This window comes from Anomaloglossus baeobatrachus, chromosome 6, assembly GCF_048569485.1.
Source record: "Anomaloglossus baeobatrachus isolate aAnoBae1 chromosome 6, aAnoBae1.hap1, whole genome shotgun sequence".
Classification (NCBI taxonomy): domain Eukaryota; kingdom Metazoa; phylum Chordata; class Amphibia; order Anura; family Aromobatidae; genus Anomaloglossus; species Anomaloglossus baeobatrachus.
The window spans coordinates 407762122-407834210 of record NC_134358.1 but is presented as its reverse complement, the minus strand read 5'-3'; positions in this window follow the sequence as shown (position 1 = coordinate 407834210).

Below are 72089 nucleotides of genomic sequence, written 5' to 3'. Positions count from 1 at the left end.
ATTATACTAGCAAACACTCAGTGTACCTAGTGGCATCCTATCTGTGGCTATTGGACTTTGCTATAGTCCCACTAGTGCAAAGACATTTGCAGAGCGCATCTGCCTGCGTTGCACACTCCAACTCATTATAACTAAGCCATTATACTAGCAAACACTCAGTGTACCTAGTGGCATCCTATCTGTGGCTATTGGACTTTGCTATAGTCCCACTAGTGCAAAGACATTTGCAGAGCGCATCTGCCTGCGTTGCACACTCCAACTCATTATAACTAAGCCATTATACTAGCAAACACTCAGTGTACCTAGTGGCATCCTATCTGTGGCTATTGGACTTTGCTATAGTCCCACTAGTGCAAAGACATTTGCAGAGCGCATCTGCCTGCGTTGCACACTCCAACTCATTATAACTAAGCCATTATACTAGCAAACACTCAGTGTACCTAGTGGCATCCTATCTGTGGCTATTGGACTTTGCTATAGTCCCACTAGTGCAAAGACATTTGCAGAGCGCATCTGCCTGCGTTGCACACTCCAACTCATTATAACTAAGCCATTATACTAGCAAACACTCAGTGTACCTAGTGGCATCCTATACGTGGCTATTGGACTTTGCTATAGTCCCACTAGTGCAATGACATTTGCAGAGCGCATCTGCCTGCGTTGCACACTTCAACTCATTATAACTAAGCCATTATACTAGCAAACACTCAGTGTACCTAGTGGCATCCTATACGTGGCTATTGGACTTTGCTATAGTCCCACTAGTGCAAAGACATTTGCAGAGCGCATCTGCCTGCATTGCACACTCCAACTCATTATAACTAAGCCATTATACTAGCAAACACTCAGTGTACCTAGTGGCATCCTATCTGTGGCTATTGGACTTTGCTATAGTCCCACTAGTGCAAAGACATTTGCAGAGCGCATCTGCCTGCGTTGCACACTCCAACTCATTATAACTAAGCCATTATACTAGCAAACACTCAGTGTACCTAGTGGCATCCTATACGTGGCTATTGGACTTTGCTATAGTCCCACTAGTGCAAAGACATTTGCAGAGCGCATCTGCCTGCGTTGCACACTCCAACTCATTATAACTAAGCCATTATACTAGCATTTTTTGCTGCCAGTTTAAGGGCCGTAGTTGCATTGTCAGGGATATTTATTCTTTATTATTCTGCTGTTAATAAAGCTAGACCACCACTGCAATCTTCACCACCTCTCAATTTTTACTACCACATTTTCAGTCCACAATCTTGTCGCAATCAACATGAGTGGCAAAATGACAGATGCTGGGGGAAAGGGGAAGAGGCGTGGTGGAAAAGGCAAAAAAGGTTTTGTCTGTGGGGAAGGTGGCAAAGCTCCATTATCATCTGCTGAAGATAGACCATCTACCAGCAAAAGTAAGATGTCTACTACTTACCATGGACAATCCGATGTGCTCCCTTTTTTACGGACACGAACAACAGGAAGAAAGGTAGATGATGGGCAAAAAAGGAAAATGCTTGAATGGATCTCAAGTGGTCCAACAAGTGCCCTCTCAGCCACTTCAAGTACCGCATCCAAAAAACACCAGTCCTCTGAGTTGTCATCCCAATCACACTTGATTTCTCCCAGCTCTGAAGTCTCCATCAGCCCTGCACAGTATGGTGGAACTGAGATGGCTGAGTCTGCAGAGCTGTTCAGTCACACTATAGCCTGGGAATCAGAGGTCTGCTCCCAAGCTACAGTGAGTACAGAACAGGAAATGGTCTGCAGTGATGCCCAGAACCTTTGTGACTCGGATTCAGGCCGTGAGGAACAAGTTTCTGAGCATAATGTTGACCCTTTGACACACACTGTAACACCTGTGGTTATAGACAATGAGGAACATACTGATGAAGATGAGACGCAGATACCCAATTGGGATGACAACTTAAATATTCGGTCAGGGCAAGAAGAGGCTCGGTCTGAGGGGGAGGGGAGTGCAAACACAACAATTGATGATGAAGTTCTAGATCCCACCTACTGTCAACCCCCAGTCAGGCACTCGAGGAGGTCAACAGAGGCGGTGGAGGAGGATGCAACCGACGACGAAGTTACCTTGCGCCTTCCTGGACAGAGTCGGAGCACTGGTAGCACGTCTACAACTGCATCCTCAGCCACCACTCTGCCTATGAGCATTATTCGGGGTGGATCAACAGGTCGCATGGCCTCTAAGCCTTGCCTAGCCTGGTCCTTTTTTGACATAGCAAAAGATCGCCCAAATTATGTGATCTGTAAACTTTGTCATGATTCTCTTAGTAGAGGTCAAAACCTCAGCAGTTTGACAACTTCTTCCATGAATCGTCACATGAATAAATATCATAGGTCCCGGTGGGAAGCTCACTGTGCTGCAATGCGGCCTAGCAGAGCGAACCATCCACCGCCTGCCCCTTCCAGTGCATTCGCGCGCTCTTCATCTTCTAGGACTGTGGGGACAGCTGTCACACCTGTTTTTCCACGCAAAACTTCCACCACTGTAACTGCAACAGGCAGTTTGCTTGGTAGGTCGTCAGTTGGTTTGGAAGGGGAAACAAGTGAGTGTGTACAGCTCTCTCAGACATCGATAGCACCAACGTTGGATGAAGGCAACATCATGTCTCCGCCTGCACTTTCCTCACAAACCTGCATTTTTCCAGGGACACCCTACTCAACACCGTCTACACACAGCAGCCAGATCTCTGTCCCTCAGATGTGGTCAAATAAAAGGCCACTTCCTCTGACCCATGACAAAGCTAAGAGGTTGACTCTATCCCTCTGTAAGCTGTTGGCTACCGAAATGCTGCCTTTCCGCCTAGTGGACACACAGGATTTTAGAGACCTTATGTCTGTCGCTGTGCCCCAGTACCAGATGCCTAGTCGCCACTACTTCTCTAAGAAAGGTGTGCCCGCGCTACACCAGCATGTCGCACACAACATCACCGCTTCCTTGAGAAACTCTGTGTGTGAACGGGTGCATTTCACCACCGATACTTGGACCAGTAAGCATGGACAGGGACGTTACATGTCGCTGACTGGGCACTGGGTAACTATGGTGATAGATGGTGAAGGGTCTGCTGCACAAGTCTTGCCGTCCCCACGACTTGTGTGTCAATCCTCTGTCTGTCCAAGTTCCGCCACTGCTTCTGCATCCTCCACCTCATCTGGGTCCTCCACCTCCGCCCCAAGCCTGCCTGGTCAGGCCACTAGCGTTCTCACTGCGCAGAAGGAATCACGCACGCCTCATTACTATGCTGGCAGCAGAGCGCAACGGCATCAGGCGGTCTTTAGCTTGACATGTCTTGGGAATAAGAGTCACACAGCTGAGGAGTTGTGGTCAGCTCTGCGGTCCGAGTTTAATAAATGGTTGTCTCCACTCAACCTGCAGCCTGGTAAGGCCGTGTGCGACAATGCTGCAAACCTGGGTGCGGCCCTTCGCCTGGGCAAGGTGACACACGTACCTTGTATGGCTCACGTGTTGAACCTTGTCGTCCAGCAATTTTTAACACACTATCCCGGCCTAGATGGCCTTCTGAACAGGGCACGAAAACTGTCTGCTCACTTCCGCCGTTCAAGCGCCGCAGCAGAGCGACTTGCATCGCTCCAGAAGTCTTTCGTCCTGCCGGTTCATCGCCTGAAATGCGATGTGGCGACACGATGGACTTCAACTCTCCACATGTTACAGCGACTGTGGCAGCACCGCAGAGCCCTGGTGCAATACGTCATGACGTATAGCCTGGGCCAACGAGATGCAGAGGTGGGGCAGATCACCCTGATGGAGTGGTCTCAGATCAAGGACCTATGCACCCTTCTGCACAGTTTCGACATGGCGACGAATATGTTTAGCGCTGACAATGCCATTATCAGCATAACGATTCCAGTCATTTACATGCTGGAGCACACGCTAAACACTATTCGGAGTCAGGGGGTGGGACAACATGAAGGGGAGGAACTACAGGAGGATTCATATGCGCAAGGGACAACAACATCACCAAGGTCCAGACGTTCATCATCACCAACGCAGCAGGCATGGGACCATGGGGGACAGGGATCGACAAGGGCGCATAGTAGCAGGCGAAATGTTGAGCAAGGTGCAGGAGAACATGAAGAAATGGAGGACGAACTGTCCATGGACATGGAAGACTCAGCGGATGAGGGAGACCTTGGTCAAATTTCAGTTGAAAGAGGTTGGGGGGAGATGTCAGAGGAAGAAAGAACGGTTAGCACCTCTATGCCACAAACACAGCGTGGACTTGGTCCGCATGGTTGCGCAAGACACATGAGTGCCTTTCTGTTGCACTACCTCCAACATGACAGTCGTATTGTCAAAATTAGAAGTGATGATGACTACTGGATTGCCACACTATTAGATCCCCGGTACAAGTCCAAATTTTGTGACATAATTCCAGCCATAGAAAGGGACGCACGTATGCAGGAGTATCAGCAGAAGCTGTTACTCGATCTTAGCTCGGCTTTTCCACCAAACAACCGTGCAGGTGCAGGGAGGGAATCTCCCAGTTGTAACTTGACAAACATGGGACGGTCTCGTCATCTTCAACAGTCTACCCGTACCAGTAGGACCGTATCTGGTGCTGGTAACAGCAATTTTATGGAATCTTTTCATAATTTTTTTAGACCCTCTTTTGCAAGGCCACCAGAGACAACAAGTCTGACACATAGTCAACGGCTGGAGAGGATGATACAGGAGTATCTCCAAATGAACATCGATGCCATGACTGTGCAACTGGAGCCTTGCTCCTTTTGGGCTTCAAACCTAGAAAAATGGCCAGAGCTCGCAACTTACGCCTTGGAGATTTTGTCGTGTCCAGCTGCCAGCGTTGTCTCTGAACGTGTCTTCAGTGCTGCTGGGTGTGTGCTGACAGATAAGCGCACGCGTCTGTCCAGTGACAATGTGGACAGACTGACGTTCATCAAAATGAACAAGTCATGGATCCAAAAGGAATTTACTACCCCTGTGTCATCCTGGGGAGAGTAAATGCTTGTTGATTTGGAATGTGCTTGATGCAAATCAAAACATCCTGTTTGCAACTAGGGCCCAAGTGCTGCCACTGATGGGGTGGGTGTCTGTGTGGCCCAATTTTTGGAAAAAAGGGAGACTCCGCTTGGAGTAACCCTTGCTTGCTGTGTTTTTAAAAGAAGCCAAGATGAACAGAGCTGGGATCAGGAAAGACTTTGCTACCTACCCCGGTGTCATCCTGGGGACGGATAAGAATGGCGTATTTTTGAATGTGCTTGATGCAAATGTAGCTGTGAAGTGTACAACTGGGGCACAACTGCTGCCACTGAAGGGGTGGGTGTGTGTGGGGCCCAATTTTTGGAAAAAAGGGAGACTCCGCTTGGAGTAACCCTTGCTTACATTGTTTTTAAAAGAAGCCAAGATGAACAGAGCTGGGATCAGGAAAGACTTTGCTACCTACCCCGGTGTCATCCTGGGGACGGTTAATTATGGCGTATTTTTGAATGTGCTTGATGCAAATCAAAACATCCTGTTTGCAACTAGGGCCCAAGTGCTGCCACTGATGGGGTGGGTGTCTGTGTGGCCCAATTTTTGGAAAAAAGGGAGACTCCGCTTGGAGTCACCTTGCGGTGTTTTACATGACTTTAGAAGGGCGTGCCATGCCTATATCTGTGTGTCCTCCTTTTTTTCCTTGTCCAGCTGTTTTGTTTTCGCATGAGTATATGTCCTTGTCACTTTCCCATGTGTTTGAGTTGTTTGTCACCTTTTGGACACCTTTGAGGGTGTTTTCTAGGTGTTTTTCTGTGTTTGTGATTGCCTGCCATTGTTTCCTATGCAGTTCGAGTTCGGTTCGTCGAACGTTCGACTAGCCGAACTCGAACGGGACCTCCGTTCGGCGAACCGTCCTCGAGCCGAACCGGGACCGGTTCGCTCATCTCTAGTCTGCACACACATCAGTGATTTTTCACTGACCGTGTCTCCGTACGGCATACACGCCTGACCATGATTGCCACACGGAAACATGTCTGTTTTTCTCTGGCATCACTGATGTCCCACGGACCACTCTATGGTGTGGTCCATGAAACACACACCAGAAAAAATGTACATTGAAAATAAAAAGCATTTTCAACTCACCCGTCTCTAGCGACGCTGCGTTCGGCAGCTGCTCTCTGCTCTTCCTGGCCGGCTCATTATGGCAGGCATATTCAGTTATGCAGCAACAGCCGACCCAGAAGTAGCTGCAGAGGTGAGAAACAGCGGCGGTTGGATGCAGCAGAGCCGGAGATTCGGCACCACGGACAGCAGGAGCGGGGACAGGTGAGTTTATCGCCATGTGCAATCACGGATAACGGATCATGTATCACGGATTGCACATGGATAACCCATGTGTGCCATGAATCATGGCAAATGCAGGGGCAAAGGCGTTTTTTACACATCAGTGAAAAACGTCTGTGTTTTTCACTGATGTGTGAAACAGACCTAAAACATACACAGTAGCAAGGTGCAAAACAAAGCCCGAAAGGTAACCAAAAACAGGCAAGTCAGTGGTGGCTCACTAGTCCTCAACAGTCTCAGGTCACTCGATGATAAAAGCTGAAACTGTCAATATCTACCAAATTCGTATACCATCACACTTCTATATCTGCAGAAATTGCACCACATCATAAGCCATAAAATTACTGAGTGGATTGTCAGTTTCACAGTTAGTATCTGTGCTTTTAACTGAACATTTGTGATAAAGTTTTGTTAACATATAACACCATGTCATACTCCATAATAAAAGAACAACTTAACCAAAGTGTTAGTCCATCATTACTTTACTGACTTCAATAGTGGATAAAGCAATACTACAAGTAAGTAAAAGAAAAAAAGTAACACAAATGTTTTTTTTTCCCTTCACTGATGAGATATTTCTTTTCCTAATACCTGCTCACTGCTAGCCCTTCATCAGGTCTAACTTTAGACAAAGCGCGGCCTTAAGCAAAAGTTAAAAATGGGGTCCAAAAAGCTAACATATTGTACCATCATGTAAAATATTTATGATCCAGCTCCTTGAGATTATTTTAGAAGAATGAAGGAGCTAACGCAATTAACTATATTTAAGTTGTTTGGCGCTTCTTTATAGGTCTCTTTACACAGAATGACAAAGAATTATGAAGGTAAAATGATCACTAATAGATCAGTCTGTCCCCACACATACAGTTAGGTCCAGAAATATTTGAACAGTGACTAAATCTTTGTGATTTTGGCTCTTTATGTAACTATTTTTTTTATTTCACTGCTTCAGCCCCTGACGATTTTCTGTTTTTCACTTTCATTACTTTGTCCCCTTCTTTCAAGAGAATAACCTTTTTTTATTTTCCATTGATATAGCAGCCAGCACGGTGGCTCAGTGGTTAGCACTGCAGTCTTGCAGCGCTGGGGTCCTGGGTTCAAATCCCACCAAGTACACTATCTGCAAAAGATTTTGTATGTTCTCCCCGTGTTTGCATGAGTTTCCTCCGGGTGCTCCAGTTTCCTCCCACACTCCAAAGACATACAGATCGTGAGCCCCAACGGGGACAGTATTGCCAATCTATGTAAAGCGCTGTGGAATTAATAGCGCTATATAAATGAATAAAATTATTATTATTATGAGTCCTTATTTTTTGTAGAACAAATTGTATTTTTGAATGACTCCATTCTGCCCCATATTATACTGTAAAATGGGGAAAAAATTCTAAGTGCGGTGAAATTGCAAAAAAAATGCAATTATACAATTGTTTTTTGCGTTTGTTATTTACCATGTTGACTATATGGTAAAACTGACCTAGAACTATGATTCCCCAGGTCAGTATGAGTTTGTAGATACCAAGCATGTATAGTTTTACTTAAGTTTAAGTGGTGAAAAAAAGTTCAGAAATTTGCCAGAAAAAAGAATTGCGCTTTTGTGCTATTTTCCAAGACCCGTAGCATTCATATATTTTGGGATCTGGGGCTGTGTGATGGCTTATTTTTTTGCATTTTGAGCTGACATTTTTCATTATACCATTTTTGGGTAAATACAATGTTTTCATAGCCTGTTATTGCATTTTAAGGCAATGTTGCAGCCCAAAAGTACTGTAAATCTGACATTTTAATTTTTTTCTCACTACGCTCTTTACTAATCAGATTAATTGATTTCATATTTTGTTAGATCGGGCATTTCTGAACTCGGTAATACCATATATATATATATATATATGTATATATATATATATATATATATATATATTAATATTATTTTATTTTCATTGGGGCAAAATGGGGGGATATAAACTTTTAGTGTTTTGTTTAAAAAAAAAAAAAAAACATTTTAAAAACTGCAAAGTCTAACGTTTACATACATTTCATTAGTATTTGGTACCTTTGCCCTTAAACTGTATAACTTGGGTCAAACATTTTGAATATCCTTCTACAAGCTTCTCACAATAGTTGGTAGTAATAAAGGCCCATTCCTTCTGACAGAACTGGTGGAACTGAGCCATGTTTGTAGATTGCCTTGCTCGCACCCGCCTTTTCAGCTTTCCCATAAATTTTCAATAGCATTGTCAAAGAGAAATTCCATAGTTTCGGAATTCACCTTCTTAACAGTGAATGTCTGCTGAAAACTCTTACTAATAGTCACTGGGAGGAATTTAGACCACACAGATATCTGGTATAAACTCTGCTCAGTGAGAGCAGGTGCACAAGAGAAGTGCTTTATTTATTTTTTTTACAAGCCTTTTTATAGAGCAGTTATGGGTTAATCTTTTAGTAAAATTCCTAAGTATGCCATTGGCTATATTAAAGCATATGCAGAAAACCTGTGATGTTTATACATTTTGGGACTTCCCCTACAGCCCCTCCTGTGTCTCCAACTCCATATCTTGCAGATTTTTTGGAACATAGCACCTCAGGCCATAAGTTTGGACTTGTGCAGATAGCAAGTCTTTGTTATCACATCTGCATTCCGTTCCTTTGTATCAGTCTTCAGCTGCTGACCATGGCATAGACATGCTTACAATCTATTGTTACTTATATAGAAAAAATTAGAACCAAGGAAAAAAGGAGTATTCAATGCAGCTAATGAAAATGTGAAAACACTTATGTGCTAAGGGAATCAAAGAGTGAACAAAAAAGACCCATTGTAAAGTACAAAATAGTCATTTTATTATAGTCAAAAACAAGTCCCAAACGATGCCATACATAAAGGTAGACATAGTAAAGAGAAATGGAAAAAGGTCAAAGAGGGAGAGGAGGGTAGTGGAAAGATGGTCCTGTATATTAATAGTGGACGAATTGACTGGAGGAATTGGTGCAAAGGAACAGAAATCCACAATGCATAAAGATCAAGGAGACACCTCAGAGCATAAATGCATACACACAAGTTTGCAGAAAACTGCAGTAGTAAAGCGGTGAAAAAATACACCAAGATACTTATATGCACTGTGGAAGATCACCACATCTTACACATAATACCGTTCGAGAAAGCCGTGCGTCCACCAGAAGTAACAAGACCACCCCTACATGTTTCGTGCCATTGCTGGCACTTCCTCACATCTGTATTCCATTCCTTTGTATTTTTATTCAGCTGCTGACCTTGGCGTAGACATGCTTACAATCTATTGTTACTTATATAGAAAAATAAAGCTTAGTTATAGAAAAGGCATTGTATTCTCACAATGAAGAAGCATAAAGAAAAATATTTTGTATTCTCACAGTGCCCCCTAAAATACTTTTCTATCTGATTCCCTAAGTCTATCCTTACCTGAATTACCTTGGAATCGGACTGGTCCCAAGTGGGGAGGGTGGTGGAGTTTTCACCGGATTGAGATTAATGATCCCTTTTGGAGAATTCCCCTTTGTACCCGGATTTCTCAGGACCAGAGGATTCCCATTATCCCTGTTAGTTTCCTGTACTGTCATTATTTTCCTATGGCATCAATATAAACATGAGGATCTAAACTTCCCCGGATCTCCACTTCCCTTCTATTTCTATGTATACCTGTAGAATATGAGGCTCCTGCTCCCACAGAGGCTATGTGAAATGGCATAAGAACCTTGGCCAGGGTACACTGTCCTGGCCTTGGAACCCCCCAAACAGAATCTCATAGGGAGTTAGCACTGTAGATTGGCGCGGGATGTTTCTGACTGAGTAAAGGGCTATGGGCAATATCTTAGGCCAGGGAAAAGACAGTTCCTGATTTCTTTTATCATTTTATTCTTCAGGGTTTTATTGAGTCTTTCAACTTTGCCACTCCTCTGGGGGTGATAGGGTGTGGGAAGACACTATTGACCAGAGCTCTCTGGTCACATCTGCTGTACAGGCAGGGCCTTGATCACTCTTCATAACGTCTGGGATTCCAAGGTGGCAGACTACTTCTGTAAACAATTTCTTGATAGTTGTTTTGGCTGTCATGTTGGAGAAAGGGTAGACCTCAGGCCTTGCTGAGAACATATTTGTTATCATCAGTGCATACTCATTTTTCCCAACCTTGGGTAATTGCACATGATCAATTTGGATCCTTTGGAATGGGTATAGTGGTTTGGCCAGATATTTAGCCGGTGTCTTGACTGATTCTCCCACATTATACGTCTGACAGATCTGACAGTCCTGTACAGGTTGGTTAATGATTGAAGATATCCCGGGTGCCATATAAGGACCTGTGATCGCCGAAAGTGTTTGATTTCTTCCTCGCTGGGTAATCCCATAAGCCCACTGTAATGGAGGCTCCTTGGTAGGCAGACTGTCTTCCCTTTTCTCCAAATCCCATCTATGTCTTGCTCAGCACCTTTCTCTTTCCATTGAGTTTTTCCTTCAGGTAAAGCCTTGTTTTGAAATATCTTGAATTGGTGTATTCCTGAGACATCTTCTTGTTTGTTCATCTTTCTTTTGGTGTCTTGTCATTACACAGACTCCTGCTTCCTCTTGAATGTCACAAATGGCTGCTTGTTTGGCTGCTTGATCTGCTAGTTGATTCCCTTTACCTTCTTCTGAGTTTAATTTCCCATGTGCTTTAGTTTTTATGACTGCTTCAGAGTTCTTTATGGGTGTTCCACTAGTTGTTTTGTAGCGTCGTAGTGCCCACAGAGATGCGTATCTGGAGTCCATGTAGATATTGGCCATTTTTCCTTCTGCCAGTTCACAGACCTTAGTGAGAGCCATCAGTTTGGCTTCCTGTGCTGACTTGTGTGGAGACAATGGTTTTGCAATAATGATATCCAGAGGTGCCACAACAGAGTAACTTTTGTGAAATTATCCTGTCTCATCTGTGTAGCATGTGTGGCGCCCCTGACCTAGTCAGGCGCCAGTGAGTACTGCACCCATGCTGGGTGAGTGCAAACAGGTAATCCAAAAGGCTTGAATAGGGTGTGTACGCACAGACACATAGTGACCAGGTCTCACACACCTTTGAGGGGACCCCTGGGCAGACCCAGGAGGGAGCGTGCCTCCACATCCAATCAAGGGGTGCGGTAGAGAGGCTGGAAGCTAGGTTGCAGCGGCAGTCAGGAAAAGAAGCTGGAGGTAGCCAGTCTGAAGTGGAGATGCAGGAGAGCGGACATGCTAGTCAGACCCTGCACATTTAGTGGCCATTGGCGGGGGAGAATGGTCACAAGAGGTTGGACAGAAAGACGCTGAGGAAGTCCGCTGGTTGTGTACGGAGACCTCTGGTGGCCAGGCACGCACGGGGAACAGGTCCCTAGAGTAGGTGTCCATTTTTTTGGTCTGCTAAACCTGCCGGTCAGGGGAACAACAAGTCCCACACCAACCAACTAGAGTCCGAGCATCAGCAGCAACGAGGGGGCCCATAAGGAGGATCGAGCCTGGAGCCATCTGCCTTGGTCCATGCTGCAAGCAAACAGGCCAAAAAGGGGAGAAAAGGCAGTTGCGACTTCCCTGGATGAACCCCACGGTACTTCAAGTCAGGGGTTATCCAAAACAAGAAGTGCTAGGAAGGCGAGCTAACGTTCACCCTTATACCAGCCTGAAGGATACCTGGTTCTCTCTTGGTGTATCTCAGCATCGCCCGGGTGCCACTTGAAGCATTTGAAAGTGAGTAAAAATCAGTTGCAAGATACTTTGGACTGAGACTGAGTTATTCTGCGACCTGTTGTTCTACACACATACAACTGAGCCCCTGGGGCCAGCCTCACTCTTGGGAGGCCACACCATCTGACTGCAGATTTCATCAGCCCCAGACGCTCGTTGAAACTGCAGTGGCGGTTACCCATAACCCTGACCGCAAACCGAGAGTGGCGTCACGACTCAGATGTAAATAACCTGACATACCTGTCGCCAGAGATCTCAAAGATAAGTCCTTGCGACGTCCCTGGAGATGGAGCGGTGTCCCTGAGGCGACCACCATGGCCGGGGCGACTCACATGAGCCATCGGTAAAGAAAGTCAGATCAGCATCTGGCAATGGTCTCTGTAACTGTGGGCAGGTGGGAGCACTCAGATCACAAAATTTCAAAACAATTATGTTCCTGGGTGTCTTTGTCTTCATAGTCAATGTCCATAGGCCTGGACGGGATATCCCACGTAGAAGATTATTCCCCCCTTGAAAAAGGAAGCAGAGTTGATGGATTGAGAGTATTACAGTGCAGGAGCGTAACGTTGCAGGGTAGGAGTAAGGCACACTGGAGTCTTGTATGCCTTTGTGAGGAAATATTCTTCTGTTGAAATTGTTTGAGGATAGCCTTGAGATCATGTGGGGCAAGGATAGTGACAGGGTGACTTAGGATAATATCTTCCTTTTGGGTTTATTTTCTAGTGAACCAAAAGGGATGAAAATGGGGTATTTCACCTATTGTTACCTAACACAAAAAAAAAACATAAAATTCAATACTTTATTAATCAAACCAAAACAAAGTGCAAATTAAAAACAATGTTGTTTGGAATGCATATTCAGGTCACAGGGATGATTCTGGGCAAATCCCTATTCTCCCCCTTCCTGACCGCGGGGGTGGGCACCCTATTTTATTATACGCAGTGGCGCCCCCGCTCGACGTGGACTGACCCTTCAGGCCCTATCCTGACAATCTTATAAGTGCTGCTGATCACTATATGGGCCTACTCATAGTATCTCAGTGAGATTCTCACACATCCATTCAGGAACTATTAAGAACCCTATATTGGATAGATATTCCAGGTTCTACCCTTATCTATATTTAGATCCAATGTTATACAAAACACATAATCAGTTTCTCCAGCCTAAAGGCACAGTCCATGTCGCCTATGCACCAAAATTGTTAGATGTCAATCAAGAATAGTGTAGCCAAATGACTACTGCTTCGCTACTGCGCGTAGCTCACTGCCCGACGCGTTTCTCCTCCCGAACCATAAATCGAACAGAGGTTCATCAGGGGCTGTCCATAGCGGAATCGCATAGATGGCAGACTGAAAACATCAATATGTCTCCGTTAGAGGACTAAACACCTTTCCATAGAGCCAAAAATACAGTATTCCACAAATAATCCATTACTCACATTATTATTGTGCTAAGAATAATCAATTGATCCTCCAATGAGGTGCGGTACCTGGCTGTGAATTAACATATGATATATAAGTCTATCACATATCTCATTTAAATTCAATAAAATTCCATTTCCAGCCGTACTTACTTAGAAATTTCACTGTACAATTATACACATTTTGTTTGTTCCACAGAGCATAAAACGATCCTCCAATAAGGTGCTCTAATCAGCTGTAAACCAATAAAATGCATATACATACATCAGCCCACCTTCTCTTAGGTCAAAACCAGGTCCCAATTCCAGTAATACTCACTCAGATGTCTCACTAGGTATACAGGCAGGACGCATGCCGATGGTATGGAGTGTAATGGCGTCTGATTCATTCAGAACGCTGAGTGATTTAAATCTCCCTCCATGGACAGCGTCATATTGCCTCACTTCCGGTCTGTTTCTTAGTGACAAGCACGCTATGGAGGAGGCGTTAACCTACCTCGTCCCTGGTGTTTGATTGTCAGCTGATCCTCCCCATACGCGACGCTCAATGCCGCACTTCCGGTCTCAACCATCAGCTGTTACGTACTCTGGTAATCCCGTGGGATTTCCCCACTTCCGGTCTCGGAGGTCAGAGTCTCATTACTCCATCCCCTTCCCGGTCTTTATAGTTAACTGGTCCACATCCTGAAGGGGGCGTTTCTAGACTATTATACTAGCAAACCACTGCCAGGAACCGCTCACATGGGAGCGGCATCATAATACTCCATTTCCACTACTGGCAGTCAGGACGTGCGTGTACTGAGCGCCACGTCATTTTGCCCTCTTTTCTTTTAAAGGGGAACAACATGATTTACAGTCCTGGGACTCAGAATGAATCAACTAATCCCTCCTTATTTATATCTCAGGATTCCCAAAAGGAAATATCCAATTAGGGATCTACCTGGGACATTCCATGAATTAAGACCTTAATCACCTCCCATTCTATACTATATCCTGTTCAATCATGTATATGTAGCCCCCTAAAGGCTACTTACAGGCTGAACCATCACTCTCTACTCCACATCCATCTGCATGATTATGACCTCTTGATCCAAAGGGAAGGTGGGGGGAGGAACTAGATGGCAGAGCAAGTCCATTCATTTTATATAAATCTGTTATTTTAACATTAAGCTCAACCTGCATTTATGCATTTAGTACTATATAACACATGGTGACATCGTTGACTACTCATTCCCTGTAGCCACAATATGAACACTCTCCTTCACATGGAAGGAGACCTATGTGCTCCCTGGATTATGCCCATAATTATGCTGATTATTAGAGTTGAGCGCGGTTCGTGGTTCGTGGTTCTCCAGTTCGCGGCTCGAGTGATTTTGGGGCATGTTCTAGATCGAACTAGAACTCGAGCTTTTTGCAAAAGCTCGATAGTTCTAGAAACGTTCGAGAACGGTTCTAGCAGCCAAAAAACAGCTAAATCTTAGCTTGGTTTCTGCTGTAATAGTGTAAGTCACTCTGTGAATCAAACTATTATCACATTTCAGTGTATAGTGTGCGTGAACAGCGCCTTCAGATCACTGCTGTTTCTATAATGGCGATCGCCATTTTTTTTTTTTTTTTTCTTGTCTTCCTTCCCTAAGCGCGCGCGTCTTGTGGGGCTGGCCAGCATGTCAGCCAATCACAGACACACACACACCTAAGTGGACTTTGAGGCAGAGAAGCAACGGCATGTGTGATAGGATCTGCATGTCACATGTCCCTGCATTATAAAACCGGACATTTTCTTCACGATCGCCATTATCTGCCTTCTGCGTCTTTGGTGTCAAACATCACTGTCGCAGTTCCGTCCTTTGTCCTATCGCCGATACAGCTGTATGCGCTGCATACACAGCGTTAGACAGCTTAGGGAGAGCACATTCTAGCAGTCCTTTTAAGGGCTCGTACCGGCAGGGTCAGAGAGCCATAGGTGACAGGTCCTGCAAACAGCAACAGCGTCTGTGTAGCCCAGGTCAGGGATTTCCTCCCTGCATTTCACCATTAGGAGGGAATAGAAAGGCAGGCTTCCATTCCTCTACCCAGAGCACCACAATCCTGCCACTGTACCCTCTTGTCCTCTGCACACTCCAACTCATTCTAACTAAGCCATTATACTAGCAAACACTCAGTGTACCTAGTGGCATCCTATACGTGGCTATTGGACTTTGCTATAGTCCCACTAGTGCCAAGACATTTGCAGAGCGCATCTGCCTGCGTTGCACACTCCAACTAATTATAACGAAGCCATTATACTAGCACACACTCAGTGTACCTAGTGGCATCCTATACGTGGCTATTGGACTTTGCTATAGTCCCACTAGGGCCAAGACATTTGCAGAGCACATCTGCCTGCATTGCACACTCCAAGTTTTTTAAACTAAGCAATTTTACTAGCAAACACTCAGTGTACCTAGTGGCATCCTATACGTGGCTATTGGACTTTGCTATAGTCCCACTAGTGCAAAGACATTAGCAGAGCACATCTGCCTGCATTATTGCACACTCCAAGTTTTTTAAACTCAGCCATTATACTAGCAAACACACAGTGTACCTAGTGGCATCCTATACGTGGCTATTGGACTTTGCTATAGTCCCACTAGTGCCAAGACATTTGCAGAGCGCATCTGCCTGCGTTGCACACTCCAACTAATTATAACGAAGCCATTATACTAGCAAACACTCAGTGTACCTAGTGGCATCCTATACGTGGCTATTGGACTTTGCTATAGTCCCACTAGTGCCAAGACATTTGCAGAGCGCATCTGCCTGCGTTGCACACTACAACAAATTATAACGAAGCCATTATACTAGCAAACACTCAGTGTACCTAGTGGCATCCTATACGTGGCTATTGGACTTTGCTATCGTCCCACTAGTGCCAAGACATTTGCAGAGCGCATCTGCCTGCGTTGCACACTACAACAAATTATAACGAAGCCATTATACTAGCAAACACTCAGTGTACCTAGTGGCATCCTATACGTGGCTATTGGACTTTGCTATAGTCCCACTAGTGCCAAGACATTTGCAGAGCGCATCTGCCTGCGTTGCACACTCCAACTAATTATAACGAAGCCATTATACTAGCAAACACTCAGTGTACCTAGTGGCATCCTATACGTGGCTATTGGACTTTGCTATAGTCCCACTAGGGCCAAGACATTTGCAGAGCACATCTGCCTGCATTGCACACTCCAAGTTTTTTAAACTAAGCAATTTTACTAGCAAACACTCAGTGTACCTAGTGGCATCCTATACGTGGCTATTGGACTTTGCTATAGTCCCACTAGTGCAAAGACATTAGCAGAGCACATCTGCCTGCATTGCACACTCCAAGTTTTTTAAACTCAGCCATTATACTAGCAAACACACAGTGTACCTAGTGGCATCCTATACGTGGCTATTGGACTTTGCTATAGTCCCACTAGTGCCAAGACATTTGCAGAGCGCATCTGCCTGCGTTGCACACTCCAACTAATTATAACGAAGCCATTATACTAGCAAACACTCAGTGTACCTAGTGGCATCCTATACGTGGCTATTGGACTTTGCTATAGTCCCACTAGTGCCAAGACATTTGCAGAGCGCATCTGCCTGCGTTGCACACTCCAACTAATTATAACGAAGCCATTATACTAGCACACACTCAGTGTACCTAGTGGCATCCTATACGTGGCTATTGGACTTTGCTATAGTCCCACTAGGGCCAAGACATTTGCAGAGCACATCTGCCTGCATTGCACACTCCAAGTTTTTTAAACTAAGCAATTTTACTAGCAAACACTCAGTGTACCTAGTGGCATCCTATACGTGGCTATTGGACTTTGCTATAGTCCCACTAGTGCAAAGACATTAGCAGAGCACATCTGCCTGCATTGCACACTCCAAGTTTTTTAAACTCAGCCATTATACTAGCAAACACACAGTGTACCTAGTGGCATCCTATACGTGGCTATTGGACTTTGCTATAGTCCCACTAGTGCCAAGACATTTGCAGAGCGCATCTGCCTGCGTTGCACACTCCAACTAATTATAACGAAGCCATTATACTAGCAAACACTCAGTGTACCTAGTGGCATCCTATACGTGGCTATTGGACTTTGCTATAGTCCCACTAGTGCCAAGACATTTGCAGAGCGCATCTGCCTGCGTTGCACACTCCAACTAATTATAACGAAGCCATTATACTAGCACACACTCAGTGTACCTAGTGGCATCCTATACGTGGCTATTGGACTTTGCTATAGTCCCACTAGTGCCAAGACATTTGCAGAGCGCATCTGCCTGCGTTGCACACTACAACAAATTATAACGAAGCCATTATACTAGCAAACACTCAGTGTACCTAGTGGCATCCTATACGTGGCTATTGGACTTTGCTATAGTCCCACTAGTGCCAAGACATTTGCAGAGCGCATCTGCCTGCGTTGCACACTCCAACTAATTATAACGAAGCCATTATACTAGCACACACTCAGTGTACCTAGTGGCATCCTATACGTGGCTATTGGACTTTGCTATAGTCCCACTAGGGCCAAGACATTTGCAGAGCACATCTGCCTGCATTGCACACTCCAAGTTTTTTAAACTAAGCAATTTTACTAGCAAACACTCAGTGTACCTAGTGGCATCCTATACGTGGCTATTGGACTTTGCTATAGTCCCACTAGTGCAAAGACATTAGCAGAGCACATCTGCCTGCATTGCACACTCCAAGTTTTTTAAACTCAGCCATTATACTAGCAAACACTCAGTGTACCTAGTGGCATCCTATACGTGGCTATTGGACTTTGCTATAGTCCCACTAGTGCCAAGACATTTGCAGAGCGCATCTGCCTGCGTTGCACACTCCAACAAATTATAACGAAGCCATTATACTAGCACACACTCAGTGTACCTAGTGGCATCCTATACGTGGCTATTGGACTTTGCTATAGTCCCACTAGTGCCAAGACATTTGCAGAGCGCATCTGCCTGCGTTGCACACTACAACAAATTATAACGAAGCCATTATACTAGCAAACACACAGTGTACCTAGTGGCATCCTATACGTGGCTATTGGACTTTGCTATAGTCCCACTAGTGCCAAGACATTTGCAGAGCGCATCTGCCTGCGTTGCACACTCCAACTAATTATAACGAAGCCATTATACTAGCAAACACTCAGTGTACCTAGTGGCATCCTATACGTGGCTATTGGACTTTGCTATAGTCCCACTAGTGCCAAGACATTTGCAGAGCGCATCTGCCTGCGTTGCACACTACAACAAATTATAACGAAGCCATTATACTAGCAAACACACAGTGTACCTAGTGGCATCCTATACGTGGCTATTGGACTTTGCTATAGTCCCACTAGTGCCAAGACATTTGCAGAGCGCATCTGCCTGCGTTGCACACTCCAACTAATTATAACGAAGCCATTATACTAGCAAACACTCAGTGTACCTAGTGGCATCCTATACGTGGCTATTGGACTTTGCTATAGTCCCACTAGTGCCAAGACATTTGCAGAGCGCATCTGCCTGCGTTGCACACTCCAACTAATTATAACGAAGCCATTATACTAGCACACACTCAGTGTACCTAGTGGCATCCTATACGTGGCTATTGGACTTTGCTATAGTCCCACTAGTGCCAAGACATTTGCAGAGCGCATCTGCCTGCGTTGCACACTACAACAAATTATAACGAAGCCATTATACTAGCAAACACTCAGTGTACCTAGTGGCATCCTATACGTGGCTATTGGACTTTGCTATAGTCCCACTAGTGCCAAGACATTTGCAGAGCGCATCTGCCTGCGTTGCACACTCCAACTAATTATAACGAAGCCATTATACTAGCACACACTCAGTGTACCTAGTGGCATCCTATACGTGGCTATTGGACTTTGCTATAGTCCCACTAGGGCCAAGACATTTGCAGAGCACATCTGCCTGCATTGCACACTCCAAGTTTTTTAAACTAAGCAATTTTACTAGCAAACACTCAGTGTACCTAGTGGCATCCTATACGTGGCTATTGGACTTTGCTATAGTCCCACTAGTGCAAAGACATTAGCAGAGCACATCTGCCTGCATTGCACACTCCAAGTTTTTTAAACTCAGCCATTATACTAGCAAACACTCAGTGTACCTAGTGGCATCCTATACGTGGCTATTGGACTTTGCTATAGTCCCACTAGTGCCAAGACATTTGCAGAGCGCATCTGCCTGCGTTGCACACTCCAACAAATTATAACGAAGCCATTATACTAGCAAACACTCAGTGTACCTAGTGGCATCCTATACGTGGCTATTGGACTTTGCTATAGTCCCACTAGTGCCAAGACATTTGCAGAGCGCATCTGCCTGCGTTGCACACTCCAACTAATTATAACGAAGCCATTATACTAGCACACACTCAGTGTACCTAGTGGCATCCTATACGTGGCTATTGGACTTTGCTATAGTCCCACTAGTGCCAAGACATTTGCAGAGCGCATCTGCCTGCGTTGCACACTACAACAAATTATAACGAAGCCATTATACTAGCAAACACTCAGTGTACCTAGTGGCATCCTATACGTGGCTATTGGACTTTGCTATAGTCCCACTAGTGCCAAGACATTTGCAGAGCGCATCTGCCTGCGTTGCACACTCCAACTAATTATAACGAAGCCATTATACTAGCACACACTCAGTGTACCTAGTGGCATCCTATACGTGGCTATTGGACTTTGCTATAGTCCCACTAGTGCCAAGACATTTGCAGAGCGCATCTGCCTGCGTTGCACACTCCAACTAATTATAACGAAGCCATTATACTAGCAAACACTCAGTGTACCTAGTGGCATCCTATACGTGGCTATTGGACTTTGCTATAGTCCCACTAGTGCCAAGACATTTGCAGAGCGCATCTGCCTGCGTTGCACACTACAACAAATTATAACGAAGCCATTATACTAGCAAACACTCAGTGTACCTAGTGGCATCCTATACGTGGCTATTGGACTTTGCTATAGTCCCACTAGGGCCAAGACATTTGCAGAGCACATCTGCCTGCATTGCACACTCCAAGTTTTTTAAACTAAGCAATTTTACTAGCAAACACTCAGTGTACCTAGTGGCATCCTATACGTGGCTATTGGACTTTGCTATAGTCCCACTAGTGCAAAGACATTAGCAGAGCACATCTGCCTGCATTGCACACTCCAAGTTTTTTAAACTCAGCCATTATACTAGCAAACACTCAGTGTACCTAGTGGCATCCTATACGTGGCTATTGGACTTTGCTATAGTCCCACTAGTGCCAAGACATTTGCAGAGCGCATCTGCCTGCGTTGCACACTCCAACAAATTATAACGAAGCCATTATACTAGCAAACACTCAGTGTACCTAGTGGCATCCTATACGTGGCTATTGGACTTTGCTATAGTCCCACTAGTGCCAAGACATTTGCAGAGCGCATCTGCCTGCGTTGCACACTCCAACTAATTATAACGAAGCCATTATACTAGCAAACACTCAGTGTACCTAGTGGCATCCTATACGTGGCTATTGGACTTTGCTATAGTCCCACTAGTGCCAAGACATTTGCAGAGCGCATCTGCCTGCGTTGCACACTCCAACTAATTATAACGAAGCCATTATACTAGCACACACTCAGTGTACCTAGTGGCATCCTATACGTGGCTATTAGACTTTGCTATAGTCCCACTAGTGCCAAGACATTTGCAGAGAGCATCTGCCTGCGTTGCACACTACAACAAATTATAACGAAGCCATTATACTAGCAAACACTCAGTGTACCTAGTGGCATCCTATACGTGGCTATTGGACTTTGCTATAGTCCCACTAGTGCCAAGACATTTGCAGAGCGCATCTGCCTGCGTTGCACACTCCAACTAATTATAACGAAGCCATTATACTAGCACACACTCAGTGTACCTAGTGGCATCCTATACGTGGCTATTGGACTTTGCTATAGTCCCACTAGTGCCAAGACATTTGCAGAGCGCATCTGCCTGCGTTGCACACTACAACAAATTATAACGAAGCCATTATACTAGCAAACACTCAGTGTACCTAGTGGCATCCTATACGTGGCTATTGGACTTTGCTATAGTCCCACTAGTGCCAAGACATTTGCAGAGCGCATCTGCCTGCGTTGCACACTCCAACTAATTATAACGAAGCCATTATACTAGCACACACTCAGTGTACCTAGTGGCATCCTATACGTGGCTATTGGACTTTGCTATAGTCCCACTAGTGCCAAGACATTTGCAGAGCGCATCTGCCTGCGTTGCACACTCCAACTAATTATAACGAAGCCATTATACTAGCACACACTCAGTGTACCTAGTGGCATCCTATACGTGGCTATTGGACTTTGCTATAGTCCCACTAGGGCCAAGACATTTGCAGAGCACATCTGCCTGCATTGCACACTCCAAGTTTTTTAAACTAAGCAATTTTACTAGCAAACACTCAGTGTACCTAGTGGCATCCTATACGTGGCTATTGGACTTTGCTATAGTCCCACTAGTGCCAAGACATTTGCAGAGCGCATCTGCCTGCGTTGCACACTACAACAAATTATAACGAAGCCATTATACTAGCAAACACTCAGTGTACCTAGTGGCATCCTATACGTGGCTATTGGACTTTGCTATAGTCCCACTAGTGCCAAGACATTTGCAGAGCGCATCTGCCTGCGTTGCACACTCCAACTAATTATAACGAAGCCATTATACTAGCACACACTCAGTGTACCTAGTGGCATCCTATACGTGGCTATTGGACTTTGCTATAGTCCCACTAGTGCCAAGACATTTGCAGAGCGCATCTGCCTGCGTTGCACACTCCAACTAATTATAACGAAGCCATTATACTAGCAAACACTCAGTGTACCTAGTGGCATCCTATACGTGGCTATTGGACTTTGCTATAGTCCCACTAGTGCCAAGACATTTGCAGAGCGCATCTGCCTGCGTTGCACACTACAACAAATTATAACGAAGCCATTATACTAGCAAACACTCAGTGTACCTAGTGGCATCCTATACGTAGCTATTGGACTTTGCTATAGTCCCACTAGTGCCAAGACATTTGCAGAGCGCATCTGCCTGCGTTGCACACTCCAACTAATTATAACGAAGCCATTATACTAGCACACACTCAGTGTACCTAGTGGCATCCTATACGTGCCTATTGGACTTTGCTATAGTCCCACTAGGGCCAAGACATTTGCAGAGCACATCTGCCTGCATTGCACACTCCAAGTTTTTTAAACTAAGCAATTTTACTAGCAAACACTCAGTGTACCTAGTGGCATCCTATACGTGGCTATTGGACTTTGCTATAGTCCCACTAGTGCAAAGACATTTGCAGAGCACATCTGCCTGCGTTGCACACTCCAACTAATTATAACGAAGCCATTATACTAGCAAACACTCAGTGTACCTAGTGGCATCCTATACGTGGCTATTGGACTTTGCTATAGTCCCACTAGTGCCAAGACATTTGCAGCACGTCTGCCTGCGTTGCACACTCCAACGAATTATAACTAAGTTACATTGTCAGGGATATTTATTCTTTATTATTCTGCTGTTAATAAAGCTAGACCACCACTGCAATCTTCACCACCTCTCAATTTTTACTACCACATTTTCAGTCCACAATCTTGTCGCAATCAACATGAGTGGCAAAATGACAGATGCTGGTGGAAAGGGGAAGAGGCGTGGTGGAAAAGGCAAAAAATGTTTTGTCAGTGGGGAAGGTGGCAAAGCTCCATTATCATCTGCTGAAGATAGACCATCTACTAGCAAAAGTAAGATGTCTACTACTTATTGTGGACAATCCGATGTGCTCCCTTTTTTACGGACACGAACAAGAGGAACAAAGGTAGATGATGGGCAAAAAAGGAAAATGCTTGAATGGATCTCAAGTGGTCCAACAAGTGCCCTCTCAGCCACTTCAAGTACCGCATCCAAAAAACACCATTCCTCTGAGTTGTCATCCCAATCACACTTGATTTCTCCCAGCTCTGAAGTCTCCATCAGCCCTGCACAGTATGGTGGAACTGAGATGGCTGAGTCTGCAGAGCTGTTCAGTCACACTATAGCCTGGGAATCAGAGGTCTGCTCCCAAGCTACAGTGAGTACAGAACAGGAAATGGTCTGCAGTGATGCCCAGAACCTTTGTGACTCAGATTCAGGCCGTGAGGACCAAGTTTCTGAGCATAATGTTGACCCTTTGTCACAAACTGTAACACCTGTGGTTATAGACAATTAGGAACATACTGATGAAGATGAGACGCAGATACCCGATTGGGATGACAACTTAAATATTCGGTCAGGGCAAGAAGAGGCTCGGTCTGAGGGGGAGGGGAGTGCAAACACAACAATTGATGATGACGTTCTAGATCCCACCTACTGTCAACCCCCAGTCAGGCACTCGAGGAGGTCAACAGAGGCGGTGGAGGAGGATGCAACCGACGACGAAGTTACCTTGCGCCTTCCTGGACAGAGTCGGAGCACTGGTAGCACGTCTACAACTGCATCCTCAGCCACCACTCTGCCTATGAGCATTATTCGGGGTGGATCAACAGGTCGCATGGCCTCTAAGCCTTGCCTAGCCTGGGCCTTTTTTCACATCGAAAAAGATCGCCCAACTCATGTGATATGTAACATTTGTCATGATTCTGTTAGTAGAGGTCAAAACCTCAGCAGTTTGACAACTTCTTCCATGAATCGTCACATGAATAAATATCATAAGTCCCGGTGGGAAGCTCACCGTGCTGCAATGCCGGCTAGCGGAGCGAACCATCCACCGCCCGCCCCTTCCAGTGCATCCGCGCGCTCTTCATCTTCTAGGACTGTGGGGACAGCTGTCACACCTGTTTTTCCACGCAAAACTTCCACCACTGTAACCGCAACAGGCAGTTTGCTTGTAAGGTCGTCAGTTGGTTTGGAAGGGGAAACAAGTGAGTGTGTACAGCTCTCTCAGACATCGATAGCACCAACGTTGGATGAAGGCAACATCATGTCTCCGCCTGCACTTTCCTCACAAACCTGTATTTTTCCAGGGACACCCTACTCAACACCGTCTACACACTGCAGCCAGATCTCTGTCCCTCAGATGTGGTCAAATAAAAGGCCACTTCCTCCGACCCATGACAAAGCTAAGAGGTTGACTCTATCCCTCTGTAAGCTGTTGGCTACCGAAATGCTGCCTTTCCGCCTAGTGGACACACAGGATTTTAGAGACCTTATGTCTGTCGCTGTGCCCCAGTACCAGATGCCTAGTCGCCACTACTTCTCTAAGAAAGGTGTGCCCGCGCTACACCAGCATGTCGCACACAACATCACCGCTTCCTTGAGAAACTCTGTGTGTGAACGGGTGCATTTCACCACCGATACTTGGACCAGTAAGCATGGACAGGGACGTTACATGTCGCTGACTGGGCACTGGGTAACTATGGTGATAGATGGTGAAGGGTCTGCTGCACAAGTCTTGCCGTCCCCACGACTTGTGTGTCAATCCTCTGTCTGTCCAAGTTCCGCCACAGCTTCTGCATCCTCCACCTCATCTGGGTCCTCCACCTCCGCCCCAAGCCTGCCTGGTCAGGCCACCAGCGTTCTCACTGCGCAGAAGGAATCACGCACGCCTCATTACTATGCTGGCAGCCGAGCGCAACGGCATCAGGCGGTCTTTAGCTTGACATGTCTTGGTAATAAGAGTCACACAGCTGAGGAGTTGTGGTCAGCTCTGCGGTCCGAGTTTAATAAATGGTTGTCTCCACTCAACCTGCAGCCTGGTAAGGCCGTGTGCGACAATGCTGCAAACCTGGGTGCGGCCCTTCGCCTGGGCAAGGTGACACACGTACCTTGTATGGCTCACGTGTTGAACCTTGTCGTGCAGCAATTTTTAACACACTATCCCGTCCTAGATGGCCTTCTGAACAGGGCACGAAAACTGTCTGCTCACTTCCGGCGTTCAAGCGCCGCAGCTGAGCGACTTGCATCGCTCCAGAAGTCTTTCGGCCTGCCGGTTCATCGCCTGAAATGCGATGTGGCGACACGCTGGAATTCAACTCTACACATGTTACAGCGACTGTGGCAGCACCGCAGAGCCCTGGTGCAATACGTCATGACGTATAGCCTGGGCCAACGAGATGCAGAGGTGGGGCAGATCACCCTGATGGAGTGGTCTCAGATCAAGGACCTATGCACCCTTCTGCACAGTTTCGACATGGCGACGAATATGTTTAGCTCTGACAATGCCATTATCAGCATGACGATTCCAGTCATTTACATGCTGGAGCACACGCTAAACACTATTCGGAGTCAGGGGGTGGGACAACATGAAGGGGAGGAACTACAGGAGGATTCATATGTGCAAGGGACAACAACATCACCAAGATCCAGACGTTCATCATCACCAACGCAGCAGGCATGGGACCATGGGGAACAGGGATCGACAAGGGCGCATAGTAGCAGGCGAAATGTTGAGAAAGGTGCAGGAGAACATGAAGAAATGGAGGACGAACTGTCCATGGACATGGAAGACTCAGTGGATGAGGGAGACCTTGGTCAAATTTCAGTTGAAAGAGGTTGGGGGGAGATGTCAGAGGAAGAAAGAACGGTTAGCACCTCTATGCCACAAACACAGCGTGGACTTGGTCCGCATGGCTGCGCAAGACACATGAGTGCCTTCTTGTTGCACTACCTCCAACATGACAGTCGTATTGTCAAAATTAGAAGTGATGATGACTACTGGATTGCCACACTATTAGATCCCCGGTACAAGTCCAAATTTTGTGACATAATTCCAGCCATAGAAAGGGACGCACGTATGCAGGAGTATCAGCAGAAGCTGTTACTCGATCTTAGCTCGGCTTTTCCACCAAACAACCGTGCAGGTGCAGGGAGGGAATCTCCCAGTTGTAACTTGACAAACATGGGACGGTCTCGTCATCTTCACCAGTCTACCCGTACCAGTAGGACCGTATCTGGTGCCGGTAACAGCAATTTTATGGAATCTTTTCATAATTTTTTTAGACCCTCTTTTGCAAGGCCACCAGAGACAACAAGTCTGACACATACTCAACGGCTGGAGAGGATGATACAGGAGTATCTCCAAATGAACATCGATGCCATGACTGTGCAACTGGAGCCTTGCTCCTTTTGGGCTTCAAACATAGAAAAATGGCCAGAGCTCTCCAGTTACGCCTTGGAGATTTTGTCGTGTCCAGCTGCCAGCGTTGTCTCTGAACGTGTATTCAGTGCTGCTGGGTGTGTGCTGACAGATAAGCGCACGCGTCTGTCCAGTGACAATGTGGACAGACTGACGTTCATCAAAATGAACAAGTCATGGATCCAGAAGGAATTTACTACCCCTGTGTCATCCTGGGGAGAGTAAATGCTTGTGGATTTGGAATGTGCTTGATGCAAATCAAAACATCCTGTTTGCAACTAGGGCCCAAGTGCTGCCACTGATGGGGTGGGTGTCTGTGTGGCCCAATTTTTGGAAAAAAAGGGAGACTCCGCTTGGAGTAACCCTTGCTTACATTGTTTTTAAAAGAAGCCAAGATGAACAAGTCATGGATCAGCAAAGACTTTATCTACGTACCCCGGTGTCATCCTGGGGACGGATAAGAATGGCGTATTTTTGAATGTGCTTGATGCAAATCAAAACATCCTGTTTGCAACTAGGGCCCAAGTGCTGCCACTGATGGGGTGGGTGTCTGTGTGGCCCAATTTTTGGAAAAAAGGGAGACTCCGCTTGGAGTAACCCTTGCTTGCTGTGTTTTTAAAAGAAGCCAAGATGAACAGAGCTGGGATCAGGAAAGACTTTGCTACCTACCCCGGTGTCATCCTGGGGACGGATAAGAATGGCGTATTTTTGAATGTGCTTGATGCAAATCTAGCTGTGAAGTGTACAACTGGGGCACAACTGCTGCCACTGAAGGGGTGGGTGTGTGTGGGCCCAATTTTTGGAAAAAAGGGAGACTCCGCTTGGAGTAACCCTTGCTTGCTGTGTTTTTAAAAGAAGCCAAGATGAACAGAGCTGGGATCAGGAAAGACTTTGCTACCTACCCCGGTGTCATCCTGGGGACGGATAAGAATGGCGTATTTTTGAATGTGCTTGATGCAAATCAAAACATCCTGTTTGCAACTAGGGCCCAAGTGCTGCCACTGATGGGGTGGGTGTCTGTGTGGCCCAATTTTTGGAAAAAAAGGGAGACTCCGCTTGGAGTAACCCTTGCTTACATTGTTTTTAAAAGAAGCCAAGATGAACAAGTCATGGATCAGCAAAGACTTTATCTACGTACCCCGGTGTCATCCTGGGGACGGATAAGAATGGCGTATTTTTGAATGTGCTTGATGCAAATCAAAACATCCTGTTTGCAACTAGGGCCCAAGTGCTGCCACTGATGGGGTGGGTGTCTGTGTGGCCCAATTTTTGGAAAAAAGGGAGACTCCGCTTGGAGTAACCCTTGCTTGCTGTGTTTTTAAAAGAAACCAAGATGAACAGAGCTGGGATCAGGAAAGACTTTGCTACCTACCCCGGTGTCACCCTGGGGACGGATAAGAATGGCGTATTTTTGAATGTGCTTGATGCAAATCTAGCTGTGAAGTGTACAACTGGGGCACAACTGCTGCCACTGAAGGGGTGGGTGTGTGTGGGCCCAATTTTTGGAAAAAAGGGAGACTCCGCTTGGAGTAACCCTTGCTTGCTGTGTTTTTAAAAGAAGCCAAGATGAACAGAGCTGGGATCAGGAAAGACTTTGCTACCTACCCCGGTGTCATCCTGGGGACGGATAAGAATGGCGTATTTTTGAATGTGCTTGATGCAAATCTAGCTGTGAAGTGTACAACTGGGGCACAACTGCTGCCACTGAAGGGGTGGGTGTGTGTGGGCCCAATTTTTGGAAAAAAGGGAGACTCCGCTTGGAGTAACCCTTGCTTACATTGTTTTTAAAAGAAGCCAAGATGAACAAGTCATGGATCAGCAAAGACTTTATCTACGTACCCCGGTGTCATCCTGGGGACGGATAAGAATGGCGTATTTTTGAATGTGCTTGATGCAAATCAAAACATCCTGTTTGCAACTAGGGCCCAAGTGCTGCCACTGATGGGGTGGGTGTCTGTGTGGCCCAATTTTTGGAAAAAAGGGAGACTCCGCTTGGAGTAACCCTTGCTTGCTGTGTTTTTAAAAGAAGCCAAGATGAACAGAGCTGGGATCAGGAAAGACTTTGCTACCTACCCCGGTGTCATCCTGGGGACGGATAAGAATGGCGTATTTTTGAATGTGCTTGATGCAAATCTAGCTGTGAAGTGTACAACTGGGGCACAACTGCTGCCACTGAAGGGGTGGGTGTGTGTGGGCCCAATTTTTGGAAAAAAGGGAGACTCCGCTTGGAGTAACCCTTGCTTGCTGTGTTTTTAAAAGAAGCCAAGATGAACAGAGCTGGGATCAGGAAAGACTTTGCTACCTACCCCGGTGTCATCCTGGGGACGGATAAGAATGGCGTATTTTTGAATGTGCTTGATGCAAATCTAGCTGTGAAGTGTACAACTGGGGCACAACTGCTGCCACTGAAGGGGTGGGTGTGTGTGGGCCCAATTTTTGGAAAAAAGGGAGACTCCGCTTGGAGTAACCCTTGCTTACATTGTTTTTAAAAGAAGCCAAGATGAACAAGTCATGGATCAGCAAAGACTTTATCTACGTACCCCGGTGTCATCCTGGGGACGGATAAGAATGGCGTATTTTTGAATGTGCTTGATGCAAATCAAAACATCCTGTTTGCAACTAGGGCCCAAGTGCTGCCACTGATGGGGTGGGTGTCTGTGTGGCCCAATTTTTGGAAAAAAGGGAGACTCCGCTTGGAGTAACCCTTGCTTGCTGTGTTTTTAAAAGAAGCCAAGATGAACAGAGCTGGGATCAGGAAAGACTTTGCTACCTACCCCGGTGTCATCCTGGGGACGGATAAGAATGGCGTATTTTTGAATGTGCTTGATGCAAATCTAGCTGTGAAGTGTACAACTGGGGCACAACTGCTGCCACTGAAGGGGTGGGTGTGTGTGGGCCCAATTTTTGGAAAAAAGGGAGACTCCGCTTGGAGTAACCCTTGCTTGCTGTGTTTTTAAAAGAAGCCAAGATGAACAGAGCTGGGATCAGGAAAGACTTTGCTACCTACCCCGGTGTCATCCTGGGGACGGATAAGAATGGCGTATTTTTGAATGTGCTTGATGCAAATCAAAACATCCTGTTTGCAACTAGGGCCCAAGTGCTGCCACTGATGGGGTGGGTGTCTGTGTGGCCCAATTTTTGGAAAAAAAGGGAGACTCCGCTTGGAGTAACCCTTGCTTACATTGTTTTTAAAAGAAGCCAAGATGAACAAGTCATGGATCAGCAAAGACTTTATCTACGTACCCCGGTGTCATCCTGGGGACGGATAAGAATGGCGTATTTTTGAATGTGCTTGATGCAAATCAAAACATCCTGTTTGCAACTAGGGCCCAAGTGCTGCCACTGATGGGGTGGGTGTCTGTGTGGCCCAATTTTTGGAAAAAAGGGAGACTCCGCTTGGAGTAACCCTTGCTTGCTGTGTTTTTAAAAGAAGCCAAGATGAACAGAGCTGGGATCAGGAAAGACTTTGCTACCTACCCCGGTGTCATCCTGGGGACGGATAAGAATGGCGTATTTTTGAATGTGCTTGATGCAAATCTAGCTGTGAAGTGTACAACTGGGGCACAACTGCTGCCACTGAAGGGGTGGGTGTGTGTGGGCCCAATTTTTGGAAAAAAGGGAGACTCCGCTTGGAGTAACCCTTGCTTGCTGTGTTTTTAAAAGAAGCCAAGATGAACAGAGCTGGGATCAGGAAAGACTTTGCTACCTACCCCGGTGTCATCCTGGGGACGGATAAGAATGGCGTATTTTTGAATGTGCTTGATGCAAATCTAGCTGTGAAGTGTACAACTGGGGCACAACTGCTGCCACTGAAGGGGTGGGTGTGTGTGGGCCCAATTTTTGGAAAAAAGGGAGACTCCGCTTGGAGTAACCCTTGCTTACATTGTTTTTAAAAGAAGCCAAGATGAACAAGTCATGGATCAGCAAAGACTTTATCTACGTACCCCGGTGTCATCCTGGGGACGGATAAGAATGGCGTATTTTTGAATGTGCTTGATGCAAATCAAAACATCCTGTTTGCAACTAGGGCCCAAGTGCTGCCACTGATGGGGTGGGTGTCTGTGTGGCCCAATTTTTGGAAAAAAGGGAGACTCCGCTTGGAGTAACCCTTGCTTGCTGTGTTTTTAAAAGAAGCCAAGATGAACAGAGCTGGGATCAGGAAAGACTTTGCTACCTACCCCGGTGTCATCCTGGGGACGGATAAGAATGGCGTATTTTTGAATGTGCTTGATGCAAATCTAGCTGTGAAGTGTACAACTGGGGCACAACTGCTGCCACTGAAGGGGTGGGTGTGTGTGGGCCCAATTTTTGGAAAAAAGGGAGACTCCGCTTGGAGTAACCCTTGCTTGCTGTGTTTTTAAAAGAAGCCAAGATGAACAGAGCTGGGATCAGGAAAGACTTTGCTACCTACCCCGGTGTCATCCTGGGGACGGATAAGAATGGCGTATTTTTGAATGTGCTTGATGCAAATCTAGCTGTGAAGTGTACAACTGGGGCACAACTGCTGCCACTGAAGGGGTGGGTGTGTGTGGGCCCAATTTTTGGAAAAAAGGGAGACTCCGCTTGGAGTAACCCTTGCTTACATTGTTTTTAAAAGAAGCCAAGATGAACAAGTCATGGATCAGCAAAGACTTTATCTACGTACCCCGGTGTCATCCTGGGGACGGATAAGAATGGCGTATTTTTGAATGTGCTTGATGCAAATCAAAACATCCTGTTTGCAACTAGGGCCCAAGTGCTGCCACTGATGGGGTGGGTGTCTGTGTGGCCCAATTTTTGGAAAAAAGGGAGACTCCGCTTGGAGTAACCCTTGCTTGCTGTGTTTTTAAAAGAAGCCAAGATGAACAGAGCTGGGATCAGGAAAGACTTTGCTACCTACCCCGGTGTCATCCTGGGGACGGATAAGAATGGCGTATTTTTGAATGTGCTTGATGCAAATCTAGCTGTGAAGTGTACAACTGGGGCACAACTGCTGCCACTGAAGGGGTGGGTGTGTGTGGGCCCAATTTTTGGAAAAAAGGGAGACTCCGCTTGGAGTAACCCTTGCTTGCTGTGTTTTTAAAAGAAGCCAAGATGAACAGAGCTGGGATCAGGAAAGACTTTGCTACCTACCCCGGTGTCATCCTGGGGACGGATAAGAATGGCGTATTTTTGAATGTGCTTGATGCAAATCAAAACATCCTGTTTGCAACTAGGGCCCAAGTGCTGCCACTGATGGGGTGGGTGTCTGTGTGGCCCAATTTTTGGAAAAAAAGGGAGACTCCGCTTGGAGTAACCCTTGCTTACATTGTTTTTAAAAGAAGCCAAGATGAACAAGTCATGGATCAGCAAAGACTTTATCTACGTACCCCGGTGTCATCCTGGGGACGGATAAGAATGGCGTATTTTTGAATGTGCTTGATGCAAATCAAAACATCCTGTTTGCAACTAGGGCCCAAGTGCTGCCACTGATGGGGTGGGTGTCTGTGTGGCCCAATTTTTGGAAAAAAGGGAGACTCCGCTTGGAGTAACCCTTGCTTGCTGTGTTTTTAAAAGAAGCCAAGATGAACAGAGCTGGGATCAGGAAAGACTTTGCTACCTACCCCGGTGTCATCCTGGGGACGGATAAGAATGGCGTATTTTTGAATGTGCTTGATGCAAATCTAGCTGTGAAGTGTACAACTGGGGCACAACTGCTGCCACTGAAGGGGTGGGTGTGTGTGGGCCCAATTTTTGGAAAAAAGGGAGACTCCGCTTGGAGTAACCCTTGCTTGCTGTGTTTTTAAAAGAAGCCAAGATGAACAGAGCTGGGATCAGGAAAGACTTTGCTACCTACCCCGGTGTCATCCTGGGGACGGATAAGAATGGCGTATTTTTGAATGTGCTTGATGCAAATCTAGCTGTGAAGTGTACAACTGGGGCACAACTGCTGCCACTGAAGGGGTGGGTGTGTGTGGGCCCAATTTTTGGAAAAAAGGGAGACTCCGCTTGGAGTAACCCTTGCTTATATTGTTTTTAAAAGAAGCCAAGATGAACAAGTCATGGATCAGCAAAGACTTTATCTACGTACCCCGGTGTCATCCTGGGGACGGATAAGAATGGCGTATTTTTGAATGTGCTTGATGCAAATCAAAACATCCTGTTTGCAACTAGGGCCCAAGTGCTGCCACTGATGGGGTGGGTGTCTGTGTGGCCCAATTTTTGGAAAAAAGGGAGACTCCGCTTGGAGTAACCCTTGCTTGCTGTGTTTTTAAAAGAAGCCAAGATGAACAGAGCTGGGATCAGGAAAGACTTTGCTACCTACCCCGGTGTCATCCTGGGGACGGATAAGAATGGCGTATTTTTGAATGTGCTTGATGCAAATCTAGCTGTGAAGTGTACAACTGGGGCACAACTGCTGCCACTGAAGGGGTGGGTGTGTGTGGGCCCAATTTTTGGAAAAAAGGGAGACTCCGCTTGGAGTAACCCTTGCTTACATTGTTTTTAAAAGAAGCCAAGATGAACAAGTCATGGATCAGCAAAGACTTTATCTACGTACCCCGGTGTCATCCTGGGGACGGATAAGAATGGCGTATTTTTGAATGTGCTTGATGCAAATCAAAACATCCTGTTTGCAACTAGGGCCCAAGTGCTGCCACTGATGGGGTGGGTGTCTGTGTGGCCCAATTTTTGGAAAAAAAGGGAGACTCCGCTTGGAGTAACCCTTGCTTACATTGTTTTTAAAAGAAGCCAAGATGAACAAGTCATGGATCAGCAAAGACTTTATCTACGTACCCCGGTGTCATCCTGGGGACGGATAAGAATGGCGTATTTTTGAATGTGCTTGATGCAAATCAAAACATCCTGTTTGCAACTAGGGCCCAAGTGCTGCCACTGATGGGGTGGGTGTCTGTGTGGCCCAATTTTTGGAAAAAAGGGAGACTCCGCTTGGAGTAACCCTTGCTTGCTGTGTTTTTAAAAGAAGCCAAGATGAACAGAGCTGGGATCAGGAAAGACTTTGCTACCTACCCCGGTGTCATCCTGGGGACGGATAAGAATGGCGTATTTTTGAATGTGCTTGATGCAAATCTAGCTGTGAAGTGTACAACTGGGGCACAACTGCTGCCACTGAAGGGGTGGGTGTGTGTGGGCCCAATTTTTGGAAAAAAGGGAGACTCCGCTTGGAGTAACCCTTGCTTGCTGTGTTTTTAAAAGAAGCCAAGATGAACAGAGCTGGGATCAGGAAAGACTTTGCTACCTACCCCGGTGTCATCCTGGGGACGGATAAGAATGGCGTATTTTTGAATGTGCTTGATGCAAATCAAAACATCCTGTTTGCAACTAGGGCCCAAGTGCTGCCACTGATGGGGTGGGTGTCTGTGTGGCCCAATTTTTGGAAAAAAAGGGAGACTCCGCTTGGAGTAACCCTTGCTTACATTGTTTTTAAAAGAAGCCAAGATGAACAAGTCATGGATCAGCAAAGACTTTATCTACGTACCCCGGTGTCATCCTGGGGACGGATAAGAATGGCGTATTTTTGAATGTGCTTGATGCAAATCAAAACATCCTGTTTGCAACTAGGGCCCAAGTGCTGCCACTGATGGGGTGGGTGTCTGTGTGGCCCAATTTTTGGAAAAAAGGGAGACTCCGCTTGGAGTAACCCTTGCTTGCTGTGTTTTTAAAAGAAGCCAAGATGAACAGAGCTGGGATCAGGAAAGACTTTGCTACCTACCCCGGTGTCATCCTGGGGACGGATAAGAATGGCGTATTTTTGAATGTGCTTGATGCAAATCTAGCTGTGAAGTGTACAACTGGGGCACAACTGCTGCCACTGAAGGGGTGGGTGTGTGTGGGCCCAATTTTTGGAAAAAAGGGAGACTCCGCTTGGAGTAACCCTTGCTTGCTGTGTTTTTAAAAGAAGCCAAGATGAACAGAGCTGGGATCAGGAAAGACTTTGCTACCTACCCCGGTGTCATCCTGGGGACGGATAAGAATGGCGTATTTTTGAATGTGCTTGATGCAAATCTAGCTGTGAAGTGTACAACTGGGGCACAACTGCTGCCACTGAAGGGGTGGGTGTGTGTGGGCCCAATTTTTGGAAAAAAGGGAGACTCCGCTTGGAGTAACCCTTGCTTACATTGTTTTTAAAAGAAGCCAAGATGAACAAGTCATGGATCAGCAAAGACTTTATCTACGTACCCCGGTGTCATCCTGGGGACGGATAAGAATGGCGTATTTTTGAATGTGCTTGATGCAAATCAAAACATCCTGTTTGCAACTAGGGCCCAAGTGCTGCCACTGATGGGGTGGGTGTCTGTGTGGCCCAATTTTTGGAAAAAAGGGAGACTCCGCTTGGAGTAACCCTTGCTTGCTGTGTTTTTAAAAGAAGCCAAGATGAACAGAGCTGGGATCAGGAAAGACTTTGCTACCTACCCCGGTGTCATCCTGGGGACGGATAAGAATGGCGTATTTTTGAATGTGCTTGATGCAAATCTAGCTGTGAAGTGTACAACTGGGGCACAACTGCTGCCACTGAAGGGGTGGGTGTGTGTGGGCCCAATTTTTGGAAAAAAGGGAGACTCCGCTTGGAGTAACCCTTGCTTGCTGTGTTTTTAAAAGAAGCCAAGATGAACAGAGCTGGGATCAGGAAAGACTTTGCTACCTACCCCGGTGTCATCCTGGGGACGGATAAGAATGGCGTATTTTTGAATGTGCTTGATGCAAATCAAAACATCCTGTTTGCAACTAGGGCCCAAGTGCTGCCACTGATGGGGTGGGTGTCTGTGTGGCCCAATTTTTGGAAAAAAGGGAGACTCCGCTTGGAGTAACCCTTGCTTGCTGTGTTTTTAAAAGAAGCCAAGATGAACAGAGCTGGGATCAGGAAAGACTTTGCTACCTACCCCGGTGTCATCCTGGGGACGGATAAGAATGGCGTATTTTTGAATGTGCTTGATGCAAATCTAGCTGTGAAGTGTACAACTGGGGCACAACTGCTGCCACTGAAGGGGTGGGTGTGTGTGGGCCCAATTTTTGGAAAAAAGGGAGACTCCGCTTGGAGTAACCCTTGCTTGCTGTGTTTTTAAAAGAAGCCAAGATGAACAGAGCTGGGATCAGGAAAGACTTTGCTACCTACCCCGGTGTCATCCTGGGGACGGATAAGAATGGCGTATTTTTGAATGTGCTTGATGCAAATGTAGCTGTGAAGTGTACAACTGGGGCACAAGTGCTGCCACTGAAGGGGTGGGTGTGTGTGTGGCCCAATTTTTGGAAAAAAGGGAGACTCCGCTTGGAGTCACCTTGCGGTGTTTTACATGATTTTAGAAGGGCGTGCCATGCCTATATCTGTGTGTCCTCCTCTTTTTCCTTGTCCAGCTGTTTTGTTTTCGCATGAGTATATGTCCTTGTCACTTTCCAATGTGTTTGAGTTGTTTGTCACCTTTAGGACACCTTTGAGGGTGTTTTCTAGGTGTTTTTCTGTGTTTGTGATTGCCTGCCATTGTTTCCTATGCAGTTCGAGTTCGGTTCGTCGAACGTTCGACGAACCGAACTCGAACGGGAGGTCCGTTCGGCGAACCAACCTCGAGCCGAACCGCGACCGGTTCGCTCATCTCTACTGATTATATGAAGTTCACGAAACTCAACTGCTCATTGAGCCCCTCTGGATGTGTGGTCCACAGCCAAAAGATCCATCGGGTCTCCCTTTGGATGATCTTTTTATCCCAATCCCCTCTCCTCACCGGGACTGGGATAGTCTCTATGGTCCTAAACGAAAGAGCTCCTACATCGCCGCCATGACAGCTATTTATATGGCGGGCAATGGGGGTGTCTCTTTTATTCCTTACATCCCCTAGATGCTTACTGATTCTCGTTCTCAACTGCCTTTTGGTCTTCCCTACATAGTTGAGTGGACATGTACATGTGCAAAGATAGACCACACCTTCTGTCCTACAATTGGCGAAGTTTCTGTTTTTATATGTCCTCCCTGTGCTGACACTTGTAAATTCTTTTGATGGAGTGATGAATTTACAAAAAGAGCACTTCCCACATTTAAAGGTCCCCATTTCTCTATTGTCCAGCCAAGTGCCCACCTTTTGAGGGGGGGTATACAGACTGTGCACCACATGATCCCTGATTGTTCGACCCCTTCGATATGTCACGGAGGGTAAATTAGTAACTGAATCCCCAATATCTGGGTCATTCCGCAGGATCCCCCAGTATTTCCTCAGGATCCCCATTATTTTCCTATTTTTGTCGTTGAAGGTGCCAATTAACCTTGTCTTCTGCTCTCCCTAATCCTTTTTCCTCGGAATCAATAATTTTGTCCGTTCACTCTGCCAGGCATATTCACAGGCCACATTGACAGTCTCTAATGGGTATCCCCTCTGTAGGAATCTATTTCTTAGATGTTTTGACTGTTTATCAAAGTCCTCAACCAAGGAGCAGTTCCTGCGTACTCACAGGAACTGCCCCTTGGGGATACCTTTTTTCAGGGGGAATGGATGGAAACTTTTCCAATGTAAAAGGTTATTCGTAGAGTTAGGTTTTCTGTATATGTCTGTCTTTAATCGTCCATTTGCATCTTTCTGGATGAAGATGTCAAGAAACGGAATCCTGTCCCCTCCAATCTCGTATGTTAACCTGAGATCTAAGTTATTAATGTTCAGATGATCTACAAATGAGATGAACGATTCCCTAGTCCCGGACCACACCACAATGATATCATCAATATAACGCCCCAGAATGAAATCTGGGGGCACCATATTGAATCCTCTTCACTAAAAACCACTGTATCCTCCCACCAGCCCAGGAACAAGTTAGCATACATGGGGGCACATGGGCTCCCCATCGCAGTGCCCCTGAGCTGGTGGTAGAATCTAGAGTCAAACATGAAGTAGTTTCTAGTCAGGATAAATTCTATCAAATCCCGTACGAATTTATTGTGGGGGTTATATTGTACTCCACGAGATGAGAGAAAATAGTCAATGGCTCTCAGTCCACATTGGTGGGGAATTCGGCTATATAAAGATTCCACATCTATCGACACTAGAATAGCCTCTTTCTTTACAGTTATACCCTCTATTCTCCTAAGTAAGTCCATCGTATCCTTGATGTGTGATGGTAAGGCAGTTACGAATGGTCGCAAAATTTGATATATATACGTGCTGCTATTTTGGCACAGGGCATCGATCCCTGAGACGATTGGTCATCCTTTCAAGGGATCAAGCCCTTTGTGCACTTTCGGCATCGTATAAAACGTTGCTATCTTAGGATGTTTGGGGAGTAGGAATTCGAATTCCTCTTTAGAAATCAGTTTATCATCCCTAGCCATGATTAACCCCTTCACGACCGCGGGCAGTAAAATTACGCCCTATTTTAACGTGACTTAACGACCAGGGACGTAATTTTACGTCCTAAAGTTCATTTGATTGCCGTGGCCATAGCAACAGCTTTCAAATGATGTCCCCTGCTGTTTCTTACAGCAGTGGACCTTTGTTTCACCCCAGGGGGGGTGGCATCGCCACCCCCCATCGACGATCGATGTGATTGGCTGTTCAAATCTGAACCGCCAACCACATCTTTCGCACTGATTTCGGTAAAAATAATGCCGGAAATAGTGCGATACTGTGAGATCCGGCTATGACATGCCGTACCAGGTACAGCAGATCATAGGTGGATCTCAAACATGCCGCCCCCAGCCCCTGCAGCACTGATTGGAGCGATCGTGCTATGACGCGCAATCGCTCCAATCAGTGTGCAGTGGGGCGGTTTGATTTGCTGGTGGCCGCCCTCCCCAGGCCTGTGCTGGTCTGGGGACCCTCCCCCAACATGTCTGCAGCGCGCAGCACTGGCTGGTACTAGTGGTACCACGCCACCGCTGCTGCTGCTGTCACGTGGAGCAGGAGCAGGAGTGGTGAGTATTGTGCTCACCTTGCAGCCCCTGCGCGCTTCTGTGATTGCTCCTGCGTGCTCCCATAATGGCCCCTGCCCGTGCCCCCCTGCGATCTGCCCCCCGACATCCCAATCTGCCCCCCCGACATCCTGATCTGCCCCCCCGACATCCCGATCTGCCCCCCGACATCCCGATCTGCCCCCAGACATCCCAATCTGCCGGCCTCCCTCGTGATCTCTATTCTGCAGCTCCTCTGGTATCTCCCTCCTCCTCTGCTCTCCCCCTCTGCTCTCCCCCTCCCCCTCTGCTGTCCCCCCGACGTCCCCTGACCTGTCTTCACCGGTCCTCCGAGGTCTTCACTGGCCCGATCACATCTGCCTCTATCGCTGGGTCCTTCTTCCTGGGTCTTCTGCTGAGCTGTCCAGCTTCCTGCCTGCTGCTCCTGTAAAGCTGTTCCTCCTGCTAATCCTCTGGGTACTGTGAGTATAACTTTTTTTTTTTTCTTTTTTTTTCCTCTATCCCCTGTCTATTTTTACACCTCATGCGTCCGTGCATCCCGCCAAGCGCTGATCAGGGATGCAGATAACGTATCTGCATCCGTGGTCAGTTTTCGGCGGGACTTTTTTTTCCCGTATCCCTGACGCTTTTTGAATCGCATCAGTCCGTGCGTCCCACCGAGCGCTGATCAGGGATGCACATAACGGATCGGCATCCCTGCTCAATTTTTGGCGTGACAAAAAGCATCGGGGATACGGAAAAAAAAGTTACGCCAAAAATTGAGCAGGGATGAGGATCCGTTATGTGCATCCCTGATCAGCGCTCGGCGGGACGCACGGACTGATGCGATACAAAAAGCGTCGAGGATATGGAAAAAAAAGTATCGCATCTGTCTGTGCGTCCCGCTGAGCACGGATCAGCATCCCTGCTCAATTTTTGGCGTGACTTTTTTTTTTTCCGTATCCCCAGCGCTTTTTGTATGTCATCCGACCGTGCCTCCTGCAGCGGCCGATCAGTGCACTGCGTCTGTGCGTTTGAAAAGTCAAATGGCATTCCTTGTCTTCTGAGCCCCGCCATGCGCCCAAACAATTGATTTCCACCACATATGAGGTATCTGCGTACTCGGGAAAAATTGCACAATATGTTTTATGGTGCATTTTTTCCTGATATCGTTGTAAAAAGAAAAAAAAAAAAGCTACCTTGTTGCTGCAAAAATTAAAAAAAAAAATTAAAAAAAAATAAATAATTTTCCTGGTTCAATGTTATCAACTTTCAGTGGAGCCCCTGGGGGTACAAGGGGCTCACTAAACATCTAGATAAATTCCTTGAGGGGTCTAGTTCCAAAATTGGGTAATTTGTGGGGGAGCTCTACTGTTTAGGCACCATAGGGGGGCATCTAAAAACGTGACATGGCGTCCGCTAATGATTCCAACCAATTTTGCTGTCAAATGGTGCCCTTCTCTTCTGAGCCACCCCATGCGCCAAACAATTACTTTCCACCACATGTGAGGTATCTGCGTACTCAGGAGAAATTGCACAATACGTTTTATGGTGCATTTTTTCCTGATACCCTTGTGAAAAAAAAAGCTACCTGGTTCAAGTAACAGTTTTGTGGTAAAACAAAAGAAAATTGTATTCATGGCTCAACATTATCAACTTCTGTGGAGCCCCTTGGGGCTCACTAAACATCTAGATAAACTCCTTGAGGGGTCTAGCTTCCAAAATGGGGTCACTTGTGGGGGAGCTCCATTGTTTAGGCCCCTCAGGGGGTCTCCAAACGTGACATGGTATCCGCTAATGATTCAAACAAATTTTGCTGTCAAATGGTGCTCCTTCTCTTCTGAGCCCCGCCATGCGCCCAAATAATTACTTTCCACCACATATGAGGTATCGTCGTACTCAGGAAAAATTGCACTATAAAGTTCATGGTGTAATTGTTCCTGATACCTTTGTGGAAAAAAAAAGCAACTTAGTTGAAGCAACAGTTTTGTGGTAAAAAAAAAAATTCTTTTCACAGCTCAACTTTATAAACTTCTGTGAAGCCCCCAGGTGTTCAAAGTGCTCACCAAACATCTAGGAAAATTATTTGAGGGCTCTATTTTCCAAAATGGGGTCACTTGTGGGGGAGCTCCATTGTTTAAGCACCTCAGGGGGTCTTCAAACCTGACATGGCGTCCGCTAATGAGTGCAGCTAATTTTGCGTTCAAAAATTCAAATGGCGCTCCTTCCCTTTCGAGCTCTGCCGTGTGCCCAAACATTTGATTTCCACCACATATGAGGTATCTGCGTACTCAGGAGAAAATGGACAATACATTTTATGTTGCATTTTTTCCCGATACCCTTGTGAAAAAAAGCTACCTAGTTGAAGCAACAGTTTTGTGGTAAAAATTTTTATTTTTCTTTTCACGGCTCAACGTTATAAACTTCTGTGAAGCCCCCAGGTGTTCAAAGTGCTCACCAAACATCTAGAAAAATTATTTGAGGGCTCTAATTTCCAAAATGGGGTCACATGTGGGGGAGCTCCATTGTTTAGGCACCTCAGGGGGTCTTCAAACCCGACATGGCGTCCGCTAAGGAGTGCAGCTAATTTTGCGTTCAAAAATTCAAATGGCGCTCCTTCCCTTTCGACCTCTGCCGTGCACCCAAACAATTGATTTTTATCCCATATGGGGTATCAGCGTACTCAGGAGAAAATGCACAATAAATTGTAGGGTGCACTTTCTCTTTTCTCCCTTGTGAAAATGAAAATGTTATGGCTAAAGTAACATTTTTGTGTTAAAAAGTAAAATTTTCATTTTTTCCTTCCACATTGCTTTGGTTCCTGTGAAGCACCTAAAGGGTTAATAAACTTCTTGGATGTGGTTTTGAGCAGTGTGAGGGGTGAAGTTTGTAGAATGGGGTCACTTTTGGGTATTTTCTGTCACTTAAGCCTCTCAAAGTCACTTCAAATGTGATGTGGTCCCTAAAAAAATTATTTTGTAAATTTTGTTGGAAAAATTAGAAATTGCTGATGAACTTTGACCCCTTCTAACTTCCTAACGAAAAAAAAATTTCTTTCGAAAATTGCGCTGATGTAAAGTACACAAGTGGGAAATGTACTCTTGTGAGTGGAAGAAAAGCGATTCCAACAGCTAAATAGGAAAGGGTTCTTTACAGTTAGAGCAGTCAGACTGTGGAATGCCCTACCACAAGAGGTAGTAATGGCAGATACTATAACAGCTTTTAAAAAAGGGCTGGATGATTTCCTCAGTACACAAAACATTGTTGGTTATAAATGACTTAGTGACTAAATGTGGAACTGGTGGAGGAAGGTTGAACTAGATGGACCTAGATCTTTTTTCAACCTAAGTAACTATGTAACTATTTTGTGTGACATATCTCTCAGATTTATGGGCATACATTTTCAAAGTTTGAAAATTGCGAAATTTTAAAAATTTTCGCACAATTTCCTAAATTTTCACAAATAAACGCAAAAAGTATCGGCCTAAATTTACAACTGACATGAAGTACAATATGTCACGAAAAAACAATGTCAGAATCGCCAGGATCCATTGAAGCGTTCCAGAGTTATAACCTGTCAAAGTGACACTGGTCAGAATTGCAAAAAATGGCCTGGTCATTAGGGTGTTTTAGTGGCCGGGGGTGAAGGGGTTAATAGCTCCTTCAGTTCTCCCCTGAAGGTGTCAGTTGGATCCTTCCTTACCATTTCATAAGTGTCCTTATCGTTTAGGAGTACCAAACACATCCGTAAGTATTCACATCTATTCATGACCAGTGTATTTCCGCCTTTATCAGACGGTTTTACAATTATTTCGAGGTTTTTTTCCAAATTCTTTAAAACCTCTCTCTCTTGTTTGGTCATGTTTGCTGGGGTGGGATTATGTTTTGGGTCAATCTTAGTCAGCTCTGAGGTCACCAATTTGTAAAATATCTCCGTGCTATCATAATCACCCTGGGGAGGCATCTTTGTGCTTTTATTTTTGAGTGTGAAGAATGGGCTTTCGCCCATGGTCCTACTCCCTTCCTCCTCTAATTCCATCAGGGTTTCAAAGTCACTCATCATATCTGGTGGTAGGTCCAGTTTTTGACATCTCATCCAGTTGTTAACTGTGAAATATTTTTTCCATTTTAGTTTCCGAATAAAGAGGTTTATGTCTTTTACCCATGTAAAGGCATCGTATCTTACTGTGGGCACAAAGCCCAGACCTGCCCTCAGTACTGATAACTCAATTTCCGAAAGTTCATAACTTGACAAATTGATGACCTGTGTCCTGACCCCTATCTCATCCCGTACCCTGCTTAGGCCCTGTTCGATTTTGGTGGTCCCCGTTCCCTTAGATCATAGGGTCTCATCTCTCTCCTTTCTAAAAAATAGGTGGCGGGAGGAGGCGGAGCCACCGATGTAGAGGACAATCCAGAGCCAGATGACCCAAAGCCATCTGTACCCCCCTGATGGGTGTTGTGGTTGTATCTTTCCCCCCCTTCTCGCCCTCCTCTTCCAAAGCCTCCCTTCCATCTCCTCCTCGTTGAACCTCTTGGAACCCAGGGATTTCTATTATTCCTATTCTCTGAATCCGAGGACTCAGCTTCAGTGGATGAAACGTCACTCGGAAAGGTGTTTCGACTATTCTCCTGGTAATTATATGCCTGCTTATCCCTAAAATCCTTAAGGTCCCTTATATATCTCTTATGTTTCCTATCTTTAATGCTGAGTCTATAACGTTCAACTGAGGTTTTTAAGGTTGCTTCCCTACTGGCAAAGTCTGTCTCTGTCTTATGTTTGAGAGCAGTCTCTATGAGTTCCTGCAATCTCACAGTGGTCTTTTGTAGGGTATTCTTCTCCTCTTCGAGTAGAATCCCCATAAATCTTACAGATGATGAAATGGATTCCTCCTCCCACTTTACCAGTAGTTCTGTTGACCTAGATCTTGGGGCAGGTATGATGGATATTCGCAGGCCTCTGGGAACAAAACGGTTTTAAATGTAGTTCTCGAGGGACTGCACCTCCCACCAAGATTTAATGTTTTCCTTATATCCAATCAATAGATCGGAGACGATGGATCTTAGGGTCTGTGTTTGTGTGGGGGTTTCTTCATTGAGCAGCTCAGAAAAGGCTTCCTTGGCATCAGGCTTCCTTGGAGGTGATTAAGGTCTTAATTCATGGAATGTCCCAGGTAGATCCCTAATTGGATATTTCCTTTTGGGAATCCTGAGATATAAATAAGGAGGAATTAGTTGATTCATTCTGAGTCCCAGGACTGTAAATCATGTTGTTCCCCTTTAAAAGAAAAGAGGGCAAAATGACGTGGCGCTCAGTACACGCACGTCCTGACTGCCAGTAGTGGAAATGGAGTATTATGACGCCGCTCCCATGTGAGCGGTTCCTGGCAGTGGTTTGCTAGTATAATAGTCTAGAAACGCCCCCTTCAGGATGTGGACCAGTTAACTATAAAGACTGGGAAGGGGACGGAGTAATGAGACTCTGACCTCCGAGACCGGAAGTGGGGAAATCCCACGGGATTACCAGAGTACGTAACAGCTGATGGTTGAGACCGGAAGTGCGGCATTGAGCGTCACGTATGGGGAGGATCAGCTGACAATCAAACACCAGGGACGAGGCAGGTTAACGCCTCCTCCATAGCGTGCTTGTCACTAAGAAACAGACCGGAAGTGAGGCAATATGACGCTGTCCATGGAGGGAGATTTAAATCACTCAGCATTCTGAATGAATCAGACGCCATTACACTCCATACCATCGGCATGCGTCCTGCCTGTATACCTAGTGAGACATCTGAGTGAGTATTACTGGAATTGGGACCTGTTTTTGACCTAAGAGAAGGTGGGCTGATGTATGTATATGCATTTTATTGGTTTACAGCTGATTACAGCACCTTATTGGAGGATCGTTTTATGTTCTGTGGAACAAACAAAATGTGTATAATTGTACAGTGAAATTTCTAAGTAAGTACGGGTGGAAATGGAATTTTATTGAATTTAAATGAGATATGTGATAGACTTATATATCATATGTTAATTCACAGCCAGGTACCGCACCTCATTGGAGGATCAATTGATTATTCTTGGCACAATAATAATGTGAGTAATGGATTATTTGTGGAATACTGTATTTTTGGCTCTATGGAAAGGTGTTTAGTCCTCTAACGGAGACATATTGATGTTTTCAGTCTGCCATCTATGCGATTCCGCTATGGACAGCCCCTGATGAACCTCCGTTTGATTTATGGTCCAGGAGAAGAAACGCGTCGGGCAGTGAACTACGCGAAGTAGCGAAGCAGTAGTCATTTGGCTACACTATTCTTGATTGACATCTAGCAATTTTGTTGCATAGGCGACATTGACTGTGCCTTTAGGCTGGAGAAACTGATTATGTGTTTTGTATAACATTGGATCTAAATATAGATAAGGGTAGAACCTGGAATATCTATCCAATATAGGGTTCTTAATAGTGTCTGAATGGATGTGTGAGAATCTCACTGAGATACTATGCGTAGGCCCATATAGTGATCAGCAGCACTTATAAGATTGTACGGATAGGGCCTGAAGGGTCAGTCCACGTCGAGCGGGGGCGCCACTGCGTATATTAAAATAGGGTGCCAACCCCCGCGGTCAGGAAGGGGGAGAATAGGGATTTGCCCAGAATCATCCCTGTGACCTGAATATGCATTCCAAACAACATTGTTTTTAATTTGCACTTTGTTTTGGTTTGATTAATAAAGTATTGAATTTTATGGGGTTTTTTTTTATTAGGTAACAATGGGTTTATTTTCTGCCTTTTTTTCTAGTTCTCTCTTGGCAGTCTTCTTTTTTTACCGGAAATAGAAGGGTATTGGCAGGAGAGACTCATCGGATCAGGGCACCAATTGCAAGGAGGGATTGGATTGGTCCCTCAAGGCATTTCCTCTTGGTTGGCATTTAGGGGATATTAATGTATTCGAGATACGGTGGCTCCTGGTTTTAGGAAAACCTGTAAAGGTGAAACCGGAAGGTATGCAATGTCATCTGGGCTTTTTGACCAGCAATCTGAAGGGATTTGATTGAAATAGTATTCCGGTATCAGAGGTGGTGCCAGAGCAATGAAGATTAGTGGGGCACCTTTGAGAAGGCAGGCATCTTCTGGCGTCAGTGAATCGGGCATAAACAGGTGCATCCCATCTTCATTATATACAATTGAAGCTCTAAGCCTTTTGTATTTGTCCAACAGGAATAGGGTAAGTTAGTGGGGAAGAGACATGCCTACTGTCAACCCCTACACAGGTCAACCAATCTGGGGAGATCAAAGGCAGGTCTTCAAAGTCCTGGAGGCACATATAACTGATCTGGCTGCACCTGTGTCGACCAGGAAAGGCAAGGTTTGCCCATTAACATCAAGAGATACTGTCAGTATGGGGCCTGATTTAGAAGGAGTATTGGTGACAATAATATTTGTAAAAGCATTTAACACAGGCTTGCCAATTTCCTTTGGACAGTATACTTGTTGTGGATGGTTGCCGTAGTTGTTCTGTGGGTGACCACTGTTTTCGGCGAGGAGTGCTTCCTGCATACAAGTCCTGCAGTTTCTTCTGCGTGCATAGTTGCCACATCTGAAACACATAGTATCTTTACGATTCCTGGGTGGAAGTCGTTGCTGGGGTCCACCTGGATAAGGTCGTTGAGGTGAGTACACTTCAAGAGGAGGGTACATCTGGCATTGGGTCTGTTGGTCTTGGTTAACAGGAGCATTGTCCATAACCGGTTGACTATCAGGGGTAGATTTGGTGGAGGCAAATGTTGTCTAAATGGATTTAGCAATGAGGAAAACCTGTTTAGTGGGGAGCTCCGGGTATTTGGGTCTGGTGTCCTCAATTTTTGATCTGATAGAGTCCTTAAGTCCTTTAACAAAGGAAGTTATGAAGTGAACACATTGGAATGTTACAGACATGTCATAGCCTTGATCACCAAAGGAAGTGAATAATCTCATGTAGAATTTTTCAGGTGACTCATTATCTTCTTGAGATGTGTTGGTGAAATTGGTAGAGGAGTCCACTAGGCGATCTTTTGCCCATGCTTGGACTTGGCGGCAGAACTCAACTCCAGATCTAAAGTCCTCCATTGAATCCAGAGCGCTCTGGTCAAGAGCATATTCCATGAGTTGGTAAAAAACAGTACCGGCTTTGATGCTGGCTAAGTTGGAATAGATCCGTCCAAGTTGAAGAATAGGTTGTACAGATTTTCTGAAGTCTTCTGTAAAAGGCATAGACTGCTTCTCCGGGTCTGGTAACTGAGTGAGTAGGCTATTCACTTAGACTGGGGTAAAGGGGACATACTTGGGTTTTTCTGGTTTAGGGTCCAGAATGGTTTCACCCGTTGGAGCTATTGGGAGCATGACAATAGGGGGTGCTGGTAGGCCAGGAAGTAATTTATCAGATGCCCCTGGAGGTGGTGATGTGGAAGAACTTTCTGGCTGCAGTAAGTGACTGGGGTAGTCAGGGGTCATAGCCAAAGGACGAGTTGCTTCTTTGAAGTATCGTGCGGTGTCAGGACGTGTACTAACCAGATGGATTTCTTCTAGTGAGGATATGGGACAGTAACTAATTATTGCATCCACAATAGCCTGTGTGCATTGTTTGACTGGGAAACCAAAGGTCCCGCTGCTGATTGCAGAAATGGCAATGGATTGGAAGTGTTTCTTCCTGGTCAGTTCAAGTACATGGGATATGGTCAACTGTAAACCCTCTACACAGTGCTGGTGTTTGTCGGCATCATATCTTGGTCCTACTGCATGTATGATCATATTAAAAGAAATATTTCCTGGTTCTGTAACAGCCAGATCCGTGAATTGAATTTTGCCCTCTTTACCTATGATGGAGTGAAAAACAGATTGTATTTATGGTCCCCCTGCTTGCGCTATAGCTTTTACTATGCCCCCTGTTATGATCCAGTAACTGTGGAAGATTACAAAAAACTCCCATTGGTGAAAAAAAAACAAGAAACATGAGTAGTTGGAATTTGGGCTAACCGCAATCCCCTAACTATCAGACCACACTAGAAGTAGCCGTGGACCGTTCCCAAAATCCTAGAAGCCACGTCACAGCCTGATAAACTAGCTAGGCCTCACAGAATGAAATGAGGAAATCTTCCTTGCCTCAGAGTAGTCCCCAAAGGAGTAAGTAGCCACCCCACATACAAAGATTACGGTGATATAGGAAAACACAATAGTCAGATAAAAAAAATAGAATTAGCAAAGGCAAGGCCCAACTAACTTGATACAAAGGAAAGGAAAGGATCTGATTGTGGTCAGTACAAAATCCCTATAGAAAAATACCAAACTCCTGATAGTAAAAAGCCCTGGAGATCATACGACCTCACCCCCAATATATCAGGTACTCCTGTAAATAATGGGAGAACAAAATATCAAAAAAGAACTCAAAAATACAGAAGAGCAAATAATCAAATCAGACAGAGCTAAAATCCTTTTTCCTGCAGGAGAGCCAGCACAGTAGAAACCCCCTTGCGCACAACACAATTAAAACAAAACTTCACCTGCAAGAAAACAGACACAAAGCAAAACAACACCCTAAGGTGTAAACCTGGAAGCAAGGAAAAACCTAACAACTTATCTGCAGAAGTCTTGCTCAGGGATACAGGCCAGGAACAGAGACCAAGGAATATACAATTATAACCGGTATCAGCCGGGCAAAAAGTGCTCTCCTATATAGAACAGACTTGTCTGCAATAGGACTTCCCCAATTCCCAATTAACACCGACACCTGTCTGAGTCACAGAATCATATTTAGCTCCACTACCATTCCTGGCCACCAGCGGGAGCTTCAGAACAGCTCCCATACAGACAATGTTCACAGCAGCCTCCACAATAGCGGAGGCATGAGTTGGCCAAATTGACAATAGCAGAGACTCTTTGAGTCTCTATGGTCCCTATGCCTACCACAAGGGTAGTATTGGTCCATATTTCGGAGTGCATGATCGGGTCCCAGATTTCGGGCACCTCTGAAACTGAGGGGGTGTATCTCTGATCAGGAATGTCCTCATCTTTAGTTAATGAAGAACGGTTAGGAATGGAGAAGGTTACTATGGCAGGTATGAGCCGACTGCGGGTCTGGGGATCGGGACCTGTTTCCTTGGGAGGGGCAGCTGATGGGCCAGGATCAGAGACAGTCTCACTGGGTTCAATAATATCACACCTTTTGTGGATAGCATTTTTAAAAGCAGGAGTATCAAAAAAACTTTCCGGGGAGGGTAAGTGTGGGAACAGGGCTGCTACATGTTCCGGAAGAATGTAGTAACTTCCATCAGCTGCCAATAATGGAATTAGGGGAACATGGCTGGGACTGGCTGAACTCAACACATTGGGTGTACCAAGATGGCTGTTTAGGGAAGAGCTTGCCACTTGGGTAACTGTGTCACTGAATGGAGGCAGTTTGACATCAGAGGGGGAAGAAGGTGTAGAAATACAGGGTGGTGTTTGTGAGGGATGGGCCATCCCACAAGAAACAAAACAAAGCAATGTGGACCCTCGGCGTCATTATAGGGTGGTGGTTGTAGCAGAGACTTGTAGTAAGCATAACACAATATATTGTCTTTCATATCACATACTTCTTCCTCCACATATAACATTTTTTTTACAATTGCGCAGGCTACTCTATACCAAGCTTGGGCTGTTTCAAATGATCCTGCATTTTCCAAAGTTCCCCTCTGTTCTTTCAATGTCTTATTCCATTGTTCATGTTGTAATCGACCAAATTCTGACATACTACAAATTAACATCAACTTTTCATTTTGTCACATACTGTATTTGCTTTCATGTGTCCGGGGGTTAAGCCACCATCAGACTTAAAAATGGACTTAAAGGCGTCCATTTGTTGGGTAATTTTCTGACCAGTTATGATCCCTGGGACAGTAACCTAACCCCGTGTCCACTCGGGAGGACACCCATGTCTACTCAGGGGGACACCCAACAAGGAAACCACATAAACTAAACCTCAAAATAAATATCTTTATTAATAATATTGATTTAAAATATAGACACCATATGTCTTCCAGACAACAATAAACAAATACAAAGTGAGTGAAGCTTAGTTGAAAAATAGAAAGGCGTGAGAGAATGAGTAATAGATCAGTGATAGGTATCGGGTTTCATAGAACCTAAGCTATATCTCTAAATGACCCTTCCTACCAGCGGAGGGTGTCATAATGTTTAGGACCCCTCCCGCTCCAGATGGCTGGCCCTCACTATCCCTATTTTCTACTGGCTTGTGTCCACCACCAACATCCAGGTGCAGAGTGTGTTAAAGACAAACTACATGTAATACACAATAGCGTTAAATGTAGGTTTTTTCACTGAATAGATATTCAATCTGAAAATTTGATATTTGTTAGAAGGGAGCGACAGGGTCTGCCACGCAGGCTCCTGCAGCTCCTCCCGACGCGTTTCCCCCCCTTCTAACGCAATGAAAGGGGGTTCATCAGGGGTACTAAATAGAAGACACCTGTAAGAAAGACAGACATGTGTCACTAATCAAATTCAGGAATAAACATGCTTCCTTGAACCAATGTGTGCAGCAAAGATGACTTACTTAGAAAATGGTTAAAGCCAGTGACTCAATAAGTCTTCTGACCAGGATAGGTGCGACAGGTATTACTGTATCCTTTTTTCACAAGATCCCCTATTGTTCCATCAGGATAAATGGACTTATAAGAGGGGTTATGTCTTTGGACTTACTACAAAACAAAAAGAGTGAAGAGGAAAACAGTCCCTTAGGGCAACATACAGATTGCACAGAGTCACTATGACAAGGATGGCAATAATTTCGTGTATCAACATGCGTAAATTTTTGAAAACCACATATGGCATAGGATCATTATAATGTGGATGGTAATAAAAGATAAAGAAGATGCAAAGAGAACCTGATTGTTCCTTAGTGAGCAGGGGTCCAACGGATGTATTATATTCTCCAATTTAAATGAAGAGAGAATCTGTAATGTACAATCAAAATATCCCTGTTAGAGCCATGATGGAGCAGAGGGCCATACCCCAAAAGGCAATTATATCTACCCTTTGACACCAATATGTCAGGGTCGGAGTAGTTCCAGCCTGATCCCTGGAGAATTTTCATCACACGGCTCCTAGATGTAAAAAAAAAGGGAGTCTCCATCATACCCCCATTTACATATCAGTCATGCATGAACCCTCAAATCACAAAAGATATACCTGCAAGAGAGAAGATACCATCCGAGGAACATCTATGTAACAACCTGCTGCAGTCAGCAATAAATGATAGGCCACCGATAGAGGGGAAAACAGAATATATGCCTGTAATGAAAAGGACTTCCTTATTAGTCCTAGGAATTAAAAGGTACTGAGGTCCCACCTGTTATAGGTCAGACCTGCAAAAGCAGACTAAATCAGTATCAATGGAAGGCCCCCTTTGCACATACAAAGCATTCACCCCTCCTGGTTTAGGAGGAAGGTACATACCCAAAGAAGTCCTCTAGACCACTCCACCTACAAAGACCCTGTCCGGGTCCCGAGTGCCGATACACATCTGAAACGCAGGGAGTGGTGCTGGAAATCCAGTATGTTGCCTGTATCCTAGTGATGTCAGTGTCCTGCACATGGATCTACTATGAAGGGGTATTTAAAATCGCCGCGTCCCGGAAGTTAGGGGCGGAGTCATCATCCCTTCCCTGCTCACTTTGAGAGTGACAGGAAAAGGGACCTATGGAGACACAGGATCTCCTGATGTTGTGAACGATCACGCCCACTTCCTGTTTGCGTAATGATTGAAAGGAGAATGATCCTATCAGAGCCAAGAGTGTGACTCTTGGCATACTGGTGACGCCCACCTCTTATTTCCAATCGATTTTAGCAGGGAAGATGCTAATCATCCTATGCAAGAAGGACCTGCCCGGAAGTATGCGTCATATGATTGACGCTGTGGCGAATGACACTGCGTTAACGCCCAGCTCCTATTCTCAGTCAGATTTAGCAGGGAAAATGCTAATCGTTTTATGCAAATAAAGACGTGCCCGAAATCATGCGTCATAGGAATGACGCTGCGTTGAACTAAACTGCTTATTTTGCTGGATTGACTAACAAATATGAATTCACCCCATATGTCTCACATTATAGAATGCCCATTGTAAGGTATACACAATACGACAAGCGGGGATAAACGTCATCCCTGATCAGATTAAGCATTCCACGGTCAATTAGGACCACGGAATGAGGCGGATAATAGTAATGATAGATCAAACGTGCTAAGGAGAGCACAACAATGTTAAGCATTATTTTCCCGTTGGTAACAATTCTTGTCAGATATCCCCCATTTCCTAGCTCCAGTGCTTATAGTGGAGACCCTTGATCTTACCCTTTGGTAACCTATCGCTCATTGAGGACCCCCCCCCCTCTTTTTAGTTTTATGTTATTAATTTTTAAATGTGTAAATAAAAGCACCAATCCCTCACACACTACATATGGTCCAAGGAAATTTAGATATAGTATATACAAACATGAAAAAGAAACAAGGTGGGTATGGATGACCCACATAAATTTAATATCACGGCTTTCTATCTTTTGTGATTTGAGGGTTCATGCATGACTGATATGTAAATGGGGGTATGATGGAGACTCCCTTTTTTTTTTACATCTAGGAGCCGTGTGATGAAAATTCTCCAGGGATCAGGCTGGAACTACTCCGACCCTGACATATTGGTGTCAAAGGGTAGATATAATTGCCTTTTGGGGTATGGCCCTCTGCTCCATCATGGCTCTAACAGGGATATTTTGATTGTTCATTACAGATTCTCTCTATTTGGGAGAACTTCTAGCCCTCCTAAATGAAGCCCTGGAATCAAGACTTTTCTCTGATAAAGAATTTGAATTTCTGTATCAGAAATTCCCTGTTTGCGCCACTTTTTATGCGATCCCTAAGATCCACAAGGGGCTGCACCCACTGAGGGGTCGCCCTATCGTTTCAGGAATTGACGCCATGGCCCAGAATTCCAGCATATACTTGGACACGATCCTGCGCCCCTTTGTTACTAGCTTGCCTTCATACATAAGGGATACTAGTGATCTCATGTCCAAGCTAGAGGGCATTGTATTAGAACCAGATACCATACTAGCATCTATTGATGTAGAGCAGCTCTACAGTAGTATTCCTCACGACAAAGGGTTGGAGGCGGTGCAATTCTTCCTCTCCACGCGCAGAAACCAATGCCGTGAGCACAGCAGATTTATTACCAACTTGCTACGTTTCATTTTGACACACAACTACTTCTCTTTTGATGGCAAGATATACCACCAGCTCAGGGGCACGGCGATGGGGAGCCCTTTTGCTCCCACATACGCCAACATGTTCCTGGGCTGGTGGGAGGATACCCACGTGTTCGTGGACGGGGATGTCATCTTTTCCCCCCATATACAATTTTGGGGGCGTTATATAGATGACATCCTCGTCCTCTGGACGGGGGGCGAGTCATTGTTTGTGCATTTTTTGGACAAATTGAACTCAAACAACATCGGTCTGAGATTCACCTTCGAGATGAGCTTCAGTTCCTTGGCATTCCTAGATTTGAAAATCACTAGGGATTTGGAAGGGAATTTAGCTACAACCATTTATAGAAAGCCTACAGCCACGAACAGTCTCCTGAGGTGGGAGAGCTACCACCCAGCACCCCTCAGGAGGGGTATCCCTAAGGGACAGTTTCTTCGATTAAGAAGAAACTGTTCCTCCCTCAGTGATTTTGATGGTCAGGCACAAGAGATGAAAAGACGATTCCAGCAGAGAGGTTACCCACCAAGGGTTATTGAACCTGCGTATAAACATGCGCAGTCCCAGTCAATGAGAGAATTACTCAGGCCAAAAGAAAAACTGGGTGACAATGAGACCACAAGATTGGTGGCTACATTTGACGACCAAAACCCTACGGTTATGGAGATACTCAGACAGTATTGGCCCATTTTAAGATCAGACCCGGATATAGGTAAATACGTCTCTCCACACCCAAGCGTTACTTTTAGGAGGGGGAAATCCATTAGGGATCACCTCACGCACAGCCATTTCATACCCCCAAGAGGGGAGGGGACTTGGCTGGACCGAAAACCACAGGGGACCTTTAGGTGTGGTAGATACAGTTACTGCATCTTCATAAATCAGACTAAAGAATTTTCCAATCTGGGGACTGGCAGGGTCTTTAAGATCAGAGACTTTGCCAATTGCAGGACCCAGGGGGTGGTCTATCTCTGTACTTGCAGCTGCCCCCTGGGATATGTTGGCAAAACCAGGAGGCAGCTGCGAGTGAGGATTGGAGAACACCTGGGTGACATCAGCCACAAGAGAGATACGGCCATCTCACGGCATGTGAATGAGTACCACAATGGCGATACTAGAACCATCTCCTTTCAGGTCATAGAGGTGGTTAAAAGACCGGTACGTGGAGGAGACTGGGACAGAACCATCTTGCAACGTGAAGCAAGATGGATTTTTTTGCTGGGTGTAGTCTCCCCGGGGGGCTTGAATGAAAACATTAGTTATGTCAGCTTCATCTAATGGGAAAAAGGGTTGCTACAACTGATAGAAAGCCGTGATATTAAATTTATGTGGGTCATCCATACCCACCTTGTTTCTTTTTCATGTTTGTATATACTATATCTAAATTTCCTTGGACCATATGTAGTGTGTGAGGGATTGGTGCTTTTATTTACACATTTAAAAATTAATAACATAAAACTAAAAAGAGGGGGGGGGGGTCCTCAATGAGCGATAGGTTACCAAAGGGTAAGATCAAGGGTCTCCCCTATAAGCACTGGAGCTAGGAAATGGGGGATATCTGACAAGAATTGTTACCAACGGGAAAATAATGCTTAACATTGTTGTGCTCTCCTTAGCACGTTTGATCTATCATTACTATTATCCGCCTCATTCCGTGGTCCTAATTGACCGTGGAATGCTTAATCTGATCAGGGATGACGTTTATCCCCGCTTGTCGTATTGTGTATACCTTACAATGGGCATTCTATAATGTGAGACATATGGGGTGAATTCATATTTGTTAGTCAATCCAGCAAAATAAGCAGTTTAGTTCAACGCAGCGTCATTCCTATGACGCATGATTTCGGGCACGTCTTTATTTGCATAAAACGATTAGCATTTTCCCTGCTAAATCTGACTGAGAATAGGAGCTGGGCGTTAACGCAGTGTCATTCGCCACAGCGTCAATCATATGACGCATACTTCCGGGCAGGTCCTTCTTGCATAGGATGATTAGCATCTTCCCTGCTAAAATCGATTGTAAATAAGAGGTGGGCGTCACCAGTATGCCAAGAGTCACACTCTTGGCTCTGATAGGATCATTCTCCTTTCAATCATTACGCAAACAGGAAGTGGGCGTGATCGTTCACAACATCAGGAGATCCTGTGTCTCCATAGGTCCCTTTTCCTGTCACTCTCAAAGTGAGCAGGGAAGGGATGATGACTCCGCCCCTAACTTCCGGGACGCGGCGATTTTAAATACCCCTTCATAGTAGATCCATGTGCAGGACACTGACATCACTAGGATACAGGCAACATACTGGATTTCCAGCACCACTCCCTGCGTTTCAGATGTGTATCGGCACTCGGGACCCGGACAGGGTCTTTGCAGGTGGAGTGGTCTAGAGGACTTCTTTGGGTATGTACCTTCCTCCTAAACCAGGAGGGGTGAATGCTTTGTATGTGCAAAGGGGGCCTTCCATTGATACTGATTTAGTCTGCTTTTGCAGGTCTGACCTATAACAGGTGGGACCTCAGTACCTTTTAATTCCTAGGACTAATAAGGAAGTCCTTTTCATTACAGGCATATATTCTGTTTTCCCCTCTATCGGTGGCCTATCATTTATTGCTGACTGCAGCAGGTTGTTACATAGATGTTCCTCGGATGGTATCTTCTCTCTTGCAGGTATATCTTTTGTGATTTGAGGGTTCATGCATGACTGATATGTAAATGGGGGTATGATGGAGACTCCCTTTTTTTTTACATCTAGGAGCCGTGTGATGAAAATTCTCCAGGGATCAGGCTGGAACTACTCCGACCCTGACATATTGGTGTCAAAGGGTAGATATAATTGCCTTTTGGGGTATGGCCCTCTGCTCCATCATGGCTCTAACAGGGATATTTTGATTGTTCATTACAGATTCTCTCTTCATTTAAATTGGAAAATATAATACATCCGTTGGACCCCTGCTCACTAAGGAACAATCAGGTTCTCTTTGCATCTTCTTTATCTTTTATTACCATCCACATTATAGTGATCCTATGCCATATGTGGTTTTCAAGAATTTACGCATGTTGATACACGAAATTATTGCCATCCTTGTCATAGTGACTCTGTGCAATCTGTATGTTGCCCTAAGGGACTGTTTTCCTCTTCACTCTTTTTGTTTTGTAGTAAGTCCAAAGACATAACCCCTCTTATAAGTCCATTTATCCTGATGGAACAATAGGGGATCTTGTGAAAAAAGGATACAGTAATACCTGTCGCACCTATCCTGGTCAGAAGACTTATTGAGTCACTGGCTTTAACCATTTTCTAAGTAAGTCATCTTTGCTGCACACATTGGTTCAAGGAAGCATGTTTATTCCTGAATTTGATTAGTGACACATGTCTGTCTTTCTTACAGGTGTCTTCTATTTAGTACCCCTGATGAACCCCCTTTCATTGCGTTAGAAGGGGGGGAAACGCGTCGGGAGGAGCTGCAGGAGCCTGCGTGGCAGACCCTGTCGCTCCCTTCTAACAAATATCAAATTTTCAGATTGAATATCTATTCAGTGAAAAAACCTACATTTAACGCTATTGTGTATTACATGTAGTTTGTCTTTAACACACTCTGCACCTGGATGTTGGTGGTGGACACAAGCCAGTAGAAAATAGGGATAGTGAGGGCCAGCCATCTGGAGCGGGGGGGGTCCTAAACATTATGACACCCTCCACTGGTAGGAAGGGTCATTTAGAGATATAGCTTAGGTTCTATGAAACCCGATACCTATCACTGATCTATTACTCATTCTCTCACGCCTTTCTATTTTTCAACTAAGCTTCACTCACTTTGTATTTGTTTATTGTTGTCTGGAAGACATATGGTGTCTATATTTTAAATCAATATTATTAATAAAGATATTTATTTTGAGGTTTAGTTTATGTGGTTTTCTGGTCATCCTACCTCGAATTTCTATTATTTTGTGGTTTTACGGACACCCAACAAGGACCTTGATTGGCCTTTTCCCACTACTCAGAAGATGGCTAGTCCGAAGTCTGTAGCAAGGGCGTATACCTTGAACGTGCCTTATGACATTTAAGTCATTTAAGTCTGCCACTACTACCAATCAAGCATACCTGATCTATACAATGCAATTCACACAGAAAATCCAGCGTTAGAAAACAGAACTAACTAGACATATCCCCGAGAACACGTTCAGCAGATAGACACTTATATCGTTAGCGATGTTGCAGCGTGTAAAGCACCCTTTAGGAGACCAACACTGGACGTCTCTGTGGTGACTGTTGGCTGCCTAACTTGGAGTCTGATTGTCAGGATCGGAGGGTAGGAAGCGGGAATTATGTCCTTCCTTTCTACCACCCGTCCGACCGACAGACAGAGCACATGACGCGCTCTCTAGCGCCACTCTTATAGTCAGGCCAATTATGGAATTGCCCGACAATAAGCAAGGAGGCCGCTATTTTACTGTGCCGATGCTTGAAGGGCTCCTGGTGAGAGTAGGGTATATATTCCCCCGACCTCCGGGAACGGAATATAAAAAAACCTCCTCAAATCTCACTGGCCGCCCCACAATGATCCTTGGCACAAACTCGCTGCCACCAACCGATTAACGGTAACTATTAACCGAGCACACAGACGTGGGATTCAAGATCGAGATAACAGAACAGCCCAAGATAAATTATATATTTTAATCAGACTAAGGCACACTAGAAACTACAATATATACAATATGTAATCTACAGAATATATATAGGTCAGAGTACATTTACAATAAGTATGGTTTACAAACAGGCATACAGTTCAAGCAGTTACCTTGTGCGTCTGGTCACAGGGGGGCGCTGTTCGACCAGGCTTCCAGGAACTTCCTCACATGTGTTCTCAGACACAGAACTCCGAGCAAGAACAAGCTGAAAATGGCTGCACTGAGGTTATCAAACAAGCGCAATCCCTGTCCCCTCCTACCTTAGTGACCTCACAGGGGAGCACTGCCACTCCCCCTGCCTTGAGTCAAAGTAATATCCCAAAGGGATTATTGGCCATAACTTTGCCTGGGAATGTCATAGGCGGACACCAATGCTCTCATTTTGACAGTTATGATTTTAGCTTTAAAATGGTAGGATGCATGGCTGGTCTGCTGGTTCCCCACTGGCCTATATCACGTTTGAGGTACTTCCCGAAGGTCCCACAACTATATAAAATATGGGCTGAACTCGTCAGCCGGCCCCGATGCCACATTTCTGCCTGCCATATTTATAGGAAGCACGGTTCATGAAATATTACTGCATCACCATGGTCACGGTCCTTCTTTTGGCGAATGGTGAAGTTGTACTGCTGGAGCGCAAGGCTCCATCGCAACAACCTCCTATTCATCCAGGAGACGGTGTGTAACCAGCTGAGGGGATTGTGGTCCGTCTCCATGATGAAGCGGCGCCCGTATAGATAGGGATGCAGACGCTGCAGAGCCCACACTATGCCTAGGCATTCCTTTTCCATTGTGGAGTAGGCCACCTCCCTCGGCAACAGCTTCATGCTCAGATACAAGACGGGGTGCTCCTGGCTTGCAGAGTCCACCTGGCTGAGCACTGCACCGAGGCCGAAGTCACTGGCGTCGGTTTGTACTACAAACGGCCATGGGAAGTCGGCTGCCTGTAGTACTGGTGAGCTGGACAGGGCACCCTTTACGTGCAGAGGGCAGCTTCTTCTTGGTGAGGTCCGTCAGGGGCTTTGCCAGGCTACTATAGTGTGGAACAAACCTCCTATAGTACCCGGCGGTCCCCAAGAAGGACATCACCTGCTTCTTGGTTCTGGGGGTGGGCCAGGATGTGATGGCCTCCACTTTCTCAGTCTCGGGCTTCAGAGCTCCCCCACCTACCCGGTGACCCAGGTAGTGGACCTCGCTCATGGCCAGCTGACACTTTCCCGGCTTGATGGTCAAACCTGCCTGGTGGATCCACCTAAGCACCTGTGCTAGATGCTCTAGGTGATCCAGTCCCAGGTGGGACTGAAGACGGCAATGTCATCCAGGTACACGGCCACGTACCCTTCAAGTCCCTTGAGCAGGGTGTTGACCATCTGCTGGAAAGTGGCAGGGGCATTCTTCATTCCAAAGGGCATCACCGTGGACTCGTACAATCCAAATGGGGTAGTAAAGGCAGAGCGCTCCCTGGCCTCGCGAGTCAGGGGGATCTGCCAATATCCCCGGCTCAGATCCATGATGGTCAGGTACTGAGCCCCGGCCAACTGATCGAGCAGGTCATCGATGCATGGCATTGGGTATGCATTGGCGACCGAGACAGCATTGAGCCCCCTGTAGTCCATGCAGAACCGAGTGGTTCGGTCCTTCTATGGGACGAGGACTGCAGGTGAGGCCCAAGCACTGTTGTATGCCTGGATCACCCCCAGCTTCAGCATCTCGTCAATCCCCTGGCGCATGTGCTGCTCTACCTCCAGGGAGACCCGATATGCTGAATGCCGGATCAGGGGATGATCCCCAGTGTCAACGTGATGGACGGCCACCTCAGTCCTTCCAGGCCGGTTGGTAAACAACTCCCGGAAAGGGCGTAGCGTGGCCCACAGCTGGGACCGTTGGTCCTCTAAAAGCTGGTGGCCAACCTCCACATCCTCAATGGATACACCCGCCCTGACCTGGGCTAGCATATCCAAGAGGGTTTCCGCCTCTCCCTCTTCGGGCAGGTTGCACACGGGGAGTGCACATGCCTCCCGCCGCTCATAATGTGCCTTCATCATGTTCACATGGAAGGCCTTCCACCTTCCACGGGCAGGGTCCAGGGTGACCAGGTACGTTACAGGGTTGAGCTGCTGGTACATGAGGTATGGGCCTTCCCAGGCTTCCTGAAGCTTATCCTGTGGTACGGGGACCAGTACCCACACCTTTTGACCAACTTAGTAGGTCCTCTCACAGGCATTCTGGTCGTACCACCGCTTCTGATCGGTCTGGGCTTGAGCCATATTGTCGTGCACCAGCTGCGTCAAGGCCTGCATTTTGTCCGAGAAGCGCATGACATACTCAATGACAGACACTCCAGGGGTAGCCAAATCCCCTTCCTAAACCTCTTTCACCAGAGCCAGGGGGCCCCGCACACGTCGCCCGTTCAGGAGCTTAAAAGGTGAGAACCCCGTTGAGGCCTGTGGAACCTCCCGGTAAGCAAATAACAGGTGTGGGAGATATCGCTCCCAGTCATGCCCATAGGAGTCGACCAACATCTTAAGCATCTGCTTTAAGGTGCCATTGAACCGCTCGCACAGGCCATTAGTCTGTGGATGGTACGGGCTGGCCACCAGATGTTGCACCTGGACTTGCTTACAGAGGGCCTCCATCAGCTGTTACATGAATTGGGTACCCCGGTCAGTGAGCATTTCCTGGGGAAAACCCACTCGGGAGAAGATCTTCAGCAATGCGGTGGCCACCTTGTCAGCCCGAATGGACGACAAGGCTACTGCTTCAGGTTACCAGGTGGCATAGTCTACTACCGTCAGTATGAAGTGTTTCCCGGAGTTGCTAGGGATGGCCAGCGGGCTGACCAGATCCACAGCCACCCTCCTGAAAGGCTCATCTATGATGGGCAGAGATACCAGCGGGGCTTTGGGGCGTGGCCGCGCCTTCCCCACTCTCTGACAGGTGTCACAAGAACGGCAGTAGGCAACCACATCGGCCCCCATTTTTGGCCAGTAGAAATGCTGGGTTAACCTGGCCTTGGTCTTAGCGATCCTTAGGTGTCCGGCCATCGGGATCTCATGTGCAATCCGCAACAACTTCGTCCAGAATGGATAGGGTACCACCAACTGTCGGTCCCTGGGCCACGCCTCTGGTGAACCCTGCTGGACCGTGACTCAGTACAGCCGTCCTTGGTCCCAGACCACTCGCTCTGGGTCTGAGTCCGAGGGAGGCTATGCCGCCTGCTCCTTAAGAGCTTTCAGGCTGTTGTCAGCTTCTAACGATGCCTGAAACCCCTGACTAGATGTGGCCAGAATCGACGAGACTGTCACATCTTCGGTCAGTACCCCGGGACCTTTGTCCTGGCCTCCGTCTGACTTGGCTGCCACTTGGTCAGAAGGGGAAGAGCTATCGGACCTCCGGGAGGCCCCTTGGGTTCTAGCACTCCCACTGCGGGTGACAGCGGCCACAGCCACTGTTACCGTGGGTCGTGCCTGCTCCTCCTCCGTTCCTGACCAAGTCGCTGGTTCAGGCAGACCTACCTGGCTTCCTGACACCCCGGTTGTGGGGGAACCCTGCACCGAGATCTTACCTGGGAGCACTTCTGCTCCTGGGCCAGCCCCAATCTCACCTGCCTGTTCCCCCCCTGCAGCAACAGAACCTCTCTGTGAAATCTCTGGGTACCCCGCATTTGCTGTGGTAGCCCCCACCTTACACACTGGTTCTCCCCCTGCAGTACCCTGCTCTCTGCTTATCCCTGCAGAGGGCAACAGATCTCTGCTCACTAGCTGATCACTTGTAGAGGCATTGTCACACCCTTCTCCAACCTCCTCCCCTGTCACAACTGCAGCTGTGTATGTGACTATGGTGTCTGTGTAAGCAGAAAACTCAGAATTCACTCCCTCCTCCCTTACATGATGCACAGATAACACATCAACATTGTCAGGGGGTATGTCATTACTGGCTGAAAGATCAGCCCTTGGGGATTCGGGGGCCTCAAACTGGGAGGTTATCCGCCCCAAATCTGTCCCAAGTAACACTTTGGTGGGAATCCGATTAGTTATCCCCACCTCCCTCACCCCTCGTCCTGTGCCCCAATCCAAATAAATCTAAATCTTGGCGACGGCCAGTGCTGGGTCAATGCCTCCAATCCCGGAGACAGCGAGGGTTTTTTCGGGTACCAAGTCTTGGGGGGACACCATCTCAGGCCGTACCAGAGTCACCTCAGCAGCGCAGTCTCGCAGTCCCATGGGCGTGGACCGGCCGACTGTGACGGGTTGTAAGTTGTCCCGGGACCTTCCACTACCCCACCCACACACCACACCGTGGACGGTTTTTGGGATGTGGACGGGGCCGAGGCCTTGGGACGCTGAGGGCACATGGCCTTGAAGTGTCCAGGTTGGTTGCACTGGTGGCACCGCCTTGGTTCTGCCACGGGCCTGGAGAGGGGGGTTGAGGGGGACACCCCCTGCAGTCTAGGTGCAGGTGGGGCAGTCGAAGAATTCATCTTACCCCCTCTCCAAGTGCTGCTGGCGGCTGCTCTCTTGGCCTCCGGGGCCCGATTGTTGGTGTAGTCATCCGCCAGGGCGGCTGTAGCAGTGGACCCCTTTGGCTTCTGGTCTCGGATGAACTGGCGGAGATCCTCCGGGCAGTTCCACAAGAGTTGCTCCGTGATGAACAAATCCAGGATCTCTGGTCTGGTGGTAAGGTGCAGGCCTTGGGTCCAGTGGTCGGCAGCTCTGGCAAGGGCCCACCGGTGGTCAGCCCAGGTGTCCTTTGGTCCCTTCTGCAGGCTCCAGAACTTCTTGCGGTAGGACTCCGGAGTAAGGTTGTACTGTTGGATCAGGGCCCGCTTGATGGTGTAATAGCCCTGATCTGCCTCAGCAGGCACGTCCCCAAGAATTTCCAGGGCCTTACCCCTTAAGCGGGGGGTCAGGTATTTGGCCCACTGGTGTCTTGTCCAGATGGTGCTGCCAGCAAGTCCATTCAAAGGCAGTCAGAAAAGAGTCCAAGTCTCCATCCTTCTCCAGCACTGGGAAGTCCTCAACACCGACCTTTGGAAGCTTAGTGTCTCGATGGTCACGGGTGGATGATGAGGGCTGGAGCTGAGCTAGCCACATCTGGTGGTCACGCTCTGCCTGTTGCTGTCGCTCTGCAGCCTCACGGTCTGCCTTGCGCTCTCTCTCTGCAGCCTCACGCTCTGCCTTGCGGTCTGTCATGAGGTCCTGGTAGCCCTTCCGGTCTCCAGCCTGGGATAGGGCCATAGCCAGTTGTAGCAGGGCATCAGAGCCTGCCAGGCTCGGTGGATTGGCAAGTGGTGATCTGTGGCATGCTGCAGAGCCTGGTGATTCACTGTCCACTGCGAAGCAGAGGACTGGCATCTGGCTCCCTGAGGATATTTGGGTGTGCTCCTCCTCATCTTGTCCATAAGTGCCAGGTTGTGTGATGTCCTTTGTAAAGCTGTTCTCTGGCGTCGGGCTCTTGGAGGGATCGTGGACAACCTCATCATTGCTGTCCACCTCACAGTCCTCCATCTCCTCGCCTCTGGCCAGAGCATCGGCCATTTCTTTAGCTTTGTAGCTCCTGGTGCCCTCAGCCATTGTTGCAGACTTTGGTCACTGACACAGAACTGCAACCTGATGCGCCCACACACCTTACAGTATCTGCACTCTGACACTCTAGTGTTGGTCTGGTCTGTAGACCCCAGCAGCCACAGCTGCTACTGGCAGTCTTTAGTGTTTGGGAGTATGGGTCTCATACTCACACACACTATTATCTCGATCCCACTGCTGCCACCAATATGTCGGGATCGGGGGGTAGGAAGCGGGAATTACGTCCTTCCTTTCTACCACCCGTCCGACAGACAGAGCACGTGACAAGCTCTCTAGCGCCCCTCTTATAGTCAGGCCAAATATGGAATTGCCTGACAATAAGCAAGGAGGCCGCTATTCTACTGTGCCGATGCTTGAAGGGCTCCCGGTGAGAGTAGGGTATACATTCCCCTGACCTCCGCGGACGGAATATATAAAAACCTCCCCAAATCTCACTGGCCGCCCCACAATGATCCTTGGCACAAACTCGCTGCCACCAACCGATTTACGGTAACTATTAACTGAGCACACAGACGTGGGATTCAAGATCGAGATAACAGAACAGCCCAAGATTAATTATATATTTTAATCAGCCTAAGGCACACTAGAAACTACAATATATACAATATGGAATCTACAGAATATACATAGGTCAGAGTACATTTACAATAAAGTATGGTTTACAAACAGGCATACAGTTCAAGCAGTTACCTTGTACGTCTGGTCACAGGGGGGCGCTGTTCGACCAGATTTCCATGAACTTCCTCACATGTGTCCTCAGACACAGACCCCCGAGCAAGAGCAAGCTGAAAATGGCTGCACTGAGGTTATCAAACAAGCTCAATGGTCTGCTGGTTCCAGACTGGCCTATATCACGTTTGGGGTACTTCCCAAGGTCCCACAACTATATAAAATATGGGCTGAACTCGTCAGCCGGCCCCAATGCCATATTTCTACCTGCCATATTTATAGGAAGCACGGTTCATGAAATATTACACATATTCTACTGGAGCCTGGCTGTCTTGAGACTTCAAAGCCTGCTAGGTAGATACAAACTTTTAACACACTGTCACTGAGGGTTGTCTTCCTGGGTCATTTGAAGCTTCCTTTTGTGTTGCTAATTCCTGTCCACTCTCTTTAATGAATGGACACCACCCCCCAGGGGGTCTTCCTCTAGCTTGGCTGTATAATTGGATTTGACAGCTTTCCAGATGCTGGGCATCTGAGAAGGATCTATGTATGAAAAGGGAGGGGGGGTGACATCAGGAGGGCTGACTGACATGACTGAATATCATAATTTATCGTCATATCTCCGGATTCCCCCACACTGATCAACTCTAAACAGACTATGTTAAGAGTTTTGATTTATAATAAATCTCTTATCTGTGTCCTTAGACAGCTTTCATTAGCCTGTAGTAGTCTAGTCAGTCCTGTGAGTCTCTCTCTACAACTGGATTCCCTTCCTCCTGGCTCACCTTAAAGAACCCGAAAAGGTTATATCGTCGGGGTCACGTTGTTAGTGACGCACATCCAGCGCCGTTAGTGACATCGCAGCATGTAACACCAATGAGTGACGATCAACGATCGTAAAGGCGCCAAAAATCGTTGCTCGTTGACACGCCGCTCCTTTTCATAATATCGTTGGTGGTGCATGCCATTGGTTTTTCGTCATTCCTGCGGCATCACACATCGTGTCTGCTCACAAGGGGGCGCTGTTCGACCAGATTTCCAGGAACTTCCTCACATGTGTTCTCAGACACAGACCCCGATCAAGAACAAGCTGAAAATGGCTGCACTGAGGTTATCAAACAAGCTCAATCCCTGTCCCCTCCCGCCATTGGCTATATTAAAGCATATGCAGGAAACCTGTGATCTTTATGCTTTTTGGGACTTCCCCTCCAGCCGCTCCTGTGTTTCTAACTTCATATCGAGTTTTTGGCACATAGCACCTCAGGCCATAAATTTAGACTTGCGTAGCCAGTTTTTGTTATCACATCTGTATTCCGTTGCTTTGTATCAGTCTTCAGCTACTGACCTTGGCGTAGACATGCTTACAATCTCTTGTTATATAAAAAAAAGCTTAGTTATAGAAAAGGCATTGTATTCTCACAGTAAAAAAGCACATAGAAAAATATTTTGTATTCTCACAGTAAAAAGCATATAGAAAAATATTTTGTATTCTCACAGGATTTAGATCAAGACTTTGTGATTGCCACTACAAAACATTAAGTTTTCTATCCTTAAGCCACTTTGTAACCAGTTTCGCAGTATGTTTTGGGTCATTGTACATTTGGAAGACCCATTTCCACCCAAGCTTTAAGTTCCTGACTGATGTCTTGAGATGTTGCTTCAAGATTGAGGGAAAAGAAGAAAAGCTCATGCATAATAGGCGCACAACCCAATTATATAAATAACCAATAACTGGTCCATATATTTTTATATTATTAGGTCCAAAAAACACACACAACACACAATTGTCATAAAACCAATTAAAATGTGCAGAAATAGCACAGGTACAAGCACGTTCCCCGTGGGATCATGTGAGAAAAGTATTGCCACACATAAAATCATGCAAGATACTAAGTATAATTGTGACGGGGTATGCAACAGAGCAGTGAGGGACGCCAGGCCAAGGAACAATCCAAAGGGCTTTATTGGAACCACAAAGATAAAGCAGCAAACATAAATATAAATCCTTCAAATCTGCAAGGAGTCCACAACAAAAAACAAAAGATCCAGGGGCACCGCCTGGTATTCCGATGCCAGGGAAATTAGGGCAATGGTCCTTATATGAGTTCCTTGAGTCCAACAGGGTGAACAACAAAACACAATCCCACGTGGCCGCGGATCTCCAGTCTGTAACAGTCCACACACACAGACCCCAGGATCCAGCCTCAGCTATAGATCCTAGTACGTCTCCAGCCGAGATCCAACTAACTGAACTAACATGTTCTTCTCTCCTGGGATCAGCCCCTTAGGTGGGCACACCTCCCCCTGGCCATTTGATGCATGAATGGACTTTAGACTGCTGGCTCTGTTCTGTTTACCAAGTTGTAGATTGCAGAAGTCCCATGCTGAGAAGAACAATATATATATGCAACCCCCACCAAATCAATGACAATAGCTACTGCTGAAGCCTGATTGCAATATGATACATGTTGGGGGGAAGGTATGGTCCCTTACATCCCAAGACATTTCAAAGTGTTCAGCAAGTACAACCAAAGGAAAGTTACATCACATCCTGACATAGTATTACAGCAAATACAGTGAGAAGGTAAAATACATCACATGACATCTTATACAAAAAATATGGGATGGAGAAAACTACATACATCATGACAATAATATTCAACAATAATGATTATTTATACCTCCTATTTTGTATCAATGGGGTTTGCATAACCCATAGATTTATAATATAGAAGAGGTGAACAAGACATGCAGCATATCTACCCCGATAATCATAGGCGATACAATATCAGACCATAGGCACACAAATGTGCAGACATGGTATATCTCTGGTCGTGAGACCTTTACAATAGCATTATTAAGCTGTGGATTAATAACCAGTCAGGAAATATCAATTACTGCCCCAGATGTCCTGTGGGGCTTAAGCCACCACAATCAAGCAATAGAATCTAATACTTGCACAACAGGGGTCATGTAATAAAATATCATCACCTAGTTGGAGAGAGTAATAAAGTCGGAGGTATCTTTTAAGTCATGATATACTACCCAAATTGTGGAGCATGGAGTAAGAGTCATGGCAACATCAGGGGCAACATGGCCGGCCCCACATGTATCGCTGCGGACAGCTTTATCAAGGGAGGGTGTGGTTTAGACCATATAAGGGGGTATATATAGGAACCTGAATTATTTCATTTAAAACAAATGGTGAAGCAATTACATACCGTTGGTGGTTACTATGAGGATTGTATATACACAGGAGTGGGCGCTGCCATGACCGGATGGGATGTCATATCCGGAATCCTTAAACCCTGAAGTCAGATTAATACAGCCGGTTCAGGTAAGATCAGACAGTAATCGCCTGAGAAGCGCGGTGAGAGCTCCATGGACTGAGTGGATATAGAGCATCACAAGTACACGTGAAAAAACATTGCGGATAAGCAATGTGCGGAGACATAGTTGTCACCGCAACTGGAAGTGATGTCACGTTTGTAGCTGAATGAGTCCGACGGGTGCATGAGGATTGTATGCAAATCAGTATAGGAAAACCGGAAGGTCCACCAGTTATATGGACCCTAATTAGATTAGTAACGACTTGTTTACCATGTAAATAGAAGTACCCAAGGACAATAACAAGTACAAAGGTTGTTATTACTAACATTAAATCCTATCGGTAACTGCACATGCCCCAGTATTCCAAGGCATATCATCAGGTGATAATCCTATAGTGGATGTGCAGCACCACATGTTTATATAGATATATCCTCAGACAGGTTAATACCACATAATGTGGATTTATCATACACACATGGTGTCCCCATATGGTAATTCATTCAAAATAGGGTGATCCCCTTTCCATCATTAATACCGCGAATGCGGATTTATGTGTGACCCTCAAAGTGAGGGGAGAGAGAATCAATCAAGGCTTGGAAAATCCCACTAAATAGTAAAGGGAAGAAGCCGCACATCCATTGCGTTTACTTTTCACGCAGGCATAATTAGAGAAGTATAAGTAGATATTGATATATATAAATACGCAATATCTTAGGTAAATCGTTAGTACCACAATATGCGGATGCATCAAGAGAATTACAGGGAACAAAGCAGGATGCTGTACCCCCGCAGATGTAAGGGTTTTCCCTTTCTTTTGGTCCGACTTTGCCAAGTTGATGGTGGAGATGTGCTTTTGTGTTCTTTTCTGCAATTCCTGAGAGGTCTGTCCCACGTAGATTTTCTGGCATGGGCATATAATGGCATACACGACATTAGTAGTCTTACAGTTAATATATGTCGACAGAGCATGTGGAGTAGAGTCAGTGGGGTCACTCGGTCACTTCCTCAATAAACAATCTAACTCGGATAGAATGCACGATTGTCTCTTGATTGATTTGTGTAGTTTCATGCTTAAACATAATTACTTTTTGTTCGATAACACCTTCTTCAGGCAAACCTCAGGAGTTGCGATGGGGGCACGGTGCACACCGGCGTACTCAAACTTTTTCCTTGGGTGGTGGGAGGAGACCACCGTCTACCCCTCCCACCTGTACAGGGAACACGTTTTGCAGTGGCAAAGGTATATTGATGATCTGTTTTTTCTATGGAGTGGTACTGAGGAAACTTGCCAAGAATTTTTGAACTTTCTAAACACTAATCCCCATAACATCTTCTTGACTTCGAATTTGTCATTTTCAACAGCAGTTTTCCTGGACCTGAACGTAACAATGGAAGAATATCATTTGTCCACCAGTCTCTTCCGCAAACCCACGGCTACCAATAGCCTTCTACGATTTGACAGCTTCCATCCATTACACACTTAGAAGAGGGGTACTGGTGGGTCAATTCTTAAGAGCGCATCGCAACTGTACATCTGATGACGAGTTTTATCATCATGCTCACGACCTGACTAAACGTTTCAGGAACAGAGGGTACCCGAGATGGGTCATCTCTACGGCCTTCCAACGAGCAAAACAGGACACACAACGTGATCTACTGACCCACAAGAAGCCTCATGGGGACCAACCACTTCGACTGATTACAGATTTCAACAGTCACTGGAATCAGGTAAGATACATTCTGCGGACCATTGGAGGGTTCTTAAAACTGATATCCAGGTGGCACCCCTTGTGAGTGATGTTCCTCTCCTCACTGCCAGAAGGGCCCCTCGTCTGTGAGACATGTTAACCAGAAGCCACTTCAAGAGATCTACAACAAGATTGAACAGAGGACAGACAATAAAAGGATACTAACCGTGCGGTGAGTGCAACATATGTCAATTTATGCACCCAACAAGAAATGTGTTCGTTAACCCCACTGACTCTACTCCACATGCTCTGTCGACATATATTAACTGTAAGACTACTAATGTCGTGTATGCCATTATATGCCCATGCCAGAAAATCTACGTGGGACAGACCTCTCGGGAATTGCAGAAAAGAACACAAAAGCACATCTCCACCATCAACTTGGCAAAGTCGGACCAAAAGAAAGGGAAAACCCTTACATCTGTGGCCTCACACTTCCTCAGACATCATGGAGATTCGTGTTATAACTTACGGTTGGTGGGACTTCAGAGAATCATGAGTAATGGTAGGGGTGGGTCCTTGTTGAATCCCCTCTTGAGGGCTGAGGCGAGATGGATTTTTACACTCAAATCCCTCACACCTTCAGGACTCAATGAAGAATTGCTATATACTGGCTTTTTAGGTTAACAACGTATTTTTCCCATAAAGATGGAGTGTTCTTACACTTTCACTTCTCCCCACTCTAGTGTCCACCTATAATGAATTCCATACTTGGGGATCCATGGAAGAGAGATATAGATTGGAAAAAATAAATCACGTCTACCAAGATGTTTATCATGTTTATCATTTTTGAGACTTCTCCAATGAAAGAAGAACAAAAGATGGATTCCTCTTTTAACATCCCTTCAGACCCAGAAAGAGATCATAATGGACAATTAGGATGTAATTGATGCAACTTGTATGTCGGTAAATCTGAGCCTTTCTCTCCCTTCCCCTGGGATGGTTGATATGACCATGGTACTATATCCCTGCTGTTGAACCCAGCTGTGAGTTCTAAACATGGACACATCAATTGATGGAGTGACCTCTTGGGCTTATACATCTGCAATGGGTAATCCAACTATGAGCATTAAACCCAGTTCCACCATTTTCTTTAGCCATGCTTGGTACGTATAGCCTTTTCCATGTAACTTTTCTGGCATATTGGTAAAGGAAATACAGATGCGGGGGTACATCATCCTGCTTTTCTCCCTGTAATTCTCTTGATAAATTCGCATATTGTGGTACTAATGATTTACCTAAGCTATCGCGTATTTATATATATCAACATCTACTTATACTTCGCTAATTATGCCAGCGTGAAAAGTAAACGCAATGGATGTGCGGCTTCTTCCCTTTACTATTTAGTGGGATTTTCCAAGCCTTGATTGATTCTCTCTCCCCTCACTTTGAGGGTCATACATAAATCCGCATTCGCGGTATTAATGATGGAAAGGGGATCACCCTATTTTGAATGAATTACCATATGGGGACACCATGTGTGTATGATAAATCCACATTATGTGGTATTAACCTGTCTGAGGATATATCTATATAAACATGTGGTGCTGCACATCCACTATAGGATTATCACCTGATGATATGCCTTGGAATACTGGGGCATGTGCAGTTACCGATGGGATTTAATGTTAGTAATAACAAACTTTGTACTTGTTATTGTCCTTGGGTCCGTATAACTGGTGGACCTTCCGGTTTTCCTATACTGATTTGCATACAATCCTCATGCACCCGTCGGAAGCATGCGCAGTGCTCACAGACTCATTCAGCTACAAACGTGACATCGCTTCCGGTTGCGGTGACAGCCATGTCTCCGCACATTGTTTATCCGGAATGTTTTTTCACGAGTACTTGTGATGCTCTATATCCACTCAGTCCATGGAACTCTCACCGCACTTCTCGGGCGATTACTGTCTGATCTTACCTTAACCGGCTGTATTAATGTGCCTTCAGGGTTTCGGGATTCCGGATATGACATCACATCCAGTCATGGCAGCGCCCACTCCTGTGTATATACAATCCTCATAGTAACCACCAACAGTATGTAATTGCTTCAACATTTGTTTTAAATGAAATAATTCAGGTTCCTATATGTACCCCCTTATATGGTCTAAACCACACCCTCCCCTGAGGAAGCTGTCCGCAGCGATACGCGTGGGGCTGGCCATGTTCCCCCTGGTGTTGCCATGACTCTTAAGCGGGCTTTACACGCTACGAGATCGCTACAGTGATCTCGTTGGGGTCACGAATTTTGTGATGCACATTCGGCCGCTGTAGCGATGCCGTTGCGTGTGACACCTATGAGCGATTTTCCATCGTTGCAAAAACGTGCAAAATCGCTCATCGGTGACATGGGGGTCCATTATTAAATATCGTTACTGCAGCAGTAACGAAGTTGTTCCTCGTTCCTGCGGCAGCACACATCGGTACGTGTGACACCGCAGTAACGAGGAAGCTCTCCTTACCTGCATCCCAGCCACAATGTGGAAGGAAGAAGGTGGGCGGGATGTTCGTCCCGCTCATCTCCGCCCCTCCGTTTCTATTGGGCGGCGGTTCAGTGACGCTGCTGTGACGTCGCTGGACTTGCGTAGCCAGTTTTTGTTATCACATCTGTATTCCGTTGCTTTGTATCAGTCTTCAGCTACTGACCTTGGCGTAGACATGCTTACAATCTCTTGTTATATAAAAAAAAGCTTAGTTATAGAAAAGGCATTGTATTCTCACAGTAAAAAAGCACATAGAAAAATATTTTGTATTCTCACAGTAAAAAGCATATAGAAAAATATTTTGTATTCTCACAGGATTTAGATCAAGACTTTGTGATTGCCACTACAAAACATTAAGTTTTCTATCCTTAAGCCACTTTGTAACCAGTTTCGCAGTATGTTTTGGGTCATTGTACATTTGGAAGACCCATTTCCACCCAAGCTTTAAGTTCCTGACTGATGTCTTGAGATGTTGCTTCAAGATTGAGGGAAAAGAAGAAAAGCTCATGCATAATAGGCGCACAACCCAATTATATAAATAACCAATAACTGGTCCATATATTTTTATATTATTAGGTCCAAAAAACACACACAACACACAATTGTCATAAAACCAATTAAAATGTGCAGAAATAGCACAGGTACAAGCACGTTCCCCGTGGGATCATGTGAGAAAAGTATTGCCACACATAAAATCATGCAAGATACTAAGTATAATTGTGACGGGGTATGCAACAGAGCAGTGAGGGACGCCAGGCCAAGGAACAATCCAAAGGGCTTTAT